The sequence below is a fragment of the Rutidosis leptorrhynchoides genome, chromosome 2, assembly GCF_046630445.1.
Source record: "Rutidosis leptorrhynchoides isolate AG116_Rl617_1_P2 chromosome 2, CSIRO_AGI_Rlap_v1, whole genome shotgun sequence".
Classification (NCBI taxonomy): Eukaryota; Viridiplantae; Streptophyta; class Magnoliopsida; order Asterales; family Asteraceae; genus Rutidosis; species Rutidosis leptorrhynchoides.
The window spans coordinates 36,165,140-36,237,228 of record NC_092334.1 but is presented as its reverse complement, the minus strand read 5'-3'; the positions used below and the strand labels follow the sequence as shown (position 1 = coordinate 36,237,228).

Here is a 72,089-nt window from a genome sequence, read left to right as displayed (position 1 = left end):
TCAAAGTATATATATTATTTTAGAATCAACCTCAACCCTGTATAGCTAACTCGAACATTACTGTATATAGAGTGTCTATGGTTATTCCAAATAATATATATAGATGCGTCGATATGATATGTCAAAACCTTGTATACGTGTCCCGATATTTAAAGTGCGTAAAATAAATAACAGAAATTAAATGACAATAAATAAAATTGCGAGAATATAAATTGCGATAAATAAATTGCGATAAATAAAGTGTAATCAGTTAGCTAGGATTTTGTTAGCGTGGATTCTTAACAAAATTTCTCATAGTTAATTTGTTTGTTTCTAACAAATTTTATTTTGTCCAATATTTTCTTCATTATGCCACTTGTTGGATTCTGATTGGTCAAAATCCAAATATGAAATCGAATGGAAATGGTTATTCTGCGGTGAACAGATACGTATATCTGTGGGTGTAAGTAGGATAGTAAATGACTGTTGAATCGGATTGGAAGAATGTACAGTGTATCTTATTAATGTGAAATCTAAATATTCCTCGGGTATTACCTACCCGTTAAAATATTTTCACCATTAACAGATTGTACAAAAGAATTTTTAATTACAATCTTTATGAAAATACATATATATTTTCTTCAGATGTAATCATTGATTTAATGAGTTAATATGATATTAATCTCATTTGCTTTTCGGTTTGAGCTAGAATAAATAATCTCTAAAACTTTAAAGATTACATAATCGCCATGAAGAACGAAGATAATTGCTGTAAAATGATACGTAGAACGATGATTATACTCGAGGTACAGAATGAAATGTTGCGGCATGGATTGTTGATGGTACTGTGTTGATGTTGGTGGTACTGTTGGTGCCGGTGATGTTGCTGAAGCTGGTACGTTTTGCACCATACTTTCCAAGGCTACAACTCGGGCGCGAAACTCGTTGACTTCTTCCATTATTCCGGGATGATTGTCATTCGGAACGAGTGGATGAATAAGGTTTAGAATTGTGGATAGAATATAATCGTGGCGAGATACTCTAGAAATGAGTGTGAAAATGGTGTTTCAAATGGGTTCGCCGGTAAGTGCTTCAGGTTCTTCACCAAAAGGTGAATTCGGTTGACGGAAAGGATCGCCTTCTTTGCGTCTCCATTGATTAAGTCGACTTCGAACCCATCCCCAATTCAGTCAGAATTGGTGATGACTGGTTGGTAGATCTATTCCGGTTACACTGCTTTGGGAGCTCAAGTGTGTATCCGTATCAGAATAGCTGCTGGAATCCGAAGGACTTGAACTGGTTGCGAGTTCCATCTCGTATGGTTGAATAAAGGATTTTTAAATATGAATTGATTTTCGAATATCAGATGATATTCTAACTACATAGAATATCTATATATATAATACAAAAGATTTCGTAGACTACGGAGGAAATTACGGAATATGTCAGGCAAGTCTACAGTAACAGATACGCTAAGATATGAATTTTGTCTATACACTATTCATGCCATCAATGCAGTAAGATGTGTCTAGACTAAGAATGATAAGCAGGAAATTTCCTAAGGATGATAAGCAGATGATTTTTGACACGAAATGATAAGCAAAACTTTTGACATGCAGACACGGTCAAAGTCCAGACTCACTAATGCATCTAAACAACTATCAGATAGACACACTAATGCAAGACCTGGTTCGCTAAGACCACCACTCTGATACCACATGAGACGACCCGTCCTAATACATAAGGACGAATACAATAACATATGATTAGATCGTGAGGTATTTGACCTCTATATGATACATTTTATAAACATTGCATTCGTTTTTAAAAGACAAACTTTCTTTACATCGAAAGTTGACGGCATGCATACCATTTCATAATATATCCAACTATAATTGACTTAATAATAATCTTGATGAACTCAATGACTCGAATGCAATGTCTTTTGAAATATGTTATGAATGACTCCATGTAATATCTCTAAAATGAGCAAATGCACAGCGGAAGATTTCTTTCATACCTGAGAATAAACATGCTTTAAAGTGTCAACCAAAAGGTTGGTGAGTTCATAAGTTTATCGTAAATAATAAAATTCATCATTTTGATAGACCACAAGATTCAAATACAGTACACCTATCTCGTGTACGAAACCATTTTTCATAATGCTTAGCAGAGTAAGTTCGTATCCTTTTCTCCCCCGTAGGTTACCTCGCGATTTTTAAATAATCGTGCACATGACTCCTGCACAAAACTAATACACATAACCTGTGTATAAAAATCATTCTCTCGATACATAACATTCATTTCGATTTCATTGCTCAACATGGTAACCGACCTTAACATATAATGCGCATCAATAATATCCCCAAAATAAAACCTCTCGTCTGTATAATATATAAACTTCGAAGTACTAAACACCACGCCCACTAGCTCTTTCGTCTAGTGAACATTCTGGGTGGGGGTGTTAAACCCGGTAGCTACCTTTAGGATTCGCGTGAATTAGGGCCATACCCGATTCTAATTCTTAGGTTACCAAGTAATAATAATCAGGGGAAAAATATTCTCATCAATTGGTGGCAATTATCATGTCTACATAATTCAATAATAATACACAGAACTTCTGTCTGCATAATAATTCATTCGAGGAATGTTTTGCTTGTGTCTATCTCGTCAAACATTTATAAAAGCATTTCATGTTTTCTCAGTTTAAAATATATTTCAAAAGCATTTAATAAAGTAGTTATAAAACAGCGCATGTATTCTCAGTCCCAAAAATGTAAAGAGTAAAAGGGAGCAAATGAACTCACAATACGATATTTTGTAGTAAAAATATGCACACAACAGAACTGAACAATGCAGGGTTAGCCTCGGATTCACGATCCTATATTATTCATATATATATATATATATATATATATATATATATATATATATATATATATATATATATATATATATATATATATATATATATATATATATATATATATATATATTAACACACATATTCGTAATCGAGTAAATATATATATTATTATTAGTGATATAATTTTTATAGTATTAACTTATATATTCTTCATTGTTTAATTAAATGTATTCATTTTGTATATAAAAGTATTAATATAGCTAAGTTATGTATGTTGAATATATTTATATATATATCATTTGTTTGTTGAAGCTAGTAATTGTAATAATAATAAAATAATATTTGTAATGGCAAAAATGATAATATTGATAATACTTAATATTACTAAAAATAATAATCTTAATAATCTTAATGATAAATATAATGATATTAATAATACTAACTATAAAAATATTACTTTTACTGTAAATGATAGTTTTAATAATAAATCTTATAATAATGATAATAAAGTAGTTTTTAATAAAATTGAAAGTTTAATAATAATAATGATGATAGTAATAATAAAATTGTTAATTTAAAAAAAAATGATAACGTTAATTTTTAATAAAAAATGATAGTTTTAATAACAATAATAATTTACTTTAATAATATATTGATAAAAATAATATTAATAACAGTGTTAATAATAATCAAATTTATCATAAGTTTCGTGTTTAATTTCTAAACTTATGACTACAGATTCCCTAACTTAAATTTATAATCGTATTCATAATTGTATCTATATTCATATAAGTATAAATTATAACCATTTTCCATAATTTTTATCATATCGTTTTTATTATAAATTTCGTAACATGAATGTTGTTAACATGTTCATAATCATATTAACGATGATAACCATAATAGTACAATAATAATACTACTAATACTAATAATGTTAGTCATGATAATACTAATATAATAATAATGATAATGATAATAATATAACTTATATTAATGTTTATAATAAATTTCATGGTATTAGTGTTAGTAATAATAATAAGTATTCTAAAATAATAATAGCAACAACAATAACAATAATAATAATAATAATAATAATAATAATAATAATAATAATAATAATAATAATAATAATAATAATAATAATAATAATAATAATAATAATAATAATAATAATAATAATAACAATAATAATTTTATTCATAATAATTAATAATAATAATAATAATAATGGAAATAAAATTAAAAGAGTATACCCTTTAAAACATCCTCTAAAAAGAATTGCCCAGGACGGGACTCAAACCCGCGACCTCTCGCTCACCCTGACAACACCCCACACCACTAAACCATTTCTGCCTTTGTGATTTAATATGAACCCATTTATTTTTATCCTATTCCCTTCGGCCCAACAGAAGAAAAATGAAGCTCGGCCTAACATTAAAACTTCGGCTCAACTGAAAACATTCAATATTTCGGCCCAACTGACAGGCTAGTCCTCGGCCCATGAATTAAATGAGAAGCCCAAACATAAATTGGTTTATAAGCCCCATAAACAATCCATGGGAGTCGTGGTTCATAGTTTTACTCGACAGAAACATGAAATCAAAATTTTCTATAGCAGTTTAATAGAAAACTTTAACAAAACAAAAAAAAAACTGTTATAGCGATAAAATAAAAAAATATAAAATAGCTGTGAATTACATCAGTATTTCACGAGTCTTTGGAGGTTAGAACCATAACACTTTAAGTGTGGTTTTCGGACAACAACCAGAAAAATAGTGCGAGGATACAGCAAGTCGCGAGTTGCAAAGAAAAGAGAAAAGGAAAAAATATATATAATGAGAGAGAGAGAGATTGGGAAGTGACGGTTTAAATGGGTTTGGGATGGGTGAAGGATGGTGGTATGTTTTCGGTGATGACCTACAGAAAAGAAAAAGAAAACGATGATGGTTAAAGGAGAGGGAAGGTGGAGGTTGTGTTGTGATCTTTGGACAGAAAGGAAGTATCACTATGATAATGATGGTGGTTTTGTGTTAGTTGTTGTTTGTTGAAGATGGTGACAATGGTGGCGGTTCATGGTGATAGATTGACTCCGGTGATGGTGGTCGTGATCATTCATGAGGAAGAAGAAGATGGGTTATGCTTGATTAATCAATTGCAACGGTTGTATATATATATATATATATATATATATATATATATATATATATATATATATATATATATATATATATATATATATATATATAGGGAGAGAGAGAGAGAGAGAGAGAGAGAAAAAAAAAGATTTATGAAGGTGATGGTGGTTTTTAAGTGGCTAATCGATGGTGGTTGATGGGGATTAAATGGATGGCGGATGGTTGTGATCAAGGTGGTAAGGGTGGTGGTATATATGGTGGTGACGGGTGTTTGTGATGGAGGTGTCTTGATGATGGTTAAATGGTGATTCGAGGTAGAGATAGAAGATGGTATTCGAACATATCTATGATTGTTAGTAACCGAAAACAGAAACAAAACAAGAAGGAATAGCAGCAACTAAATTCATGTGGGTTTCGTTTTCCCTTTTCTTTTAAAACCAACATCAATGTAGCATACGAATGGGTTTTAGATGGTGATGGTTTTGTGACTATCCATGCTCGATAGAATACACAGAAACGGAAAAGTGTGAGCAGCAGTAAAATGAAGAAAGTGGTGTTCTTGGAGAGTTGTAGCATCAAAATATATAGCAGCTCACATGTGGATGATAGATGGATGGTTGGATGGTTGAGTAATATAAAAAGAAACGAATAGTATAAGCCATTTGTAAAATATAAAGTTCACGCATGTATCATATATACTAGTTAAAAAGTAGTAATAATTGAAACATTAACATTCCACTTAATATTAATTAAAAACGTGCACAAACACAGTATAGCAGCCACTTTTTAATTTCTTGTGCCGACGTTTTAAAGCGGGTAATATATAGTGCTCCGTTGATAATCAGTGGCGGATAAAAGTCTTCGAAAAAATCCCATATTTTTAAATTAAATAGTTTTATTTATTTTGGTCATTATGTCATAAAATTTGATCATTAAATTATTAAATAAAAATTACATCAACTGTCCCTCTCAATTCTGGGTAAAATATAAAAAGTTCTAAGATTTAACAAACAGCTCCTAAATACATTTTTAATAAGTCTATAATTTATAGAACTCATTTTCGGATCACCGTTTATTTTAAAATCATATAAGTTTAAATTTAGTTTGCTTAATATCAATCGAAACATCAAACGAGTATTACAATCATTTAATATTTATTTTTAATATACTTTATTTATATATAGGGATATATTTTAAATAATAATCATTATAATATCCTATTTTTATTTTATTAATTCTTTAATAACAACAATATATAATACTTCAAATTATATTTCGAATTATTATTTATATATATATACACACATATCTATTTACAATTAATTGTTCGTGAATCGTCGAGAGCAGTCGAAGGTCAATTGCATTCATGAAAATAGTTCAAAATTTTTAAGACTCAACCTAACAGACTTTGCTTATCGTGTCAAAATCATATAAAGATTAAGTTTAAATTTGGTCAAAAATTTCCGGGTCGTCACACCTTACATCAATTTAACCCAAATTCACCTATTTAACCCCCAAATGGGTCTTACAAGTCCCAAATGAACAAACCCTAGCTATAAATCAATTAAAACTCAAAACACGAAGTTAAGAGTTACCAACACTATCACAACATAGCTAGAGACATAAGGAATAACTTTAAAACTTGAGACTTGACCCGATTCACTCTTCTTCTTCTCCAAATCTCCAATTCTCTCTCTAGAACCTCTCCCTCTCTCTCTAGGTTTTGATGGAATTGGATGAGAAGAAAATGGAAGAAATAAGGTTTGGATAAGGTTGGGATCAGATTTGAGGCTCCAAAACCCGTCCACATGTGAAATACCAATTTTGCCCTTCATTTAACTCATTAAAAGGCTGAAAAGCATCAGATCGTGCCTATCTCCGCGCCGCAGAGTAAACCCTCCGCGCCGTGGCTTAAAGGGTGATTTTAGTTCAAATTTCTAAGCTTTCTGACCCTCTAAATAGGCAAAATCCGCGCCGTGGAGATTCTGGTCACGCCGCGGAGTTAGCCTATTTCATCCGAACTTCAGTAACTTGTTTTGGCCATAACTTTTTGACAGTAACTCCGTTTTTGATGAATCAAGTATCGTTGAAAACGTAATAAGATTTTATTTCTAATGGTAAGGTTTTGAAACATCAACTCAAACTTTATTTGGGGTCAAAAAGGTATGTACACACCTCGTAACTCAAACAACGTCCAGTTTTCTTTGACATTCGAACAAGCAACACGTACATGCTTGGTACCCTTCATACACGCATCGTACAATCATCTTTATACAATTATACAACCAAGTATGAACATTCTAAAGATCAATTACGTACCTCAGACATGTATGATAAAAAACGGGATGTTACAATAACGGTGTTTACTTAGACTTTGTGTGTTTAATGGAATTAAATGCATACTTGATCCTAGTGGATTACTTGAATTAATATGTTATATTAATCTATGAATTTGTTTCGGATAGCGAAATAACTAGAAAATGTTACGATTAAGTTAATCGCCTAGAAATCTTTTCAGTTTACGGAACTCAGAAAAAACGACAAAATAATTATTTTCAATAATTATTGACTTTACGAAAATTATATTTAATTTATTAATTATTTAATGAATTAAACCCGGTGATTTTGTTTCAACGACTAGTTAACGTTTCGGAGACCCGGTACGGTTAACGGCACACGAAACGGACCACGCGCATACCAAGAATTAACGAAAACCGAGCCCGAGACCCCATTAGAAGGCCAATCAGCCGAACCCCCCTAGTGGGCTCCTTGTTTTGTAATTTTGAACTTTAACTTGTTAATTGGGTCATTAGCTTTCTTAATTAGAGGCCCTAACTATATAAGGCATGAAAATAGATCAAAAACCTTCATCCCCTCCATTTGTTTAGTCGAAAATTTGCTTCCCCCATCCCCTTGTAAGCCGTCGGCCACCACCACCACTAAAACACCATCAAAAGTTATTATTTGATCAAACCTTGTGCACGAAAGACGTTCTACGCATCGTTCTACGTCTAGTATTGTCGTTTAATTGATCGATTGAGGTATATTTGGAAACCCTAATTGTTATAATTCAGTTTTTATGTCAATTACATAGTGTAATCAAGTCTAGTGCTCAATTAATGATGTTTTGCGTTGTTGTTTATCGATTGATTGCTCATTTGCCGTTGTTTGCATGAAAAACGAATTTGTATTTTAATGATCTAATAAAATTGACTTATGAACTGATCTTGTATGTTATTTAGATGGATAGAGGTCTAAAAATTATTGAATTTGGACTTTGATTATGCTTGATTTCCTTATCGTCTGCTCAAGATATGATTAATCGAAGTTTTTCGTTAGGGTTGACGTGATATACGAATTTTTTGAGTTGTGTGCTTTATGATTTGGCTAATGAAAAGTGTACTACTGTAATCCTTGTGAAAAATCATGCATGTTGGACATAAGATTTGCATGAAAAGGCTTTGTAATGTTCTCGTAGCGTCAAAACGAAGAATTGACTTTTAAAGTGTGCTGAAATTATTTTCAAAGTTAAACAAAAATTGCTAGAGTGAACTAGAAATTTATTGAGACTTTTATCTTCTAGAATATGTGAGCTTATATGTTCCTTGATGTAGTTCATTTGCATGCTAACATCTAAAAACGTGAATTTTCATGAGATATAAGCTTGACCAAATGACATGTCTGTTTGTTGACTAAAACTGAAGGGTCTATAAATATTGGCTAAACTGTAAAAAATGGCTAAAGAGATGTCTTTGATTCTCTTATCACTAAAACTTTGGAGTGTTTTGAGTTATCTCCAATTGGTCGTTCGTCAAAATCTATTTTCTATATTTTTTTACAAATGTTCTAAAACTGACGCTCGAGCAGAAACGGATTTGGTAAACCCTAACTAGACCTTTTATGAAACCCAACTTGTAGACGTCGTATGAGGACTTGGCTGGACTTTTTGGAATCCATTTTGAGTCTAGTTGTGATCTGGAGTTTTCCATGATTTCATGAATTATGTTCTATGAGTTATAGTTTTATCTTTCTATGATGCACGTATTTTAAAGACAACGTTAAACTGCGAATGTGCAATTTGCTTAACTATGAGCTGTAAAGTGATACTTGACCTAGTTTTGACATGTTGACCATGTTTGCATGACCTACTAAGATGTTTGAATTTAGTTGACCACTTTGAACGAGTTGACTTTTGGTTTGACTTTGGTTGACTTTTGTTGTCTTGCTTGGATTAGTTGACTTTTACTTGTTTGTTGAGTCAGTCTGAGCACTAGGACTTTGCATACACTATGGGTTGAAATAGTATGACCTATATATATACTTAAGGTGACCTATTTGACTAGGTTGCGTTTTTCGGTCGTGATTGTTCGACTACAGTACGATTTTACTAAGAGAATTCAGTGCTTTTGCTAAGGTGAGTCTACAGTCCCTACTACGATTTTACAGGGATGAGATAACATGCTTTTTACAAATATTTTACATATTAGGCAGAAGTACTTAAACAACTATACATATGAGTTCAGATCAAAAATCCCTTAGCTTGATTATATTAGTTACTTTATGTAAGCTCGACTTATAGGGACGGTACCGTTAGGTTTGACAAACTTCACCCCAACATGACGGGTGCTTATTTTGTTGTTACTTGTACACTTGATCAGTGTATGCTTAGAAAGGGTAAAGGGAAGATGTGTAGCCTAGCTATCCGCGGGTTAAAGTTTTATAATCAAGTGCTCATGATAATTTATGCTTTTTACGATGTTTTCCAGAAATCTTGTGGCCTAACTTACGAAATGATTTACTAAACCTGTAGATTTCACTCAACATTTTCGTTGACGTTTTGCATGTTTTTTTATCTCAAGTCCATAGATGTAGTGCTTCCGCTTTACAGAAGTTGTCATGCTTCTTTGCTGCTAGAAGTGAATGATGTCCAGCATATTTTATCACTTTTATTTCAAGAACATATATTCGCATTGAAAACGATGTTTTAAATCATGATTTGGGTTTTACTTACGTTGGTCGTTTATGTCAACTACTTTTAAGTTACATCTATATCTATCTAAAGATTGACTTCAAGGTGAGTAAATATGGTTGAGTAAATGTAGTTTTCCACGCTTTATTATTATTATTATTATTATTATATTTATATTATATTATATATTAATATTAATATGATATTAAATTTTTTTATCAACTAGCATTATTAACCATATTGAGATATTTATTTCATTACTCCAAAGAATTTGAGTAGTCTGTAAATTGCGTCTCTCATCGCTCATATACTAACTTTTATTATTATTTATGATTAGTTATACTAAAACTTTCAAAGTCCTTGATATAATTATGATATTAGTAATAACTTAAAACCAATTAAATCCTTTCATTTTCTTTAATAAATGATGAGACTAAAAGTTGCCTAATCCTTTACTAAAACTTTCAGAATCCTTGGTATAATTATGATATTGATAATAACTGAAAATCAATTCGATCCTTTCATTTTCTTTCGTAGTTGTTATTCTAAATATGGCTTAAATAAAACCATTATATAAATTATTAGCTTTGATTGTTATTATTTTATACCATAAAAACAATTCATCAAATTCAGTCCTTTCATCTTTTAATGAGACGTCTTTTTATTACCTTCAAAAACATAAACATAAACATAAACATAAACATTTAATTTAACAAAAAATTACCTTGCAGATTTATTAAGCAGTTGCTATCTATAAATACCTCATTTTTATTTCACATGAATCACACATTTCAATTATATCATCATTTTATCAAGCAAGTACTATTTCGCTAGCTTTGGATTTTCTTCAAGCCCATAAATGAAGAACTAATTTTCGATTGTCATTTCATTTTATTGTAAGATGTAAGATGTTTATGGTGTAGCTAAGGATTTGAATCTTTTCGTGACTTTATATCATTTAACTTTTGGACCATTTTTAAAGTAATTTTCTAAATGTTATAGAGTTCATGAAAATCTAGATATTGATGCTGTTTTAGTTCATTATGTATTGTGACTTCTTTTATATTTCACTGTTCATTGATTCTAAGAATAAAATAACATAAGAGGGGAATGATATGATTAATGCTTAAGCCCATAAATGAGTAACTAATTCTTAGTTGTCATTTCATTTTATGGTAAGATAATTTTGATCTACTTATAAGAATTTGAATCTTTTTGTGACTTTTATATCACTTTAGTGGACCATTTTTAAAGTAATCTTCTAAATGTTATACGGTTCATGAATGTTTACGTATTGATGTTGTTTGAGTTCATTTTGTTAATTGTTTGTAGGCTCTCTTCTATTTCGCGGTTGGCTTGGTTCTAAAAATAAAATAACACGAGAGGGAAACGACATGAATTATGCTTAATTTCACCTTTAATATTGTACATTTATATCATCACTGTATCAAAAGAATTTTATTTATGTTTTGTATTTTGATGTTTATATGGTTAGTCTAAGAAGACTAACACTAGATTTCTATGTATAAGTATGATATGAGTAGTATGTTCTTTAGCATGTGTAGAACATATTATTAGACTGCCCTATTATGTAACTAATCTATATGTGGCAAACATAGTTCATTTCGTTACATGGTAAGAATGATGATTTTGATTTGATCATCCTTCTACCGTTGTTAAATATTGCAATCAAATATAATAACCTTTTTTTTATAATAAACTTCAAATTTTCTAATCTTACTATCTTATTATGTCATTATTTTAAATTTTATTTATTTTATGTAAGAAAATTTAAATAAATATGCAAGGGTTTGATGAGAATTCGAGTAGTAACTTGATGTTTTTTCCCTTGAAAATGTTATTGTTTTGGACTACACATGATTTTTTTGTAATTATTATTTCTAGGAATTTACAATAACCTAATTCTTAGTGTAATGCTTACAAACTGTTTTTCAATCATGTCTACCAAAAGTATCCGCAATGAAATTTTAAAATGATGGAATCGATTCATATGCATCTTAATTACATCATAGACCTCATCGAGGATGTTAGCTGACTCAATTATACAATCATTCAAAACATGAGTACAAAAACATTAAAATTTGGAACAAATCGTGCAACGCACGGGCCATGCCACTAGTATCTTTAATAAATGACTTTTCTTTGATAATTAATGCGAATACTATTCGAAAACGTCTCATATACAGGGAGTGACCGCTAAACTGTGGGACCGGAATTAATACACCGTTAGTGAATTCTGACGGGGTATTACAATTTTTGACTCTTACTTCTAAAACGCGATCACCAAGTGTTAAAAAACATGAGGGGGGGGGGGGGGTGAGAGAGTGTGTGAGGAGAGAGAGAGAGAGAGAGAGAGAGAGAGAGAGAGAGAGAGAGAGAGAGAGAGTTAAGCACACATACTACAGGGCAGGGTTCGATTTCAAGCAAGATCGATACAACGGGAGATTTAACAATGATTTTCCAAGACTAATCAAAGATCAATGGACTTCGTTCATGTTTTTCAACTATCCTAAAAGTTGGAGCATGGCAAATCTGTGGAGAATTTTCAAATCTTATGGGAACCTGAAGGACATCTACATGGTTAACAAACGACTTAAAAATGGCCAGAGGTTTGCTTTCTCTAGGTTTAGCAATGTTACAAATGTTAACAAACTTCTTGAATCACTTGAAACCATCAGATTCGATGGAAATCCAATCAGAATTTACAAGGCCTTCGAAAGAAATAAACACATCCATGCTTCTGGGACCACTCGTGTTAAAAGTGGCATTAGTCTTCAAGGGGAAGATACATCAAAGGATTACAATAAGCTTCATTTCAACAACTTTAGGGATGGGAGGGAATTCATTGAGGTCACTAGAAACCCCAAGGAGGACTTAAGGTTCAAAATCAACAATAAGAAAGAAAATATGAGATTGAAACTGGATAGAAATAAGAAGAAGATGCAGACTGACTTGGAGGAAGTAGAAAGAGATAAGAGATAAGTTGGAATCCGGAAACAAGATTGCAACGATGATGCATTTTTTGAGCGTTGAATAGTTGTTCACATTAAGAATATTGAGCTCCTTAATCAATTTGAATCACTATGCAACGCTGAAGGAATGGTCGATTTCTTGATTAAGTATTTGGTTGGTATAGAAGTGTTAATTCAATGCAGCAACAAGATTACGGTGGATAATATCCTAAACTCTCATGGGCATGCAATTTGGAAGTGGTGCAGTAACGTGAATCGACTTGGTTTAAATTATTGGTCGTCAGCAGGTAGACTCGTCTGGATTGATATCAAAGGGGTACCGGTAACTTGTTGGAATAAGGGTGTCTTTGAAGACATAGCTACAAAATGGGGTCGGGTGATTCAAATGGAAAATTGTGCTATCACCTCCGATAACCAAAATTTATTATCCAGTCAAGTGCTTGTCCATATGAAATATATGGGACATGTTAATGGTTTCGCTAGATTAGTCATTGATAACCTTGTGTTCATCTATGCGCCAGTCACTGAATGTATAGATCTAGCTATTCAACTCGAGTTTGATGTGATGAATACTGAGATGGCCAATAATGATGGGGACAACGGGATGTATAATGTTGAATTTCACAACTCAGACGATGAATGTGTTGAAGACACTTTTGATACGTTAGATGATGAATCGCTGGTGTTTGTTAAGAGTCATGGGGGTGGCGTAAATATTTCTCCTCCGGTGTATTTTAGCCGGAATTCTCAAAAAGGTGGCATGGAAGTTGAAGATGAAGAGTCAGGATGCAATAATGACGATGTAAGATCCCCAAAAAAGAATAATGATGAGGGCGACAATCGAGTGGATTTCGAAGATAAAGTTTGTCATTCCCCAAAAGGTAACAACGGCTGTGACAGTAAAGCGCTTCAATCCCCATGCATAACCGGTCTTCTAGGGTTTGTAGGTCGGGTAAGCTGGATTGTAATGTTTGGTTGGGCCTGAATGAAGATCATTGTTTTAGCCCAATACAATCGATGGATCTTAACCGAGAAAATCCAGTAACTCCCTTTTGCAGCCCAGGTTTGGTGAACTTAGATCCAGTTGGGCCTTCTTATCCAATGGAGAACATTGAGCCCACTAAGCCATTTAACGAGGATGGGCCTAATGATATGTCTGATCACGTTGGGCATATTCATCCAATGGAACCTGTTGGGTTGCTCATATGACATATAAGGTTGGGCCAGTTAAGGTATCTGAGGATAATTCTCCTGGGGTCGGGATTGTATCTTCAAAAAAACATAAGGGTGCTCGAGCTTCAAAAGGCAAAAAACCTAAAGGGTCGCCTAAAAATAACTGCTGCTTCTCTAGCCTTCACAAATGGAAGACTTCATCCAGGATTTTGAATGTGAAATCAGTGGAAAGGAGTGATCGTGCAATTAAAGGTCCAATGAAATCAACTTGCTCGTCCTGTGCAAACAAACAGAATGTTCCTCAAAAAAATTCGACAAGTAACAGGCAAGTTTCTAGTTCCAGTACCTCCTCTTTTTCTGTTTCTAATGAAGGATTGAAGGAGTTTGGGGGTAAATTGGCGTTGAGTTGGGTGGAAAAACCACCCCAATAACCTGTTTGTTGGCCACTGTTGTTTCAGTTTTTTATGTTTTCATCATTAATTTTCTTTCATTAAAAATTAGAGGGTTCGGGGTTGGTAGAGATAGTAAAGTCAGGTGGTTGAAGGGTATTTGTCATGTCCAGAAACCAAATTTTGTAATTCTACAAGAAACAAAACTGCACAGTGTCGATTTGTAATGGATTCGGGTCGTTTGGGGAAATAATAATTGTAATTTTATTCAAAAGGAGATGGTCGGGAAGTCGGGAGGGTAGTTAATTATTTGGAATACAGATGTTTTTGATGCTACTGATTCAATTTCATATGATTTTTACATTGGTGTTCGAAGTGTTTGGAAGAGGTCTCAAAAGGAGATAAATGTTATTAACGTCTATGGTCCCCATGATGACCATAATAAAAAAATATTTTGGGATCATCTTCACAACACTATCTCAAGGGATAGCGATCAAGCATGGGTGGTTTGCGGAGATTTCAATGAGGTAAGAGGAGAAGGTGAAAGATTCAATTGTCAATTTATTGAAAGTCGTGCGAGGTTGTTTAATGAATTCATAGACAACTCGAAATTAATTGATATTCCCTTGGGGGAGAATGTTTACTCGGGTAAGTGATGATGGCCTCAAGTTTAGCAAGTTGGATCGTTTTCTAGTAAATGAAGCTTTTCATAACCTTTGGAGTTGTCTTTAAATGCTTGCACTATATCCCGATAAATCAGATCACTGTCCTATTATTTTGAAAGATGATGATAGGAATTTTGGCCCGAAACCTATTAAGATCTTTGAAGAATGGCTTGATATTGATGGGATTGACCAAGTTATTAAAGAGGTGTGGGTGGAAGAAGTTGGTGGCGACTCTCGGTTAGACTGCCATTTGAGAAATAAATTAAAAAGCACCAAGCTTGCATTAAAATCGAAAAGTATTGTCAAGTTTGGTAATTTAGAAGGGGAAATTGAAATGTTCAAATCCATCACAAATACACTTGAGCTTAAAGCAGAGTTAGGGTGTATAAATGACGAAGAAAGGGAACAATGGTTGGAGGCCAGGAAAGAGTGGATACAAAGAGATAGGATTAAAGTGAATATGTTAAAGCAGAAAGCTCGTATCCGATGGATTCTTGAAGGGGATGAAAACATTAGGTACTTTCACTCGGTGATCAAAAGGGGTTACAACAAGAACAACATTAGAGGTTTGTCCATTAACGGGGTATGGTGTGAAAATCCTAATGATATCAAGGAAGCAGCCTACAACCATTTCAAGAGTCGTTTTAAGGAATACGACCTCTAGACCTTGCCTTGTTGATCTCTCGTATCCTAATTTGTCTATTGATGAGGCTAGGGGTTTAGAGGCTCCAATTAGTGAGGAGGAGATTGTTGAAGCCATCCACGATTGTGGTTGCACGAAAGCACCCGGACTGTACGGATTTAATTTGAGATTCTTCAAGAAATTTTGGGAATAATAAAGGATGATGTAATCGATGCTATCACATGATTTTGGGAAAAGGGCGAGTTTTCAAAAGGGTGCAATGCTTCTTTCGTTACTTTGATTCCTAAGAAGAGTGACCCTATTATCATTAATGATTATCGTCCCATTAGCCTTATTGGTAGTTTCTATTAAATAGTGGCCAAGATACTTTCCAACCGTTTACAGAAGGTAATCCCAAGGCTTATTGGATCAGAAAAAAGTGCCTTCTTGAAGGATCGCTACATTTTAGACGGTATCCTTATTGCAAACGAATCCATAGACTTTTTGAAAAAACACAAAAGAGAAGGTATTAATTTCAAAGTCGATTTCGAGAAGGCTTTTGATAGTTTAAATTGGAATTTTCTCATGGAAGTGATGTCGAGTATGGGGTTTGGTGATAAATGGTGTAAAAGGATTCTTGCATGTCTTAATTCGGCTAGTATTTCCATCTTATAAATGGTTCTCCTACCCGTGAATCTTGTATGGGGAGAGGCGTTAGGAAAGGTGACCCTCTCTCCCCATTTCTTTTTATTCTTGCCGCGGAAGGTCTTAACATTTTTACTAAAGCCGCGGTTGATCAAGGTCTTTTTAAAGTACTTGAAATCGGGAAAGATAAAGTAGTAGTTTCCCATTTACAATATGCGGACGATACTACGTTTCTTGGTGAATGGTCTACAACAAACGCCTGAAACCTCTTCAAAATTTTAAAGTGCTTTGAGCCATCGTCGGGTCTTAAAGTAAACTTCCAAAAAAGCTGTCTTTACGGGGTTGGGGTCGATTCGGGTGATGTGGAATTATTAGCAAATCGAATGGGATGCCAAGCCGGTAAATTCCCCTTTATGTATCTTGGACTTCCAATTGGAGCTAGAATGAAAAAAGTTGGTGATTGGTATCCGGTGATTGAAAAGTTTAAAAAAAAGGCTATCGAAATGGAAAATGAGGACGTTGTCTTTTGGTGGGAGATTAGTTCTTCTAAAATCGGTGCTTAATAGTCTCCCCTTGTATTATTTCACGCTTTTTCGTGCCCCACCTTGTGTGCTTAATCTTCTTGAGAGTATGAGACGTTCATTCTTTTGGGGTGGGGATCTCGAGGGTTCTAAAATTTTGTGGGTTAATTGGGACACTACTTTCTTACCTTATGGGGAGGGGGGACTAAACATCGGGTCGTTAAAAAGTAAAAATATTTCCCTTTTGGGCAAGTGGTGGTGGAGGTTCAAATTCGAAACCAATTGCTTTTGGGTTAAAATTATTCGTAGTATTTATGGAATTAACGGTGGCTTGAGGTTGAGTGATGGGATTGCTCATCGCTCGGCCTCGGGTATTTGGCACAACATTATTTTTGCAGGAAATATCATTGAAGATCTTCACATTCCCTTTAAAACTTCTTTCAAGAAATCAATCGGTGATGGAAGCTCCACGCCTTTTTGGATTGAAAATTGGTGCGGTTCGGATTTCTTGAAGAATTTGTTCCCAAGACTATTTAAGCTAGAAACAAAAATTGAAGCCTCTATTAGTGATCGAGTTTTCTTGACAACAAACCCTCTCAGATCAGGGGCAGGAGGTGGTTCGCGGTCAGGTGCTACACCTGCTGTTTCTGCTTCCTTTATACCTCCTGGACCGTCGAATTCAGCAAACACAGCGTTGACATCATCCTCTGTCGCAAACACAGTACCTGTAGCAGCTTGTATATCATCTAATCTTCTTCCAACAGTCCCTTCAGCTCGAGTTTCTCATGTGCCAGGCCTCGCAAATCATGGGTCAATTCGTTTTAATTGGGCTTGGTCGCGTGAGCCATCTGGTAGAACCTTGAGTGAATTGCAAGAAGTAGAAAATTTATTACGTTCTATTTCTTTCGATTTTAACTCTCAAGAATCATGGAAGTGGTCTCTTGCAAATAACGGAGAATTCACGGTAAAAAAGGTTGTCATCACTACTTGATGCATGTATTCTTGGTAATTCCTCTTCATCCTCGCTCAAAACGTTAAGGAATAACCTTGTACCTAGAAAGTTGGAAATTTTTGTGTGGAGGGCATTGAGGAACCGAACACCGGTTAGGTTGGAACTCGATAAGCGAGGCATCGATCTTCATAGTGTTCGATGTCCCGTTTGCGACGACAACCTCGAATCGGTTGATCATGCCCTTGTTTTGTGTAGATATGCATCGGACGTGTGGAATCGGGTGTATAAGTGGTGGAATCTCGGTAATTGCTATGTATCATGTGTTTCCGATTCTTTACAAGGTAAAACTTCACATGCAGTATCCTCTCTTGGCAAAAAAAATTGGCAAGCCGTCGAGTGGGTATGTACATATTATATTTGAAAGAATCGGAATATGGGAGTTTTTCACAAGAATTCGTCAATTATACCGGTGTTAGTCTACGAAATACAAGTGAAGTCATTTGAATGGATCTCGTGTAGGCTTAAAGGAAAAAAGATCGAGTGCCTTAGTTGGTTATCTAATCCATCTTTGTATTTAAATGTGTAGTTTTAGTGCGGGTTACAACCTTTGCACCCTAGTTTGTAGCTCGTGATTTCTTACGCCCAACCTTGTCATTGTAAGGTTGTGACCTTGTTGTATCTTTGTCATTTATATAATATATTATCTTGCCTTTCAAAAAAAAAAAAAAAAAAAAAACATTGGCCACCAAATAACCACCTGACTCTATTTCATACATGTTTATAAACTACATCTTCAAATCTAATAAAGTTTGAGTTTGTGTAGAGTGAAAAATCATTTTTTATTTTTTTTTTGTATTTGCATTCAATATATTGCAACATCGTATTTAAAACAAAAAAACAAAATCAACCACGTAACTTTTTATTGACACAAAAAATTTTATTTTTTACAAATTAACGTATAACTTTTCACTTATTACAAATCAACCAAAAAACTTTTGATTTGTACATATCACTTATTACAAATCCACTACATAATTTTTACTTTTATACTTTTCACTTATTAAAAATCAACCACTACTTTTATTATTATTACATTTTACTATTTATAAATCAACTACATAACTTTTTTACTTTAATTAATATTATTATTATTATTATTATTATTATTATTATTATTATTATTATTATTATTATTAAAAATCAATCATATAATTTTTTTATTATTTCAAATAACTTAATATTATTGTTGTTATTATTAATATAACTGTTAATATTTTGTATTTTTTATTTAACTTTCGTCATTTTTACCTATTTTCAATTTATGTCCCTTGCTTCTATTTTTTCTCCTTTTACTTTTATTATTATTACATTTTACTATTTATGAATCAACTACATAGCTTTTTTACTTTAATTAATATTTTAATATTATTATTATTATTATTATTATTATTATTATTAAAAATCAATCATATAATTTTTTTATTATTTCAAATAACTTTACTTAATATTATTGTTGTTATAATTAATATAACTGTTAATATTTTGCCTTTTTTATTTAACTTTCGTCATTTTTACCTATTTTCAATTTATGTCCCTTGCTTCTATGTTTTCTCCTTTTTTTAAATGAATTTAGCTAACGTTCAACGTGAGGGCACCCAAACTCGTTTTTACAGTTTATTTATTGAATCTAAAATGACTTGATTAAGTCCTGTTTTGAAACATATATGTCAACAGAGTAGTGTTGTTTGCTTTAATTTCAGGTGGATCCATATTGTAAATCTTATCTTGGCATTAATTGATCACGAAATGTTACCTTCAAAGATGCAGTTTTCAGAGGCAAGTAAGAGAGTGAAAATGCAATTTTCGACTTTTACTTCTAAGGGTGTATTTGGCGCAACAACTTATTAGAGCTTATGGGAGCTTGAGCCTATAATTTTAGTAACCTACAAGCAATAAGCTTCGTCTGGTAAACATAAAAAGTAGAGTTTATGAAAATTATAAGCTCTTAAAAAATAAGCACCTTCTAGTAGTTTATGAAAAAAAGTAGAGCTTATGAATTGAAAAAAGCTCCAGCTAATTTACTAAACACTTATAAACACTTATAGAAAATAATAAGCTCCAACTACCAACTTCAAAAATAAACTCCAGTCCCAACTACAAGTTCCAGCTCCAGCTAGTTTCATCCAAACACACCCTAAAACTTGTAATCCCAGAATAATAAACATAAACCCAATTAAGTCCATCACGTGCCTCTCATATGTTTCGTTTAACGATCAAGTGTAACAGGCATCAAGTAATGGGACCAACAACTTAATTCTAATAAACTTTAAAACCAACCATGTTGAAAAACAACTTTAATCCCTAGCATACAATTTGAAGCTGAGTTCTGGAACTAACCGCCTAATTTTGTCTTGAATTAACCACTAAATTATTTGAACTTTCAGAAATTCTCACAACGTGACCCTTGGTACTTTAATAATTGATATTTCATGCTTCATGACGTTTATTAACTATAAAATCAACGTTTGACCGAGTCATTTGGAAGGTATGGGTGAAACATGGAGTATGTGGATAACACGTGTAGGGCACTGCCAATTTAATAGGAGTATTTTGTTAATGGTTAGTTATTACTTCATACTCCAGTATTTAAAGGTTTGTACGATGGTTTTTTAATAGAGCAGAGAGATTAACAATGTAGTCATATGTATATTTTTCATTGTCTTTATATATTCAATAATATATAATTGAGTATATTGTGAGTAATGAAGCATGGAAGGAACAATGTTCCATCATTTGGTATCTAGAGCAGGAAGTAGATACTGATTCCTAGAAAGAAAGCAGTTGTAGTAGCAGGTATGATCACCCTTGATCATCAAAAAACGCAGGCAACGAATGGTCATTGCAGGAAGATCAAGAAAGTAGTAGAAGAAAAGCATCATCATAAGAAAAAGATGCAGCAGGGTTGATCATATTTTTGATCAAGAAAAAACCAGTAGCAGGGTTGAATTTATGAGCAGAAAATATTTATGAGCAGAAAATTCAACAAATTAGCAGCAGCAAGTAATCACCGGTGATTAGAAGTAACAAGCAGAGAGTTGCAGCAGAAAGCAGCAAAGTGCAGCAAGCAAAAAACGCAGCACGAAAAAAATGCAGTAGCAAAAACCGCAGTAGCAGAAAACACAAAAGAACAGCAGGCAGTAGCATGATATTGTCCACTTTGCAGAGATAGGGACGTACCCTTGTCTCCCCCGTAGGTTGCTCACGGATTTTTCTTGGCGACCACACACGACGAACACTTTCCCAGGAGGTCACCCATCCTAGTAGTGCTCTCGCATGAGCACGCTTAACTGCAGAGTTCTTATGGGATCTGCTGCGCTTGTGGTCCCAAAACGCGTCATGCTAGGAAAGGTCTCCACACCCTTATAAGGCATGCTTCGTTCCCCTCTCCAACCGATGTGGGACGGATGTAACACGGATGTTACAATCCTCCCCCCTAATGGACACAGCGTCCTCGCTGTACACGTTTGATCCGGGGCCTGGCTCTGATACCATCTGTAACACCCCAGGTAAAACGTTCCCCGTAGCATGATATTGTCCGCTTTGCAGAGATAGGGACGTACCCTTGTCTCCCCCGTAGGTTGCTCACGGATTTTTCTTGGCGACCACACACGACGAACACTTTCCCAGGAGGTCACCCATCCTAGTAGTGCTCTCGCATGAGCACGCTTAACTGCAGATTTCTTATGGGATCTGCTGCGCTTGTGGTCCCAAAACGCGTCATGCTAGGAAAGGTCTCCACACCCTTATAAGGCATGCTTCGTTCCCCTATCCAACCGATGTGGGACGGATGTAACACGGATGTTACAATCCTTTAGCAGAAATAGTAAATTTACAGTAGTGAGAAGTAGGTGTTTAGTGCAGAAAATAACTGCACTTTACAGCAGAAGAAAGAAGCTGTTAACAAAAGCACGAAGAAGTTGCAAATAACAGCAAATCTCAACAGTTGATGACAGAAAAATTGCAGCAGTTTAGCAGCAGAAAACGAAGCAAAAAAGGCAGTGAGATAGTTTTTTTTTTCAAGATTACGGGGGTGAATGTTGGGTAATCTTAAGCCCAAAGTTACAGCCCGTTGTCAATATTGTTGGGCCTCAACAGCCTACAGTTGTCCAAGTCGAAGTCCACATATTTATGGAGTATGCAGTTATGTCATTTGTTAGTTTTTTAATTAAAAGATAGAATAGATCTTTGTAGTCAATATTTGACCGAGTCATTTGAAAGGTATGGGTGAGACATGGAATATGTGGATAACACGTGTAAGGCCTACCAATTTAATAGGAGTATTTTGTTAGTGCCCTACAAGTGTTATCCACATACTCCATGTCTCACTCATACCTTCCAAATGACTGGTCAAACATTGACTACCAATATCTATTCTATCTTTTAATTTAAAAACTAACAAATAACATAACTATAACTGCATACTCCATAAATATGAACTTCGACTTGAACAACCGTAAGCTGTTGAGGCCCAACAATATTGTAAACTGTTGAGAAGCTGTTGAGGCCTAACAATATTGACAACAGTAACACTCCCTCTAAAATTATAGAAAAACACTGTTTGCTACTTTAGATCTATAACGCCTTATTATTTCTCTAAGAAATCTAAGATTAAATTAGCTTATGTTTTATTTGCTACTTTAAAAGTAGTAAATAAAATATAAACGAATTAAATATGATTTTATACGTAATAAATAATATGTTTTATTTACGACATGCTTACAACATACTGTACTTAATAAACGACATGTTTCGTTCATTAAGTATAGATTCAAAAAATCTATAGAGTTGTACCGCTCCCTCTAAGACTGTAGAAATTCATACCTTTTTTCTACTTTAGATCTCTACAACACTTTACGTATTTTTTCTTTTGGACCTATTTTTTTTGTCAGTGTTTGATCTGTTTCTCAATAGTTCTATTGTATATAACTAGTTGTGGAGCCCTCGCTTTGCGCCGGGGCTCCGTTTTGAATGCGAGTTAAAAAAAAAGTCTTGATCTATTTTGTAAAAAAGAATTTTTTTCGACATCTAACATTGAAGGGTTGTTCCTTTTATGAAAGTTGCTTCTTTTAGCGTTCGGATTTTATTTTTTTTAAAAAAGTTAGTTGATCTATTTTATAAAAAAGAATGTTTTTGGACATCTTTTGGTAGCATTGAAGAGTTGTTCTTTTTACGAAAGTTGCGGTTTTTATCGTTGGAGGAAAAAAAAAATTAGCACAGTAGTGGCCAATGTGAGTCCTACTGTTTGAGCGCAGTATACAAGTCGGTAAAGCGTGATAGGTGTTATTATTTAGTATTTTTGGTGTTAGTGATGAGATTAATAATAATTTAGAATATATGTATAAAGTGAGAGTTCAATTTGTATTTTAATAAAAGTAAAGAGGTTAAGTTTGTGGATTCGATTTGTATTTTAATAAAAGTAAAAAGGTTAAGTTTGTGGGGTTCGATTTGTATTTTAATAAAAGTAAAAGGGTTAACAACGAATAGTATAAAGTGGGGGTCAATTTGTATTTTAATAAAAGTAGTGTTAAATTTGTAAAAATTGAAAAAGTGAATAAAGGGGTTAAGTTTGTAGGGTTCGATTTATATTTTAATAAAAATAAAGGGATTAAGTTTGTAAGGTTCGATTTGTATTTTAAAAAAAGTAAAAGGGTTAAATTTGTAAAAATTGAAAAAACAAATAGTATAAAGTGAGGGTTCGATTTGTATTTTAATAAAAGTAAATGTGTTAAGTTTGAAAATTAAAAAAATAAATAGTACTATTTATAAAATTTTGTCTGATAGTTGGTAATGGTAATTTAAATTTTGAATGATTAGGTGATAACGTGTTTCCAAGCATAGCTAGTTTATTTTAATCGCGTTATTATAGTAAATAAACAGACACTGAATTGAAAAAAGAAATCAACACACACTCAAATTAAAGCGGATTCATTAAAGATATTCCATTACATACACAGGGTAAAACAGAACAATTTAAAGACATTAATAGTTTTGCAGACCACATCACTCATAACATCATCCTAATTCACAAAATCAAAATATTTATTTCAAACAGATATCACCACAAATGCATTGCAAATTAGGGTTCGATTATTCAAGCAACCTGAACCTGAATCATCTTGGGCTTTTTAGGCTCAGGCGGAGGCAGTTTTTCAACGGTAACGGTTAACACCCCGTCTTGACAAATTGCAGATATTTTGTCCGTATTCGCATTTTCCGGCAACGAAAACTTCCTCATAAACTTCCCGATCCTTCTCTCCATCCTCACGTACTTTACGCCATTATTATTATTTTCTTCATTTTCTCTTTTTCTTTCACCACTTATCATCAAAACGTTGTCGTCTTCCACTTGAACCTTAATATCCCCTGATTTCAATCCGGGCATGTCAATAATGAAAACGTATGAATTTGGGTACTCTTTCACGTCTGCTGGTGTTGCAGCCATTGCTCTTGCGTCACGTACGTATGCTCGAGTAGGTCCCGCGTTGTTGTTGGCGTTGTTCGATTTGTTGCTGTCGTCGGCTGCCTCGAGAATGTGGTGAAGGTTGTGAAGGAGGAATGGAGTGTCGAATCCCATCAAACTGACGTCCATTTTTTTTTCCACGAATGCGCGATTTGAATAATAATGTGAATATGAATGCGAATTGCGATCTTTTGTCGAGTTGCAGTACGATGATGAATTGAAATGGGGATTGAATATATAAGGATGAAAAGAAGCTTCTTGAAAGAACAGGTGCAAAGAAACGAGAAGGTTCTAGGTGAATTTTTTCATGATCCTGGGAAATAAGACACGTGTCTTTTGTTTGACAGGGTACAAAGTGTTTATTTCGCACCTCGTGTAATTGTGTAAAGGCAAATTAGTACTCCGTATAAAATACTGTACATATTAGTTTTGTAGCATTTAAATTATTATTTTGATATTGGTACGGATACAATTTTTTTTAAAAAAAAAGCAAACTAGACTTAGACTATTATATATATATTATTATATACATATATATAATTGAGCAAATTTGGGTTACTATTCATGAATAGTAACTCACTTTCATACTTCAAGTAGTTGTACGTTCCGCTTAAATCGTTGTACTCACAAGCATTCTTTATTATCAAATGTCAAACACCCCAAATTCCAAGGGTTAAAGTAAAAATTACATATTTCTAAATGAAAAAACTTAAAAAAAATCACTTAAATCTTCAACGGACCACATATTCTCGCTCGTCACGCGTTATATTTTTTCGAAACCACGGTTCAACTCGAAATAATTTTACGAACACAAAGCAACTACCTATACACAAAATGGACGCTTTTCAAAAAAGGCTAAATATCTCGGGCTACTATGTTTTAGGGTGCCTTATTAAATTGTGTTAATATATTCCGGATGTTACAGTCATGTTGGACAACTTTCGCTAACTACAAGTGCAGGAAAGACATTTCAAGATCAAAAAGAGCATGTGATTATGCAATGTATGCAAACTCATATAATAACCTTTTGTATGTAACAACCAGCAACTTTTTGCGATAACCTGTGACTTTTCTAAATTCTTAAGTTTACCGCAGCATCGCGCGGTGGACCAATTGCTTGTTATATACAAATTTAAATGAGAGTGGAGATGAGGGGCAAAACAAAAGCCACCAACGTCACCTCCGAATACACACAAAGAAGCATCACAGCTTGCAGATGCACTATTACAACATAATCACTAAACATATACACACACTAAACATGTACACACACTAAAACATATACACCCCGAAGAAAATCGACGCAAACTCAATCACCCAGGATCAAAATTGTTAGTATAGTACAATCCCACCCCCGGATACAATTAAATAACGTAAGTAAATTATTCAAAATGATACATTATAACAAACTTATTTTGAAACCTTTTGATATTAATTTGTTCTTACTTGCGGTTTGTTCTAGAATGTTTTACAGGTTTACAAGTTGTTGTACTACAGTTGATCGTAAAGCTATTCTAGTTGCAGTTATGAATTTGATCAAGTTATGCTTATAGTCTAAGAAGTGTAGCAGCTTAAGAAGCCTGTATAATTTATTGGATTTCATTTCTATATAAGTTTTGTGTTGGTTCTTCCAACTTGAAGAGTTGAGGGGTCTTTACTGCCATTTTGCCAAAGTTTATATCTGCTGATATAAAAAAGGAAGAGATGTCAGATTGAGGTTTGAACAACTCAATTATTCGATCGTATTGTGCTCTCAAAATCGTTTTACTCTCTTCTCCAGATTATTTCAATCTTTTCCTCTTTGAGTGATTTGAATCATTCCACATCTTGTGGCTTGATTGTGTTCCTGTATTTCATCTTTATAGAATACAGTTGATAGTTGCTGTAGATTGATTGTAATTAGTTTCTGGATTGAGTTTTGGTTTGAATCTTGTAATCTTGTTGATTATTTGAAGTATTGTGATTCGTGTTATTCAATTTTACATAAATCGATTGATATATTGTTAAGGATATTTTACAAATTAAAAAGTAACGTCCTCATATGGAATCAACATATAGTTCATTTTAATTAATATACAAAAAAGTCTAAGCTTTTAATACTTAAGTTATGTTAACTAGAACTTGATTAACTTTAAAATACTATTGGGCAAAGCCCGTGCGTTGCACGATTTGGTCCAAGTTTTAGTATTTTGATATTAATGAATGGTTGGATAATCGGGTTAGCTAAGATCTCATTAAGGCTGAGAATGTTAATATGTCAACGAAGATATCTACTATTTTTTAAGTTGCATTGTATATACTCTCTATAGACATGATTAATAATAGTTTGTAAGTCAGACACCAACAATTAGGGATAGCAATGGATCGGATATGGATCGGGTGATGCCGTATCCATATCCATATCCATTTAGTTTTTATTCATCCATATCCATATCCATATCCATTTAATTTTTTTCATCCATCCATATCCATATCCAATGGATTAAGGGGGTTAATGAATATCCAATGGATATTTAAAAAAGTGTTATAAAATTTCCGAATATGTTATATAAATAAAAATGTAATATAACAAACATATATATAACGTGTAATCTTTGTCGAAGATACAACACAGTTCGTGAAATATACTATTTAACATAAACTATGACAAACTAAACGTGTAGTTTGTATATTTATTTGCTAAGATATGGGTGTTTTATTGTAATATATGGGTGATGGTAAATGCATACATAGTTTATTCATTATATGGTTCGAAGCAAAATGTATGTGTGACAGTAAATGCATATGTAATAGTAAATGTGTTTGCATATATCTATATTTATGTATTTATATATGTATTTCGGGTGGTAATGAATATATCCGTGGATGATATTTTTCATCCATATCCATATCCATTAGCTTCATCCATATCCGTATGCATATCCATTTAGATTATCCATATCCATCACGAACCGGGTGAATCAGATGGATATCCATTGGATCGGGTGACCATTGCCATCTGTAACACCCAGATTCATGGCCTAGATGAAACGAATAAATAATATTATTTTTATTATACGATTTAAATATGATATTTAAATTATGGTTAAATAATAATGACTAAATATAAAAGTGAAATAATAGATTATGAGTGGAGTATTTATTAAGTGGACAAATGAATTCTTTTGAGACGATGGTTACAGAAAATATATGTTTGATTAAATTAGACTCCGTCAGGACTGCCTAACATGAGCATTGTGTTTTAGATAGTGGATAAAGCTCATATTAAATACCAAATAATTATTATGGGTAGGTTATGATAACATTTCATTTGCTTTAATTAGCTCTTGTGTGCTTGTTTGTTTGTGTTCTTTTCTTTGTAGTAACCGAACCAAACTCACCCTTATCTCTACTGTCTTCATTTGATTCTCTAATTAAAATCAAGCATGTACCATGCTTTATGTATAATTGGATCGCCACAGGGACTAACCGATTAAGGCATATATCCTGCCCCTTTTTGTTTATCCTTATTTTAATATTAGAAACAAGAAGCAACCGGTAGCATCCTTTTTGTTATTTTAATATTTGAAGGATTTGGTCTTAATCGTTTGCTGCGAACCAACAAATTTAAGATCAGGTATAAATTGTGTCTAAATTATTATGGATTTGTTTCACGATTTATGTTTTGAGTTTTTATAAATTTTATTATAATTAGGACAACGGATTGAATCAAGTTATTTATTGTTTTTAGTAAAATTGGTAATTGTTGAGGCTTAAATATGTTATATATTATGTTCTAACATGTTTTTTATGAAGTTTGTAACCAATAGGAGTAAATGATTAGATCTTGTGGATTGATGGTTGTATGATAAAATTGATGATCGCTATAGACTATATATATTCTATATTATATGTATAACTTGTTTGGATGATTTTATTTTAAATAGTGAATTTAGGGTTTATGTCAAAAATAGATTAAATGGGCTTTGGCATGAATCTTGTGCGAAAAGTATTTTTAATACTTTTTTGACGTTGAAAATATGTTTCAAATATATTGTCTGTGTGACGACTCGGAAATTTCTGACCAAATTTAAACTTAACCTTTATATGTTTCTGACACGATAAGCAGAATTTGTAATGTTGAATCTCAAAAAGTTTAGAACTACATTCATGCAATCAATTACCCTTTGACCGTGTTCGACGATTCACGAACAATTATGTGTATATAGATATGTATATATAATATATAATATTAACTGAAAACATTAACACAGTATTAGATATATGATACTTTACATAAACATATTTGTTTCGATATATTTATCGACTGAATTAAGAGATAATATCAAATGATTGAATTATCAGATACATTATGATATGATTACGGGCCTATGTTATGAGGTCCACTGTGATTTAAGAAATCTATTTTTTTTTTTACAACTCATTACTTAACCAGTATGATAAAGATAACAATATTTATATTTTATTTTATTAAATATATATATATATATATATATATATATATATAACGATTTAAATTAATATTATATATATTTTTATACGCGTATTATACGTACATAGTTTTATACTTTTACTATACTTTAACTTTACCTTTACTTTACTTTTACTTTGCTTTAACTTTAATAATTCATACTTTAATAATTCATACTTTAATAATTCACTTTAATAATTCATACTTTAATAATTCACTTTAATAATTCATACTTTAATAATTCACTTTAATAATTCATACTTTAATAATTCACTTTAATAATTCATACTTTAATAATTCACTTTAATAATTCATACTTTAATAATTCACTTTAATAATTCATACTTTAATAATTCACTTTAATAATTCAAAAATCTATTATAAATAGAATTCAATAGGTTTCATTATTTCATAGAAACTTGAAAATATATTTCTCTAAACTCTCTCAATCGAATTACATATATATATATATATATATTTACTTAGTATTATTTCAAGATATTATTAGTGTACATAAAATACTACGACGGAGTTATATTCAGACGATTTCAAAATAAGTTTTCAAATGGGATAGAGCTAAGGAAATTATGGGTTATAGCTATGAAGGTTATGGGTATTGATCGAGGGTATTGCTCGTGAGGTCAACCTAACGTTTATCATTTTCGTTGCGTCTACGTACTTTCCTGCAATATTGAATCACAATAATGATACGTGAGCATTCATATCTTATCTTTTATATATTAATAGTGTATCCCTGACTAGTGCTCGAGTATATATGATTATGCATATTTGTATGCTTAGTTTCGTCGTTAAATAGTTTATGATAAATCACGAATTTGATACATATGCTACTGAGATAAGTTATATGATATGCATGTCGTTGAAAATCTGAAGAAAAAAATTAATAACTTTTCATTTAGAAATCGTGTGGTTTCGATGAACGGATTAAAAGATATGGTTAACTGAATTATCATTAATTTTAATGTTATTATTAAAACGATTATTATAACTGTTATCAGTTGATGTTATTACTAAAATTATCTTTATTACTAAAAATTAATATTTTTATTGAAACTATCATTTTATTATTTTTATCATTATTATTATTATCAATATTATTTTATCAAATAAATATGCGTACAAAGATATTTTTACCACACGTAATGTAATTACATTAATAATACATACCACTATATTTTTATGATATTAAGTGAATTTTATAAATTTTATTATTTGAGATATATAAAAGTATATTTTTATCATATATGAATTTTAATATAAATTTTTATTTATTAATAAATGACTTGTATTATTTAGTATAATAAGATCTGATAAATATATTTAAATATATAAAACTACTATATATAAGTTATATAATAAACATGTATAGATTTTGGAAGTCATTTTGGGTCAAGTTGACTTTTGTTGACTTTTGCATGTCGGTCTCGAGCATTAGGATTGTGATACACTACGACTTGACCTAAATTGTTAGACAGATATTGACCAACATATAAATATATATACTTAATATAGGTTCGTGAATCCGAGACAAACACTGCACTTGTTCAGTGCCGTCATATACATAATTGCTACGAAATACAGTATTGTGAGTTTCATTTGCTCCCTTTTTATATATATTTTTGGGCTGAGAATACATGCGCTGATTTATAAATGTTTTACGAAATAGGCACAAGTACTAAAACTAATTCTATGTGGGTTTAAACCAGAAATATACCCTTAGCTTGGTAACATTAAACTACTTGTCTATGTACGGTAGGCGCGAATCCTAAAGATAGATCTATTGGGTCTGACAAACCCCATCCTGACTATGGGATGCTTTAGTACTTCGAGGTTATTTTAAACACACCTGATCTGGTGTACTTCAGAGGGTAAAACATGAACGTTAAAGCTTGTTACCGGGTGCCTACAACTTATAGAATACTTTTATACACTTGCGAGTGTACGGATATTTATAGAAACTGAAATCTTGTGGTCTATTACTATTACAGAAATGATGGATTATGATAAACTAATGAACTCACCAACTTTTTGGTTGACACTTTAAAGCATGTTTATTCTCAGGTATTAAAGAATTCTTCCGCTGTGCATTAGCTCATTTTAAGGATATTACTTGGAGTCATTCAAGACATACTTTGAAAGACGTTGCATTCGAGTCGTTGAATTCATCAAGATTAATATTAAGTCAATTATAGTTGGATGTAATATGAAATGGTATGCATGCCGTCAATTTTTGATGTAAAGAAAGTTTGTCTTTTAAAAACGAATGCAATGTTTGTAAAATGTATCATATAGAGGTCAAATACCTCGCGATGTAATCAACTATTGTGAATCGTTTATAATGTATATGAACGGATCCTTTCATTTGGTATCAGAGCGGTGGTCTTAGTGAACCAGGTCTTGCATTAGTGTGTCTAACTGATAGTTGTTAAGATGCATTAGTGAGTCTGGACTTCGACCGTGTCTGCATGTCAAAAGTTTTGCTTATCATTTTTAGTCGGAAATCATCTACTTACCATTCTTAGGAAATTACCTGCTTATCATTCTTAAGTCTAGACACGTTTTCCTATGTTTATTGCATAATAGTGTATAGACGAATTCTTATCTTAGCATATCTGTTACTGTGAACTTTGACTGACATCTTTTAAAGATTCCTCCGTAATTTATGGGATTTTGGTATTATATATACATATGTAAATTATATATTGAAGAATACCAAATCTAAATTCTACAATCTATTTCTTACCAAAAAAATTCTTTCCCTGATCATACAAGATGGATCCCTCAACCAGTTCGAGTTCCTCGGATTCCGACAGCTATGCCGATATGGATTTCCACATGAGCTCCGAAAGCAGCGTGACCGGAATGGATCAACCAATTAGCCATCATCTATTCTGGATGAATAAGAGATGGGTTCGTAATCTACTTAACCATTGGAGACAAGAAGAAGGCGATCCCTTTCATCCACCACATTGCCCTCTTGGCAATGAACCTGAAGCACTTACCTTCGAACCTGTCCGAAACACCATTTTCTCTCTCATTTCCAGAGTATCTCGTCATGATTATATACTACACCAAATTCTAGATCTTATTTATCCGCTCGTCCGAACCGACAATCACCCCGGTGTAATAGAAGAAGTTAACGAGCTTCGCGCTCGGGTAGTGGCTTTGGAGAATATGGTGCAAAGGTTACAAACACCAGCAGTAGCACCAGCAGCACAACCAGTACCACCATCAACAACATCAACAGTACTATTACCACCACCAACAACAACCGCATCGCAAACCTCAACTTCACAAGCTATCCCACGAGCATCGACGTCATACGCCATGTAGATACCAAGGAATACCACAACGATGAAGTATTGATTCATAACTTCATTGGGGAAACATTCTACAGCGATTATGTAATTTCTAAAGTTTAGAAATTATCTATCTTAGCCTTAACCATAAATCAAATGAGTTTAATTTAATATTAACTCATTAAATCAATATTACATCTGAAGAAATATACACATATATATTTCCATAAAGACTGTAATAAAATTCTTTTGTATAAAATATTAATTTTGAAATTTTTTTTAACGGGTAGGTAATACCCGAGAGATATATAAATTCACAATTAATATGTTACATTCTTCGAATCTGATTCAGCAAATAATCCATTATACTCTCTACTTTCACAACAATATACATTCTTTTATAGAAATCAAAACAACCATACTCATTCAAAATCTAATTACATATTCTGATTTTGAAATCTCAGAATTCGATTCAAGATATAACCGAAAGCATCACTCTTAGATTCCTACATCTTTCAAAACTATACTTTGACTTCAAAACTGTCCTAGAACCTCATTTCTATTCATGGAACTCATAAAAATATTTGTATCATTCAAAATCTTAGAACATCATATGCATATTAACAATTACAATATGTGTTCAAACACTTCGAAATTCCTAAAGACATGCGAGATGATGATCCAACCACATATTACCCACTGTCATGCATCTGAAAAGCTCTCGAAACCAAAGTTATAGTTTAACACGTATCCGTGTCAGATCCTTTGATATTTATTACCAAATATAATTTTTCAATCTCTTTCTAAAATAGACAGTTTTGTCACAGCTCCAGCAAATCACCTTCATTTGTTTATACGAATAAACCTTATTATAACAATTACCCCTTAATCATTGTTACCGGGGAACCTTTCATATCTCGCCACATTAGCAGTAAACTTATCAACAACTTCATTAACCTTCGACTTAAGCCTCTCCGAAAAGCCACTATACTTATTCATTAAAACCCCATCATGTACTCACCTACATCTTGTAACAATAATTGTCACACCAACTACTGGGAATTAGCAATCAGTATTTTGAATTTCGCGACAATTTTACGTCAAAAGTTATACATATAACGTCTATCTCCTAGACTTACATACTTCGAATGTGAATTTTCTGAAAAACATCCCAAACTATGAACTAGTTCTCCGAAATTGGAAAAATGCTGATGAAGCAGCAAAAACTGTAAATGACTTTAACAGTCAAAAGTTTGATGATAAAGAATAGTATGGTGGTAAAGCTGAGAAAAAGAGAAGGTTTGAAACTGGAAAACGGATTGAGCAGACCATGAAGGAGGCTGTGGACAAATCACAAAGACTAAACCTACCGTCAAAGGATCCAAATGATTCAGTGTCTACTGAAATCGTTAGCAAACACCTTACTTCTTATTCTAAACCTTCATAGACAAATCTTCTTCATCATCCATATTATCGTATCTTTTATTATAATATCTTCGATATTCCTGAAGATATTTTCACAACTATTCTTATCCGATATCTTTTATCTCTTCGCAATATCTGCGTTACAACATAAAAAGAAACTGTGTTAGTTTCTAAATTTAAAAAAAAAAATTGAATTTAAAATAGGAATGTTTTTGAAGTAGTGTTGGGAACTGAAGCATGAGTTAGTATAATATAATGACACTTGATCAACGTGATTATATTACAGTGAGTCATGCTGAGTTTCTAATGGAACGTGATGATTCACAGAACATACCGTCATCATGTACTGTTTACACGAATCTTACATTCTACCCAATTTTCAAACATATTAAGAACATATCATCTTGATAGCTCTATATTTTTGGATATTCTGGTAATTTGCCAAATCAAGATCGTGCCATTACGATTTTCTTCTTGGAACATTAACTATGTTCATCCAAAAATTCATATCTACGAATTCTGGACTATTATCCGCTTGACTTAAGATCGGGAAGAGAAAATGAAAGCATGAAGCTCCGAAATATAATGGAGAATATAAATCCCGATAACAACCCCGAAATTACAAACCGTGTATATAAATGCGTATAGCAATATAAAGACACGGGGGAATGAAAAACACAATAACCCCAAGGTAATGGTAGAAGAAAATAACTTCCTCCGGTGGTAGATGAAAAAGAAGAATGACAGATATGAAAGTTAAAAGTATATCAAGAATCAATACTGGATGAAGCATATTAACGACTGCTTTAAAGTATTAATTGGGGAGAAAGACTAGAAGGTATGAGCTGTGGAAATAAAGAAACGAAAGGGGTAGAATTATAGTAAAATATCAGACAGAGAAATCGAGACAGATTATCGCATTTAATCAAAGAAGATCTTGATTTCCTTAATCGCCGAAGAACCAAATCTTATTGCAAAGATTTTCTTTAAATCCCAAGAATTCCGAAAATCAATCATAACTACGTCATCGGTTAAAACGAATATACGTTTACTCATTTCACTCTCTTGCGATAGCTTCACTTATACTCTTCGCGTAATCAAATTGTTTTATCTATATTACTCAATGATGATAAAACTCTATTTATCAACTCATATTCGTCATGAAAACATTTTTATAGTTAGCCATGACGCCCTCGATCAAATTTCGGGACGAAATTTCTTTAACGGGTAGGTACTGTGACGACTCGGAAATTTCTGACCAAATTTAAACTTAACCTTTATATGTTTCTGACACGATAAGCAGAATTTGTAATGTTGAATCTCAAAAAGTTTAGAACTACATTCATGTAATCAATTACCCTTTGACCGTGTTCGACGATTCACGAACAATTATGTGTATATAGATATGTATATATAATATATAATATTAACTGAAAACATTAACAAAGTATTAGATATATGATACTTTACATAAACATATTTGTTTCGATATATTTATCGACAGAATTAAGAGATAATATCAAATGATTGAATTATCAGATACATTATGATATGATTACGGGCCTATGTTATGAGGTCCACTGTGATTTAAGAAATCTATTTTTTTTACAACTCATTACTTAACCAGTATGATAAAGATAACGATATTTATATTTTATTTTATTAATATATATATATATATATATATATATATATATATATATATATATATATATATATATATATATATATATATAACGATTTAAATTAATATTATATATATTTTTATACGCGTATTATACGTACATAGTTTTATACTTTTACTATACTTTAACTTTACCTTTACTTTACTTTTACTTTACTTTAACTTTAATAATTCATACTTTAATAATTCACTTTAATAATTCATACTTTAATAATTCACTTTAATAATTCATACTTTAATAATTCACTTTAATAATTCATACTTTAATAATTCACTTTAATAATTCATACTTTAATAATTCACTTTAATAATTCATACTTTAATAATTCAATTTAATAATTCATACTTTAATAATTCACTTTAATAATTCATACTTTAATAATTCACTTTAATAATTCATACTTTAATAATTCACTTTAATAATTCAAAAATCTATTATAAATAGAATTCAATAGGTTTCATTATTTCATAGAAACTTGAAAATATATTTCTCTAAACTCTCTCAATCGAATTACATATATATATATATTTACTTAGTATTATTTCAAGATATTATTAGTGTACATAAAATACTACGACGGAGTTATATTCAGACGATTTTAAAATAAGTTTTCAAATGGGATAGAGCTAAGGAAATTATGGGTTATAGCTATGAAGGTTATGGGTATTGATCGAGGGTATTGCTCGTGAGGTCAACCTAACGTTTATCATTTTCGTTGCGTCTACGTACTTTCCTGCAATATTGAATCACAATATTGATACGTGAGCATTCATATCTTATCTTTTATATATTAATAGTGTATCCCTGACTAGTGCTCGAGTATATATGATTATGCATGTTTGTATGCTTAGTTTCGTCGTTAAATAGTTTATAATAAATCACGAATTTGATACATATGCTACTGAGATAAGTTATATGATATGCATGTCGTTGAAAATCTGAAGAAAAAAATTAATAACTTTTCATTTAGAAATCGTGTGGTTTCGATGAACGGATTAAAAGATATAATTAACTGAATTATCATTAATTTTAATGTTATTATTAAAACGATTATTATAACTGTTATCAGTTGATGTTATTACTAAAATTATCTTTATTACTACAAATTAATATTTTTATTGAAACTATCATTTTATTATTTTTATCATTATTATTATTATCAATATTATTTTATCAAATAAATATGCGTACAAAGATATTTTTACCACACGTAATGTAATTACATTAATAATACATACCACTATATTTTTATGATATTAAGTGAATTTTATAAATTTTATTATTTGAGTTATATAAAAGTATATTTTTATCATATATGAATTTTAATATAAATTTTTATTTATTAATAAATGACTTGTATTATTTAGTATAATAAGATCTGATAAATATATTTAAATATATAAAACTACTATATATAAGTTATATAATAAACATGTATAGATTTTGGAAGTCATTTTGGGTCAAGTTGACTTTTGTTGACTTTTGCATGTCGGTCTCGAGCATTAGGATTGTGATACACTACGACTTGACCTAAATTGTTAGACAGATATTGACCAACATATAAATATATATACTTAATATAGGTTCGTGAATCCGAGACAAACACTGCACTTGTTCAGTGCCGTCATATACATAATTGCTACGAAATACAGTATTGTGAGTTTCATTTGCTCCCTTTTTATATATATTTTTGGGCTGAGAATACATGCGCTGATTTATAAATGTTTTACGAAATAGGAACAAGTACTAAAACTAATTCTATGTGGGTTTAAACCAGAAATATACCCTTAGCTTGGTAACATTAAACTACTTGTCTATGTACGGTAGGCGCGAATCCTAAAGATAGATCTATTGGGTCTGACAAACCCATCCTGACTATGGGATGCTTTAGTACTTCGAGGTTATTTTAAACACACCTGATCTGGTGTACTTCAGAGGGTAAAACATGAACGTTAAAGCTTGTTACCGGGTGCCTACAACTTATAGAATACTTTTATACACTTGCGAGTGTACGGATATTTATAGAAACTGAAATCTTGTGGTCTATTACTATTACAGAAATGATGGATTATGATAAACTAATGAACTCACCAACCTTTTGGTTGACACTTTAAAGCATGTTTATTCTCAGGTATTAAAGAATTCTTCCGCTGTGCATTAGCTCATTTTAAGGATATTACTTGGAGTCATTCAAGACATACTTTGAAAGACGTTGCATTCGAGTCGTTGAGTTCATCAAGATTAATATTAAGTCAATTATAGTTGGATGTAATATGAAATGTTATGCATGCCGTCAATTTTTGATGTAAAGAAAGTTTGTCTTTTAAAAACGAATGCAATGTTTGTAAAACGTATCATATAGAGGTCAAATACCTCGCGATGTAATCAACTATTGTGAATCGTTTATAATGTATATGAACGGATCCTTTCAGTCTGAAATGCGTGTCTAATTAATTCAACCAAAACAGTGCTTTTGATTCGGTATATATTTGAGATATGGTTACTGACTTGGATTATATTATTCTCAGGTGATAAAAGTAAGCAGAAGACTCAGTAATATTAGACCACTAAGTACTTGTGGATATCGGTGAGTGGAACTATCCTTTCGGATATTAATATAGAGTAGCAAGTTGTGCTACTGTTGCCCTGACTGCCCGATTAGATTGCCATGATAGTATATTGTTGATATGATGTGTTGATTATATGATTATATGTGCACAAGTTGATTCGATCTTGATTTGTGAGGTCGGATGCCGGGAGTCAGTCTTGATTTATGAGGCTGGCTCATGAGGTCAACCTTGATTTGTGAGGTTGGGTTCGAGTGTTACTATCTGTTTAGTATAGCTTTGAATGACGCATGCGTTGCGTCTGGATTTCTGTACGAAGGAGTTAGTAACAGGAACTATCGGTAGACTCTAGTCCGATCAGCTAGGGTTGCAGGTCAGGCCTGGCCGCCAGTCCTCTGGGATGGCAAAGTTGTTTGTTGTTAGCTGTTACCCACAGTTGTATGAATTGATACTGTATGCTAATGTTGTCATGATAGTTTCATTCACTTAGCTTCGTGCTAATCCCCCACATCTTCCCTGCAGGTTGTTGATTATTGCATGCTAGTTTTTGGGAGAAGATGGGATGTCTAGTGGATATGTTTGACAACCTTTGGAACTCTGATGTTGTGATTTTGTAATAATGAAACCGTTTTGTTAAGTAACACCATATTGTGGGTTTTTGAATAATAAACACTTGTATTTAATAAAGAATTATGTTATGGTTGTTTTAAATACTTTTGTTGTGATTAAAAAAAATCTAGGGTGTTATAATTTGGTATCAGAGCCAGGTTTGGCCGCATGTACACGCAAGTGTCAAGTTCTCAAATCTTGAGTAGTGTCAAACATACCAGTGGGGATGGGGTTAAGTGAATGTAGCGATCGTACGTGTTAGTTGATACGTACTAACCGGTTATCTACTAAGCTTTGGTGAGATGTTGTGATAAGACAGGTATGGCAGATCCAAGAAGTGTTGCTGCCCCCTCGACCCCCGAAACCTTCCGAGTACCAGCTGAAGGGTCTGATTCAGATGATGAGCAGCGGAAATACATTCTCAAGTTAGAAGCGCAACTGAAGGAAGCCCGTGATAGAGTGGCTGAGTTAGAAGCCACACAGTAGACTGTTGCCCTGACTGCTACACCAGTTGTTATCCCAACTACAACACCAACGGCTACCAATACTAGTGGACCACCTCCAGGGTTTCCGACACCACAGTTTCCATCCATGCGTAGTGGAAACACCTCGCAACCGCAACCACCGTTTCCACAACAATATCAGATGACCCAACAGTTTCAGATGCCAACTCAGTTCGGTAATCAGTACCCTACTCAGATGTGGAACCCGTATCAAATGCCTATGTTTCAATAACCTAAGAAGCGTACATTCAAATAGTTCTTGGATTGCAAACCTACCGAGTATTCAGGAAGCCCAGACCCAACTGTAACCGTAAACTGGTTGAGGGAAATGGAAAGAGTTTTTGAGGCATGTCAGTGTGAACCAGAGTTATGGGTTATCTTCGCTAGTAGGTTATGGAAGAATAGACAACAGTTTGGTGGGATTCGGTTATCTCTAGTATACCTAAAGAAAAAGTGACTCTGATTACGTGGGAACAATTTTACAGCAAGGTTTGTGAACAGTATTGCACGGCGTATGACATTGGGAGACTTAAAAAGGAGTTCATGGAGATGAAAATGACAGAGCAAATGAAAATAGACGAGGTGATTGAACAGTTCATGGATAAACTTCGATTTGTGCAACAATGGGTTCCGGACGAACAATCAAGAATTCAACATTTTGCTGAGATGATACTACCGGAGTACCGAACGATGGCAAGGTTTGCTACTACTTTATCTCAAGCCTTTGTTATGGCCAAGATAACTGAGGGAGATGTGAAAGAGTCCAAGAGCAGAGTGGTGTAAAGCGTTGTGTCGCAACCTAGTAAAGTAAATAGTCAGGCTAGTTCCAAGTCTAAGAAGTCACTTGGGTTTAGACAGAAAGAGAACCCTACTCAGAGTGGAACCGAGTCGAGTCAGAGGGTTTGGTGTCACAATTGTAGATCGACACATAGTGGTCCTTTTTCAGCTTTAGCGAAAAGATGTTTGAGGTGTGGAGAGGTTGGGCATGATATTCAAGCGTGTTCGCTCAGGGTTAACGTCTGTTGGAATTGCAAGAAAGAGGGGCATCGATAAGCGCAGTGTCCTACTAGCGGAAGGTTGGGTTCTGGGGTGAGGTCAGGGGTGCCGAGAATGTCAGTAGCTGGATCCTCTGTTTCGACGACAGGACAAAAAAGAAAGAATCCTTCCTTTGCGGAAGCAAGAGCCTTTCAGATGATAGTGGATGCAGAGACTGATACCGACTATGTGAATGCAGGTATGTTTTGTTATATTCCGTATTAGCTTTTACGTTGTTTAATTTGTTGAATTGAATCGTCTAATTATGTCTTTGATTATATGTTAAATGAGCTATGCTCTTGTAGATATGGGTAGGTTCCATTTCTTTGTTGTGTAGAATGTATGTAAAGACCGTAAGAATTGGGATTAGGTAGAACTTCTCTAAATGGTGTAGCTCGGAATGAAAGAATGATTTAGGATGATGTATTTACGCTTGGCCAACGCAAATACATTATGGTAAATCATACAGAAGTTCGAAGAACCGAAGGAGATGTAGGACGTGAAAATGTGACCTGGAAACGTTGAACCCTATAATAATTAGTGGTAGTGTAGTAATCGGGAACCCTTGTTTATTGTGCCTTATCAGATTCTGAGGACGAAATCTTCTTAAGGGGGATAGATTTGTAACACCCAGATTCATGGCCTAGATGAAACGAATAAATAATATTACTTTTATTATATGATTTAAATATGATATTTAAATTATGGTTAAATAATAATGACTAAATATAAAAGTGAAATAATAGATTATGAGTGGAGTATTTATTAAGTGGACAAATGAATTCTTTTGAGACGATGGTTACAGAAAATATATGTTTGATTAAATTAGACTCCGCCAGGACCTCCTACATGAGCATTGTGTTTTAGATAGTGGATAAAGCTCATATTAAATACCAAATAATTATTATGGGTCGGTTATGATAACATTTCATTTGCTTTAATTAGCTCTTGTGTGCTTGTTTGTTTGTGTTCTTTTCTTTGTAGTAACCGAACCAAACTCACCCTTATCTCTAGTGTCTTCATTTGATTCTCTAATTAAAATCAAGCATGTACCATGCTTTATGTATAATTGGATCGCCACAGGGACTAACCGATTAAGGCATATATCCTGCCCCTTTTTGTTTATCCTTATTTTAATATTAGAAACAAGAAGCAACCATTAGCATCCTTTTTGTTATTTTAATATTTGAAGGATTTGGTCTTAATCGTTTGCTGCGAACCAACAAATTTAAGATCAGGTATAAATTGTGTCTAAATTATTATGGATTTGTTTCACGATTTATGTTTTGAGTTTTTATAAATTTTATTATAATTAGGACAAAGGATTGAATCAAGTTATTTATTGTTTTTAGTAAAATTGGTAATTGTTGAGGCTTAAATATGTTATATATCATGTTCTAACATGTTTTTTATGAAGTTTGTAACCAATAGGAGTAAATGATTAGATCTTGTGGATTGATGGTTGTATGATAAAATTGATGATCGCTATAGACTATATATATTCTATGTTATATGCATAACTTGTTTGGATGATTTTATTTTAAATAGTGAATTTAGGGTTTATGTCAAAAATAGGTTAAATGGGCTTTGGCATGAATCTTGTGCAAAAAGTATTTTTAATACTTTTTTGACGTTGAAAATATGTTTCAAATATATTGTCTGAATTGCGTGTCTAATTAATTCAACCAAAACAGTGCTTTTGATTCGGTATATATTTGAGATATGGTTACTGACTTGGATTATATTATTTTCAGGTGATAAAAGTAAGAAGAAGACTCAGTAATATTAGACCACTGAGTACTTGTGGATATCGGTGAGTGGAACTATCCTTTCGGATATTAATATAGAGTAGCAAGTTGTGCTACTATTGCCCTGACCGCCCGATTAGATTGCCATGATAGTATATTGTTGATATGATGTGTTGATTATATGATTATATGTGCACCAGTTGATTCGATCTTGATTTGTGAGGTCGGATGCCGGGAGTCAGTCTTGATTTGTGAGGCTGGCTCATGAGGTCAACCTTGATTTGTGAGGTTGGGTTCGAGTTTTACTATCTGTGTAGTATAGCTTTGAATGACGCATGCGTTGCGTCTGGATTTCTATACGAAGGAGTTAGTAACAGAAACTATCGGTAGACTCTAGTCCGATCAGCTAGGGTTGCAGGTCAGGCCTGGCCGCCGGTCCTCTGGGATGGCAAAGTTGTTTGTTGTTAGCTGTTACCCACAGTTGTATGAATTGATACTGTATGCTAATGTTGTCATGATAGTTTAATTCACTTAGCTTCGTGCTAATCCCCCACATCTTCCCTGCAGGTTGTTGATTATTGCATGCTAGTTTTTGGGAGAAGATGGGATGTCTAGTGGATATGTTTGACAACCTTTGGAACTCTGATGTCGTGATTTTGTAATAACGAAACCGTTTTGTTAAGTAACACCATATTGTGGGTTTTTGAATAATAAATACTTGTATTTAATAAAGAATTATGTTATGGTTGTTTTAAATACTTCCGATGTGATTAAAAAAATCTAGGGTGTTATACCATCCCTACCAACAATTAGGCTATTGTTAGGAAATATATATAATAACACAAAACCCCACAAATTCCAAAGTAGTGAGAAAGTAAGTTAACTTACTCCTCAAATTCTTATTCTTATCTTAATCATTTTACAGTTAATTATATATGACCTTACATACTTACTTTTAATTGTTTCAATTAACATAATTTAGAATAGTGATCTAAATGTTATTGAGACATCTCTTAAAGATTGTATACTTTGAACAACTCATTGACATTAGTTACTGTATAAAAAATTAAGAAATATAATTAACACAATTCGTAAGTTATTGAGAATTAAGAAATAACATCAAAACATAGCTTATTATTGTTTTAGAAACTTAAAAGACTTAATCGGGGGAGATGAACTATTAGTCAATCGATATATTGTTATATTTAGTATTTATCTTCACTGTTATTTAGCAAATATTGTTATTATGATAGGCATATATTTTCCTAGTTTATCTGATTGTTTGTTAGGTTAATTACTTGGAGAGAAAGATGTTCTCCTGTATATGTACCACACTCGTGGCTTTTGTGAAACACACAGAAAATTATGACTCAATAATACAGTTCACAATTCATAATCTTATATGGTATCAGCCTAACCTCATCTCTTCTACACATCGATCCCTACAATCACACCTCTGCTCCAACATCTTCTTCTACTCTACATCATGTCTACTGAACTCACCAAACTGCAACCTATCAACCACATACTTCATTCTGTTCCAATCAAACTCGAATTAAACAATAGTCAATACAACACATGGAGTGAACTGTTTAAAGTAAACTGCAAAGCACATGATGTGCTTGCACATCTTACTTCTGAAACAATACCCGCATCTTCTTCTAAGGCTGTTGAAATCATGCAAGATGTCTGGGAACGACACAATGCGATTGTTCTTCAGTGGATCTATGCCACCATCTCCAAAGAATTACTCCGAACCATCATGGAACCTGACCTCACCTCCAAGAAAGCCTGGGATCGGTTGAAAAGCCTATTCCATGACAACAAACACACTCGAGCCCTATCCCCCATGAATCAATTTACAAACTGTAAATTGGATAACTTTCTGAATATTTATGCTTAATGTGAAGAACTCAAGAATCTCGCCGATCAACTAGCTGATGTCGATTCCAAAATCTCCCCTGAAAACCTGGTACTACAAATGGTGGCTGGCCTTAATAAAAATTATAGCACAGTCGCTACCAACATCAACCAAATGGAAAAATTACCGTCGTATTATGATGCGAGATCTAAATTGATCCTTAAAGAAACCATGAACAACCGTCAAGCAGTGATTAATCACTCCAACCCCAATTCTGCCCTAATCGCTACCGATGAACCCAAGGATAATACAAATCCCAATCCCAGTCAGCGTGATATCAATAATTACCCTCGTCAGTCCAATTCTCGTGGCCGTGGTCGTAACAGTAACAGAGGTCGGAGCAACGGCTGAGGCAGAGGCGGCCGTGGGTCTGGTTCCGGTTGGAATGGGTACGGTAATGGTTACGGGCGTGGTTATGGAAATAGTTGGAACAACAACAACTCCAATTGGAATCCTGCATAAGGTTGGTCACGGCCCAACACTTTTGGTAATAACAATTGGGCTCCAGGCTCCAACGGGCCTAATAATTATAACAATTATTCTTGGGCTGTTAATAACTCACCATGCCCATATCTAACCACCAATTGGAACAGACCAAATCAGAACAGTCCCGATTTACTTGGCCCGCGTCCATATGCCCATTTAGCTACTCGTGGTCCACCACCCTCGATTATGTCCACGGATATTGAGCAAGCTATGTATACCATGTCCCTCAATCCACCCGACAATAATTGGTACATGGACTCGGGCGCCTCTTCCCACATGTCAGGTAATCGAGGTAGTCTCTCTCCCTATTTTAATTTGAGCATTCTGAAACATATTCTTGTTGGAACTGGCAATACACTTCCCATTCGTGGCTTAGGACACACAACCTTACCTTACCCATACCCACCTTTCCGGTTAAAAAATGTCTTACATGTCCCACACATAATTAAAAACCTGCTATCTGTTAGACGTTTAACCACTGATAATAATCTCGCACTTACCTTTGATCCCTTTGGTTTTACTGTAAAGGATTTCAGGACAGGGATCCCACTTATGAGATGTGATAGCACCGGCGACCTATACCCACTCACCCACTCTGCTGCTCAACAACTTAATTCTCCGTCTACTTTTCTTGTTTTGTCTCAAGATATTTGGCACCATCGTCTTGGACACCCCGATGCCAACATTCTTTGTTTACTTCAAAATAATGCATCTATTGTTAGTTCAAATAAAAAGTCTACTTTATGCGAATATTGTGTTTTAGGAAAACATATAAAATTGCCTTTCCTAAATTCACATTCTACTACTACTTCTCCTTTTGAACTTGTGCATAGCGATGTATGGACATCACCACTCATTAGCTCGTCAGGACACAAATATTATGTGTTCTTTCTTGATGATTACACCAACTATCTATGGACATTTCCCATTGGCCACAAATCACATGTCTATAATACTTTTGTAAATTTTCACAAATACGTACAAACTCAATTTGCAATCCCAATTAAATCCCTACAATGTGATAACGGCACCGAATATAATAACAACTTGTTTCATAAATTTTGTAAAGACCATGACATATTATTTCGCTTTTCTTGACCTCATACTTCACCACAAAATGGAAAAGCTGAACGAAAAATACGCGCTATTAACAACGTTGTTCGCACCTTACTCACTCATAGTGCCGTTCCTCCAGCCTTTTGGCACCATGCCCTTGATATGGCCACTTACTTACTAAACATATTACCTACTAAAGTACTCAACAATCTAACACCAACTCATCGATTATATCATCGCCAACCAACATATGACCACCTCCGTGTGTTTGGTTGCCAATGCTTTCCTCTTATCCCATCCACCACCCTTCACAAACTTCAACCACGATCCAAACCTTGTATTTTTCTCGGATATCCGTCGGCACACCGTGGATAAAAATGTTATGACCCATCCACCCGACGTATTATTATATCCTGTCACGTAATCTTTAATGAACAATGTTTCCCTTTTTCTTCCAACACAACCAACACTCATGAGTCATATGAGTTTCTTCACAAAAATATCTTCCTGTTACCACAATCCGCTATTTCTCCACCAGAACAAGAAATACATGAGCCACCACAACAAACGCCTACATCCGAGCCTGCACAATCTCTTACCCTAGCCACATCTCCTACCACTTCACATCCCACGGCCCATGCAACATCACCTACTCCCACGGCCCAACAAGCCCAACATTCCCATCCAGCCCATACTACAAATGCACATTCTCAATCTTCTATAATACCATCTCCATCTTCTATTTCTATACACAATTCTCATAACACTCCTCATGCATCTCATGCACATGTGAATCAACCTCCTTCACCTCCTATTCCACCATCACAATCTCATGGTTCTCATGCACACGTCACTCCACCACCTTCCCCTCCTATACCACCACCGCCACCTACCCGTTCAATGCAAACATGTGGCATGTCTGGGATTCGCAAGCCTAACCCCAAATAAAACTTATCCGTCACCTCATCACCCTCTCCTATTCCACAAAATCCTATCGAGGCTCTTAATGACCCTCACTGGAAGCGTGCCATGACAGAAGAGTTTCATGCTCTTATTAAAAATGGGACTTGGGAACTAGTCCCTCGTACACCTGACATGCATATTATTCGTTCTATGTGGATATTTAAACATAAATTTCGTGCTAATGGTTCATTTGAGCGATATAAAGCTCGTTTAGTTGGTGATGGAAGGTCACAACAGGTTGGTATTGATTGTACAGAGACGTTCAGCCAAGTCGTCAAACCTTCCACGATACGTACTGTACTCAGTCTAGCACTTCAGAATTCTTGGTCTGTTCATCAGTTAGATGTGAAGAATGCATTTTTACATGGCACACTTTCTGAGACTATTTTCATGTATCAGCCCGCAGGTTTTTGTGATCAACGGTATCGTAATCATGTATGTTACTTGAAGAAATCCCTTTATGGATTGAAACAAGCCCCGCGTGCATGGTATCAACGGTTTGCCGAATATGTTTCTCGGCTCGGGTTCATTCACAGCAAATGTGATCATTCTTTGTTTATCTACAAACATGGTAATGAAATGGTATATATTCTTTTATACGTAGATGACATAATATTGACCGCGTCTTCTAAATCCTTGAAAGACATGATCATGTGTAGTCTTGATGCCGAATTCTCTATTCGGGCATCTTAGCTCCTTCCTCGGTATTTTAGTCAAACGCACACCTACCGTCTTGTTTCTCAATCAAACAAATTAAGCCAGAGACATTCTTGAGCGGGCCGACATGCTACATTATAAGCCTGCGAAAACACCCGTTGATACGAAATCCAAACTCAGCTCACGAGTTGGTGCCGCCTACCATGATCCATCATTTTTTCAAAGTATGGCTGGTGCACTCTAGTATTTGACTTTTACATGTCCCGATATCTCTTACGCGGTGCAACAAATTTGCCTTCATATGCATGCACCACACGACGATCACATGGGTGCTTTAAAATGCATCTTACGGTATATTCAGGGGATAATTGATCACTGGATTTATCTTCACAAGTCCCAGTCACATAATTTTGTTGCATACACGGATGCCGGTTGGGCTGGATGCCCCGATACGAGACGCTCTACATCCGGCTACTGTGTATATTTAGGGGATAACTTGATTTCTTGGTCGTCTAAACGACAACCGACTTTATCTAGATCAAGTGCCGAAGCCGAATATCGTGGTGTCGCAAATGTTGTTTCTGAATCGTGTTGGCTATGTAACCTTTTACTTGAACTTCACCAACCGATCCATAATGCAACCATCGTCTATTGTGATAATATTAGTGCTATTTTCCTTTCAAGTAATCTAATTCAACATCAAAGGACCAAGCATATTGAGCTCGATATCCATTTTGTTCGAGAATGTGTTGCCCGTGGTCAAGTTCGTGTGTTTTATGTCCCTTCTCGTTATCAAGTAGCGGACATCTTTACCAAGGGACTCCTGCTAGTGTTATTTAATGATTTTCGAGACACTCTCAACGTCCGCCCACCTCCCGTTTCGAGTGCGGGGGAGTATTAGTCAACCGATATATTGTTATATTCAGTATTTATCTTCACTGTTATTTAGCAAATATTGTTATTATGATAGGAATATATTTTCCTAGTTTAGCTGATTGTTTGTTAGGTTAATTACTTGGAGAGAAAGATGTTCTCCTGTATATGTACCACACTCGTGGCTTTTGTGAAACACACAGAAAATTATGACTCAATAATACAGTTCACAATTCATAATCTTATATGAACAATGTAGCTTTAATTTGGGCATAAGCAACTCATTAACAATTAAGCATTAACCGTTACTTACGAAAAACCTCAAGAATTATTTTTAATAATTGATCTTAATATATCCTTTATAGCTTAAGTAATACTAATGATAAGGAGATGTAATTGTGTTACTAAAAGTGATAGATCTAGTTCCAACTTATCATAAACACACCTAAATGTTTTCTAACTAACCATAAACTCACCCAAGTGTGATTAAAATGTCATAAACTCATGGGTACCTTATACTTTTTTTCACTCTATAAACATTATAATGTTGAAACAAATACAACAATATAATAAATAAAAAGGAGAGTAAACGCTTTAACTTTTTTTTCACCTCATAATTGATCTTAATATTATTCTTCATAGGTTAAGTAATACCAACGATAAAGAGAGATGTAATTGTGTTACTAAAAGTGGTAGGCCCAGTTCCAACTAATCATAAACTCACCAAAATGTTTTCAACTAAACATAAACTCACCCATATGTGATTAAAATGTCATACACATACATTGTGATGTTGAAACAAATACAATAATATAATTTAAAAAAATGGAAAGTAAACTCTTCATCTTCCTTTTTCACGTCATCTTCTCTCTCACAATGCAAGGTTCTAATTTTTGTTGACAAAATATAGATGCTACAAAATAAGAGTAACACGATTATAATATCTTGCGATACATAATATATTGTGATACACAAACTATTAAAATTATCACCTAGGATAATAAACATACCGATAGCAACTCGTGGCATATATTTTTACTCATCATCACTAACATAAAACCATCAAGATTCATGTGGATTAGAAAAATGATACACCATTCTTCTCGCACTTTTTGGCAATTGATTTTCATCCATTTAAGGATTATGTTATTTATAGTGATGCATGCCAACTTACTTTCATATATATTATATTACTATTAAATATTAAATTATTAATACATGAAGGTTGTAACAACAATTTAATTTAATTCGAGATTGTAAACAGATCTTAAATTAATTGTGTACATGTAATTGAAGATTTTTAGTGCTTCGCATTCTTTTATGTGGGTAGAAACTTACACACCATAAAATAACGAACACAATGATGAAGTATTTCGGTTATCTTCATTAATGTTGTGATTTTTAAAAGTTCATAAATAACGTATTTTAGGAGTATTATAGAAAAATATTATAGATAGATTATAGATAAATTATAGATAGATATAAGATTACTACTCCGTATAAGAATGTCCCATCTGATGAACACATGATATATATACCTTTATATGAAAAAGTCCATTACTATATGTTAATATTTTTAGTATCAATATAGATAGATTTTTACCTTTGATTTCATATGTTAATATGTTATTTAATACAAATTTTTATATCGTTGAATATTATAAATATATTAATATATTATAGATAGATAGAAGATTACTATAAGAATGTCACATCTCGTGATTTATTGATTATTAATTAGTTAAAAATTCATTTATGATGTTTTTAATTAAGTAAGTATAGTATTATGGTTTTTAACATTTTTACCATTATAATAAATGAAGGGTAACTATACTGAGTTTTTATCCTTTTTACCATCATAATAAATGACATAGATAAATTTTATTGAATTAACCATATTTATTACACTATATTTAATTTTCTAGAACTTAATTACTATAGATATATAGAAGATTCCAAACAAAACATATGATTAAATGTTTCACGAAAATGTTTATATATAATTACCGTATGCACTCATTATTAAAATAGTTAATATAAAATTATATTTTATAATTATGATTATAATAATGAGAATTTTTAACAGAAAAAAATACTTGTTTAGTGAATAATTGAAAACTTCCTTATCGAGAAAGAAAATGTTAATTAAACTTTAAAAATAAGGGTGTAGATGAGTAGATACTCGTGAACTACAACAGCTCCATTCAATAAAACTTTATTTAAACTGAGTTTAGAGTTTGAGTTAGAGATTAAATATATATTGGAGATAATTAGTAATTGTTAGGATCTCATTAAATGCATGGACGGCTTAGAGGGTATAGTCTGATCTGCAATTAAATCAAGCGTTATATTCAGCCTTGCCCAGATCTTTCAATTCAACTTCAGTCACTACGCTGAAGCATTATAGCGAGACATTTGTTACCTTTTGAGATGTTTTGTTGACTAATTAGACAGCTTTATCCTAGGCTAGAATAACTAATAGGCGGATGTTCGAGTGTATGCAATCGTACATGGTCCAAAATTTTAAAAGGGCCTAAAATTTTGAATGACTCGTAAAGTAATCTTTTAATGATAGAAAAAATAGATGCCTTAATTATAAAATAGTTTTGAACAAATAAAAATAAGTTGGAGACTAACTCAAAGATTATGAGCAGCGGCGAAACTTGAAAGAGTTAATAGAAGGGGTATATTTTTTTTCTTTCGTCTCTTGAAAAAATATATAAATATTACTAGTATGAAACTAAAAAATTGATCAATATATGAATTAAATATAAATATTTTCACAAGCACAATATGAGTGATACAATAAGGACAAGAAAGATGATAGGAAAAGACAGAATCTGACACACTCATAGAACTTTTACATATTTTTTTTTCTTTTTCGATTAAAAATAAAAATATAAAGAGAATAGTACATATTTCTCTTTCTTCTTCCTTATCTATTATCCCTCTTTACTCTTCTATGTATTTCTTTCTATAAAACTCAATCTCAAGGTATAATCTCATCTAAAATCAATATAATTACACACTAATTGCTCAAAATCCAGTAGGGGCGGGCACCCATCCCCGCCTCTACTAATATCCGCCCCTGATTATGAGGACATAAAAGATATGTGCAAATTCCGTTAATTAAAGATACATTAAGTTTTCACTCGTGTATACGTCTTCAATGATCATTTAGTAATTTAATTAAGAGTCGTAAAGAATTAACGTTGATAAATATTAATAATGATATGTTGAAAAGTATTGACTAAACAGAGTTTCTGCAACTTTGCTTATACAAATGTTAGGAATTTCTTTTTATTTAAAAAATAGTTTTAAGTTAATGAGATGATAACTATTTGAGATTAAAATACTTTGATCCGATTTTTTGAGAACTTTTTGTTTGTTAATTACTTTTTGTAATAATAAATTTTTATGTGTATTGAAAAATTTAATTTTTATAAAAGTTCATTTTATATGACGTATAAGGCCTTCAAAATCAATGAGACGGCCTTAAGCAAATGTATTTTTGTATTTTTATTTTTTTTTATCAACACCTTTAGAATAGTTAAAAATATAACTAATACTACTCCAAAAATACATTGAACAATTGAATGTTTGGATGTTTTATTTTTTGACTCTTCTTTTAAAATCCTTATTATTCCGTATTTGATCAAGCATGAAATAGTCCAAAGGGTTCGGTTCATGCAAGATCAACGATAAAGGGGGATTTAAGGGCTTTTTGAGTTTAACTCTCCGGTCCAGAGTACCGTGAATAACCCTCATACGAGATGATGATCTTAGAAAGGGTGGTTAAACGTAACCCACCATCATTCGGGTTGACCGGAGTTGATGGCTCATTGGACGGTGTTAGGATTTACTGTTCAACGAACGTTATCTGAGAACCGTTTGTATATGATTGCGCAGATAGAGTAATGTAAGTGAATGATGTTTTTTGCTCTACCTTTATTGTTCTCCTCATGTGAGATCTGGTGTAGGTATTTATAGGCGAGAGTGACCGTCCTTTCTTCTACCACGTAGGCGACAAGGGAAAAAAGGGGGATGGGACAGGATACTACAGAGTAGTACTATTATGCCGTATAGATCGTGCACTCACGTGGTCCCCCCAAATCATGCTGCTTTGCCACGTCCTGTCATCTGTGCGACACTAGGATTCTGTCTGTTATTCCTCGTACTATCCTTTGTCTTATTCAGCTTCTGTTATAATCTCGCACACATCTTTTGATGGCGCGATGTCGGGTGCGCCTAGTCCGTTAGCCAAGTTGCGCAGTATATAGCGCATGTTGGCCTTTGAGGAGAGTGAAGTGAGATTTGTGCAGTCATAGATATGCGCAATATGTTAGCATATTTTATGCGCGTCATTAAGTCCCCAGTTCTATGGTATGCGCAGTTGTATTCGCGCATGGCGGAAAACTATTGTCATTTCATATCGGATTGTGATGTGACAGTTCTGTCGCAATGACTCTTGGGTTTTGTGACTGTCGCTTTTACGGTCAGGCATTTAATTCGATTGCCAATTGTCAGAGTTAAATTGGCACGTGTACGGTTGAGATTCGTTTCGTATTCTCTCTCTTCCTTTTCCTCTCCTATAAATACTTCTAAGATTCTCACTTTTTGCTTTACTTCCATCTTTTCTCCTTTCACACACATAATATTTAATGGCCGCGAGTAGTGCGAGCGCCGATTTTTCAAATGTGGGGGATATTATGTCCGACATAAGTCAAGTGCATATAGACAAGAAGTGCAAATTGTATCCCCTGATGAAGGAGTTTAAGCCTTCTGTTTCGAGCTTTGGTGAGCACGCCAATCGTCCTCCTTATAGCAAAGTTGCGGTTTATGAAGTAGTGATGGAGAGGGGTAATGTGCATATTCCTCCCATAAACTTTTACATGTTGATACTTTCCCATTTTAACATCGGTATTAGGCAGTTAGACCCAAACGGTGCTGGTAGGGTTCCCTATTTCAAATGTGGTGTCATGCGCACAATATTACATCGATGGTGAATCTTTTCAAAAACATCTTTAGCTATGAGTGAGTTGATCAAGGTTGGTATACTTTTAAAGACAATCGAGGTTTCACCCGAGAGCACTAGTGGAAAACCCCTCCCAACTGGAAAGAGACGTTCTTCTTTGTTGATGACACTTTCATCCCTTCCTCTTATGTCAGTATAAAACGATGGCAATACCATTTTAATGCCGATTTGAATCGTGCGTCCGCGTTAAGTTCAGTGGAACGTGACATGCTAGACAAGTGCGTGGATCAATCTGTGTGCATGCATATGCACGAGAACATCGCTCTGTATACTGGTGGTATTTCTAAGTATTGGCCTCACCCCAATTTTCGCCCTTGTTTTACGCAGCACCTCAAAGGTTGGTGAATCTCTTTAACATTCAGTTGTGCACCGCATGGCTTGTTACTCGATGTATCATTGTTTCTTGTATTTTTCTCCTTTTTTAGAGATACTATTCGCGACATACCTTAAAGCGGAAAGATTAGCGCACGTGAAAGCCTCCTATGTGCCTTTGCATAGTTCTGCGAGGTGCGGTCGTGCCTCCGGCGCTCCTCGTAGCTCTTTGCGTACGTGCGAGTCTACCGAAGCGGGGTCGTCAAGTCGTTATCCATTTTACGTTGGTAAGCGAAAATTGACACCCAAGGAATTCAACGACATGTTTGCGCCTTTTGTTCCTCATTTTGTTTTTAACCCCTCGTATTCTTCAAAGCGCGAAAAACCTGGTAACATTCTATTTCTGCATTTGATCTCCCTATTTCATGTAAAGACCCGTCCTAATCCATAAGAACGAATACAATAACATATGATTACATTGCGAGGTATTTGACCTCTATATGATACATTTTACAAACATTGCATTCTTTTTGAAAGACCAACTTTCATTACATCGAAAGTTGACAAAATGCAAACCATTTCATAATATCCATCTAGAATTGATTTAATCTGTCATTTACTTAATCATAATCTTTACTGAATTCAACGACTTGAATGCAACGTCTTTTGAAATATGCCATGAATGACTCCAAGTTATATCTTTAAATTGAGCAAATGCACAGCGGAAGATTTCTTTCAATCCTGAGAATAAACATGCTTTCAAGTGTCAACCAAAAGGTTGGTGAGTTCATTAGTTTATCATAATCATTCATTTCCATTATTTTAATAAACCACAAGATTTTTATTAAACATAATTCCAATAGCAGAATCCTCTCGTCCGCATAAAGGTAAAATCATTTCCAATAATATAATAGACCACAAGATTTTCATTTTTCATAAACACAATCCTCAAGCAGAATCCTCTCGTCTGCATTAAGGTAAAATCATTCATATGGTGAACACCTGGTAAACGACATTAACAAGATGCATATAGAATATCCCCAAAAAAAAATCCTCTCGTCTGTATAACAGAATCCTCTCGTCTGTATAAAAATCGAACTACTAAAGAATCAGTACCTTGGATGGGGTTTGTTAGGCCCATAGATCTATCTTTAGGATTCGCGTCAATTAGGGGTACTGTTCACTAATTCTTAGGTTACCAAACTAAAGGGGCATATTCGGCTTCGATCATTCAACCATATAATGTAGTTTCAATTACTTGTGTCTATTTCGTAAAACATTTATAAAAATTTCGCATGTATTCTCAGACCAAAAATATAAAGGGTAAAAAGGCAAATGAAACTCACCATACTGTATTTCGTAGTAAAAATACATATAACATCATTGAACAAGTGCAAGGTTGGCCTTGGATTCACGAACCTAAATTAGTATATATATTTATATGTTGGTCAATATCTGTCTAACAATTTAGGTTAAATTGTAGTGTATCACAATCCTAATGCTCGAGGCTAATATGCAGAGGTCAACAAAAGTCAATTTGACTCAAAATGATTTCCAAAATTTATACATGATTATTATATAGTTTAGATATTTTTGTTTTATATTTTTAAAAGATTTTATTAGAGTAAATAACATAATTCATGTATTATAATAAAAATATATTTTTATATATCTAAAGTAATAAAATATATTAAGTTCATTTAATATCATAAAAAAAATAATATGATGGGTAGTATTAATGTAATTATATTACACTTAGAAAAATATCTTTGTATTACATATTTATTTAATAAAATAATATCGATAATAATAATAATAGTAAGTAAAAGTTGTATTATTTTATAATAAATTTTTTTATAAAAATGATAGTTTCAATATTAATAATACTTTTAGTAATAATAGTGATAAAAATAATGAAAAACGATAATTTTATCTAAATCAATATCTTACGATATTTTAATTTCATCATGATACTCATACTCATTATTTCATAATCGATTCATTTAATAGCTTTTAATCGTCTTTTATATCGCATTCATTTTAATGATAATACTAGTAATCATAATAATTAAGTGGTACTAATATTATTTTTAATTATAATAATACTAATAATAATAAATATTATGATAATGATAATACTAATAACTATTTTAATGATAATAATAATAATAATACTAATTATAACTGTAACGATAATAACAATAGTAATAATAATAAAAATAACAACTTTTAATGATAATACTTTTTATTGATAATGATGATGATGATGATGATGATAATAATAATAATAATAATAATAATAATAATAATAATAATAATAATAATAATAATAATTAGATAAAAAATTAGAACGACGATAATAACGACGATAATAATAATCATTTTTACAAAAATTCAATTGACTATAACTTCTAATACGTTCATCGAAACCATTCGATATCTAAATGAAAAGTTCTTAATTTTTTGCTAGCTTTCCAACGACATGCATATCTTATACCTTATCTCAACCGCATGTGTAACTAATTCAAGATTCAACATAACCTATCTAATGGCAATATCAAAAGTACAAGCATGCATAATCCTATATACTCGAGCACTAGTTAAGGATATACTATTAATATGTAAAAATTAATTATGAGTGCTTACGTATCAATATTGAGATTCAATATTGCAGGAAAGGTACGTAGACACAACGGAGATGATAAATACTAGATTAACCTCACGAGCATACCCATGAACCATACCCATCACCTCCATAGCTATAACCCATAATTTCCTTAGCTCTATCCCGCTCATAATATCCGTTTTAAAATAACTCGCGCGTACCCTTGTCGTAGTATTTTATGTAAAAAACTACAAATATTAATATCATAAGATTAATAATAATCTTTAATAATATTATTAGTAAATAATAAAATAAATAAATGAAATAAGTAATACGGAGTAATATATGGAGATTGATAGAAAAAAAATGAATCAGAATTCAGAACGTTCGAGTTTTAAAAGGAGTGAACCACACCTAACCCCTCATGCACTCGCATAAGAAGTGTGTGGAGAGCTCATGCGAGTGCATGAGACATCATAACAGCTCACACGCATTCATTTCATCCACCGCTGGTTTCATTGTAACTTAAGTTATATATATATATATATATATATATATATATATATATATATATATATATATATATATATATATATATATATATATATATTAATTATTTAATATATAATATATTTAATCTTTAGAATTAATTAAATATTATATTATATTTACGTGCGTAGTAAAAATGTAATTTTTGTTCAAATGACTTGTACATTGTCACTCGTGTCATGTTCCACTTTCTGTTTTTCAAGCGCACTTTCGTATCTAACAACCCGTCCCAATCCATCTGGACGAATACATTACATTTGGTTACATCGCGAGGTATTTGACCTCTATATGATACATTTTACAAACATTGCATTCATTTTTTAAAAGACAAACTTTCATTACATCGAAAGTTGACGGCATGCATACCATTTCATAATATATCCAACTATAATTGACTTAATAATAATCTTGATGAACTCAATGACTCGAATGCAACGTCTTTTGAAATATGTCATGAACGACTCCAAGTAATGTCTCTAAAATGAGCAAATGCACAGCGGAAGATTTCTTTAATACCTGAGAATAAACATGCTTTCAAGTGTCAACCAAAAGGTTGGTGAGTTCATTAGTTTATCGTAATCAATCATTTCCACAATTTTAATAGACCACAAGATTTCATTTATTCAATAATCATACACCCGCAAGTGTTTAAAATTCATTCATATGGATTGAACACCTGGTAGCCGACATTAACAAAATGCATCTAGAATATCCCCATATATAAATATCGAAGTACTAAAGCAGTTCAAATTCTCTGACTGGGGCTTGTCAATGGCCCATAGATCTATCTTTAGGATTCGCGTCAATTGGTGGCAATTATAATAAACACCAATTCTTAGGTTACCAAGTTCAACAAGGGCGATATCCGGTATAACGATTCAACATAGAATGTAGTTTCAATACTTGTGTCTATTTTGTAAATCATTTTCAAAACTACATGTATTCTCATCCCAAAATATTAGATTTTAAAAGTGGGACTATAACTCACTTTCACAGATTTTTATTTCGTCGAGAAATAAGACTTGACCACTGGTCGATTCACGAACCTATAAAAAATATGTACATATATATCTAAATATGCTTAAAATATAATTACAACATTTTTAATACATTTTGATGTTTTAAGTTTATTAAGTCAGCTGTCCTCGTTAGTAACCTACAACTAGTTGTCTAAAGTTAGATGTACAGAAATAAATTGATATATATTATCTTGAATCAATCCACGACCCAGTGTATACATGTCTCAGGCTAGATCACAACTCAAAGTATATATATTTTTGGAATCAACCTCAACCCTGTATAGCTAACTCCAACATTACTGCATATAGAGTGTCTATGGTTGTTCCAAATAATATATATACATGGGTCGATATTGTAGTGACCCGAACTTTTCCATGTTTATATATATTTAATGAATTTGATATTTACATGATTAAGTGTTTCCAACATGTTAAGCAATCAAACTTGTTAAGACTTGATTAATTGAAATAGGTTTCATATAGACAATTGAGCACCCAAGTTGACCGGTGATTCACGAACGTTAAAACTTGTAAAAACTATATGATGTCATATATATGGATATATATATATATATATATAGTTAACATGATATTATGATAAGTAAACATATCATTAAGTATATTAACAATGAACTACATATGTAAAAACTAGACTACTAACTTAAGGATTTCGAAACGAGACATATATGTAACAATTATCGTTGTAACGACATTTTAATGTATATATATATCATATTAAGATATATTAATACATCATGATATCATGATAATGTTATAATTTAACATCTCATTTGATATAATAAACAATGGGTTAACAACATTTAACAAGATCGTTAACCTAAAGGTTTCAAAACAACATTTACATGTAACGACTAACGATGAATTAACGACTCAGTTAAAATGCATATACATGTAGTGTTTTAATATGTAGTCATACACTTTTAAAAGACTTCAATACACTTATCAAAATACTTCTACTTAACAAAAATGCTTACAATTACATCCTCGTTTAGTTTCATCAACAATTCTACTCGTATGCACCCGTATTCGTACTCGTACGATACACAGCTTTTAGATGTATGTACTATTGGTATATACACTCCAATGATCAGCTCTTAGCAGCCTATTTGAGTCACCTAACACATGTGGGAACCATAATTTGGCAACTAGCATGAAATATCTCATAAAATTACAAAAACATTAGTAATCATTCATGACTTATTTACAAGTAAACAAAATTACACATCCTTTATATCTAATCCATATACCAACGACCAAAAACACCTAAAAACACTTTCATTCTTCAATTTTCTACATCTAATTGATCTCTCTCAAGTTCTATCTTCAATTTCTAAGTGTTCTTCATAAATTCTATAAGTTCTAGTTTCATAAAATCAAGAATACTTCCAAGTTTGCTAGCTTACTTTCAATCTTGTAAAGTGATCATCTAACCTCAAGAAATCTTTCTTATTTACAGTAAGATATCTTTCTAATACAAGATAATACTCATATTCAAACTTTGATTCAATTTCTATAGCTATAACAATCTTATTTCGAGTGGAAATGTTACTTGAACTTGTTTTCATGTCATGATTCTGCTTCAAGAACTTTCAAGCCATCCAATGATCCTTTGAAGCTAGATCTATTTTTCTCATTTCCAGTAGGTTTACCTACTAAAATTAAGTTAGTAATGATGTTCATAACATCATTCGATTCATATATATAAAACTACCTTATTCGAAGGTTTAAACTTGTAATCACTAGAACATAGTTTAGTTAATTCTAAACTTGTTCGCAAACAAAAGTTAATCCTTCTAACTTGACTTTTAAAATCAACTAGACACATGTTCTATATCTATATGATATGCTAACTTAATGATTTAAAACCTAAAAACACGAAAAACACCGTAAAACCTGATATAGGCCGTCGTAGTAACACCGCGGGATGTTTTGGGTTAGTTAATTAAAAACTATGATAAACTTTGATTTAAAAGTTATTCTTCTGAGAAAATGATTTTTCTTATTAACATGAAACTATATCCAAAAATCATGGTTAAACTCAAAGTGGAAGTATGTTTTCCAAAATGGTCATCTAGACGTCGTTCTTTCGACTGAAATGACTACCTTTACAAAAATGACTTGTAGCCTGTATTTACGACTATAAACCTATAATTTTTCTTTTTAGATTCATAAGATAGAGTTCAATATGAAACCATAGCAATTTGATTCACTCAAAACGGATTTAAAACGAAGAAGTTATGGGTAAAACAAGATTGGATATTTTTTGATTATTGTAGCTATGGGAAATATTGTAATAATTCTATACAAATCATATCCTAGCTAACTTATATTGTATTATACATGTATTCTAATATATTATGTAATCTTGGGATACCATAGACACGTATGCAAATGTTTTGACATATCATATCGACCCATGTATATATATTATTTGGAACAACCATAGACACTCTATATGCAGTAATGTTGGAGTTAGCTATACAGGGTTGAGGTTGATTCCAAAAATATATATACTTTGAGTTGTGATCTAGCCTGAGACGTGTATACACTAAGTCATGGATTGATCCAAGATAATATATATATCGATTTATTTCTGTACATCTAACTATGGACAACTAGTTGTAGGTTATTAACGAGGACATCTGACTTAATAAACTTAAAACATTAAAACGTATTAAAAATGTTGTAAATATATTTTTGAACATACTTTGATATTTATGTACATATTTGTTATAGGTTCGTGAATTGACCAGTGGCCAATTCTTAATTCCCGACGAAGTAAAAATATGTGAAAGTGAGTTATAGTCCCACTTTTAAAATCTAATATTTTGGGATGAGAATACATGCAAATTTTATAAATGTTTTACGAAATAGGCACAAGTAAATAAAACTACGTTATATGGGTGAATGATCAAAGCTGAATATGCCCCTTTTTAGCTTGGTAGCCTAAGAATTTGGGAACAGACTCCCAAATTGACGCGAATCCTAAAGATAGATCTATTGAGCCTAACATGCCCCATTCTGGAATTTGAAATTCTTTAGTACTTCGAAATTATCATGTCTGATGGGTGTCTCGGAATGATGGGGATATTCTATATGCATGTTGTTAGTGTCGGTTACCAGGTGTTCACCATATGAATGAATTTTATCTCTATGTATGGGATGTATATTGAAATATGAAATCTTGTGGTCTATTATTATGATTTGATAATATATAGGTTAAACCTATAACTCACCAACATTTTTGTTGACGTTTTAAGCATGTTTATTCTCAGGTGATTATTAAGAGCTTCCGCTGTTGCATGCTAAAATAAGGACAAGATTTGGAGTCCATGCTTGTATGATATTGTGTAAAAACTGCATTCAAGAAACTTATTTTTGATATAATATATTCTTAATGTAAACCATTATGTAATGGTCGTGTGTAAACGGTATATTTTAGATTATCATTATTTGATAATCTATGTAATGCTTTTTAAACCTTTATCGATAAAATAAAGGTTATGGTTGTTTTAAAAATGAATGCAGTTTTTGAAAAACGTCTCATATAAAGGTCAAAACCTCGCGACGAAATCAATTAATATAGAACGTTTATAATCAATATGAACGGGACATTTCAGTTGATATCAAAGCGTTGGTCTTAGAGAACCAGAAATTTGCATTAGTGTGTATCTTATCGAGTTTGTTAGGATACATTAGTGAGTCTGGACTTCGACCGTGTTTTCTTTAAAAATGATTGCTTAACACTTTTGTTGGAAACTATATATTATTAACATGTAAATATTATGTGATATATTAACCTCTTAATGTGTATGATATTGTATGATAGATGTCTACCACTAGTACAAATCCCATCGACTCACCTAATAATAATGAAGAGTCGAACATAATTTGGGAAGATTCACAAATTCCAGAAGAGGAACCGGAAGAAGAGGAACCGGAAGAAGAGGAACCAGAAGAGGAGGAACCAGAAGAGGAGGAACCGGAAGAAGAAGAGGTTCCGGAGGAAGAAATATTGATACCTACAGTAAATCGATTAAATAAAAGAAAATCATCAACCAACGGACCAAAGTTAAAAATGGTCAACGGTGTTTTAGCCGAGGAAGCAAAATATTGGGAAGATTACCAATTTTTCGATGAATCAGATCTCGATGAGGATTCCGATGATGTTATAGAAATTACCTCGACCCAATTTAATATGGCAAAAGAAAATAATAAGGGAAAAGGTATAAAAATAGAGAAACCTGATTCCAACCCCGATGAACTTTATATGTATCGGCAACGTCCGTATTTCCTAAATTGTAACAATAACCCGGGAACCTCTAAACCACCAGGTTTTTCTAAACCATTGTGGAAAACGATGGCTGGTATTAGAGGAACATCATATATCCCTAGAAAATTAGGAAAACGAACCAAGTCTGAAGAAGAAAAAACCAGTGATTCAGATTAGAGGGTTGTAATCATGTTGTGTATTATATGTATTATAGTGTGCTTGTACTTTTATGTTCTATGTAAAAATTGCTTGTATTGTTTGTTAATTATCTTTTACGAATCTAATCCTTGTCTATTTTACAGTATAAAAACAAAATGGACGTTAAGGATAGACAACCGAATATTTTAGAAGACCTACCAGAGGATATGATTGAGGAAATCTTGTCTAGAGTCGGTCAGAATTCATCAGCACATTTAGTTATGGTGAAATTAACTTGCCAATCATTTGAAAGACTTTCTAGAAATGCCTTAGTTTATAAAAGGCTTTCCTTTGATAGGTGGGGTATATCACATTGGGGAGACTGTAAGTTACGCCGTGTTTTCTTTAAAGCATTAAATACGGGGAACCCAAATGCAATTTTACGCTACGGGTTAAGAACCTATTTTGACTCAACATATCCCAATATAGGATTTCGTGAGTTAGAAAGAGCTTCTAATATGCAACATAAAGAAGCATGTTATACTTACGGGTTAGTGATGTTCGCTTCTTACCAAAGTGAGAAAAAGAATATCGGGTTACAACTTTTAAATAAAACCTTCCCACAAGTGACGGATTCGGTAGTTGGGGTGAGAAACAAGATTTTTAGATTATTACGGGGCTGTTGGACATTACGAAACCCTCGTCCTTTTGACGACATTACAACATGCTGCCTAGCCAATGGTCATAACGGTTATTTTCCACAAGACCAAGGATGGGAAGTCGTCTTAGTAAAACCAGAATGCATGACTTGTTTCTGGACTTATGAATTACGTATCTTTATTTCCTTTGCTGAACAACTTGCGTATTAACTAGATTTATCTTCAAAACTGTCCTGTATCAAAGTGTACTATATTTCATATTATATGTAATATAACGAAGTTGTAAGTTTGAAGAATATTCGTATGTGATATATTATTATAATCAGTTTTTCATATGAAATTGTAGTAGCTGAATTGTATATTAGCTACTAAGTATGAACTTAACGGGTAGGTAGTACCCGAATTTAAACTTATAAAACGCTAATATGAAGAAAAAGCTTTTATAAATGAGTTCATATTATGTTACGAAATACTATTGACTACTCTTAAAATTCTATATGATTAACTCAATTCTTTTGGCTATTTTTGAAGGAAATGGCACCAGCGACTCGTCAGAATTTGAACAAGAGCGAGGAAGACTTTCGTGTTTTCCTTACAGCAAACATAGCCGCAGTACAGACTGCGATGCAAAATAACAATAACTCTGGATCTAGCAGTGGAACTAATTCCACAAGAAATCGTGTAGGATGCTCCTATAAAGAATTCACTGCCTGCAAACCTTTGGAATTTGATGGAACTGAAGGACCAATTGGATTGAAACGGTGGACCGAGAAAGTCGAATCGGTGTTTGCCATAAGTAAGTGTACTGAAGAGGACAAAGTTAAGGACGCTACGCATACCGTCACAGGTACTGCGTTAACGTGGTGGAACACCTATCTTGAACAGGTAGGACAAAATGCTACTTACGCACTACCGTAGTCGGCATTCAAGCAATTGATGAACGAGCAGTACCGTCCTAGAATCGAAGTCAATAAGCTCAAGGTAGAGCTTAGAGAGTTACGAACACAAGGGTTTGACATTACCACATATGAACGATGGTTCACAGAGTTGTGCCTATTATGTCCAGGAACATTCGAAGATGAAGAAGAGAAGATCGACGCGTTTATAAAAGGGTTACCAGTAAGGATTCAAGAAGATGTGAGTTCACACGAGCCCGCTTCCATACAAAAGACAAGTCGAATGGCTCATAAACTCATAAATCAGATTGAGGGAAGAATTAAAGAGCAGGCAGCCGAAGAAGCCAACACGAAACAACTCAAGAGAAAGTGGGAAGAAACCAGTGACAAGGGTCACCAATACAACAACAACAACAACAACAACAACAACAATTACAACCACAACCACAACAACAATCGCAACAATAACCGCAATCCTAACAATAGCTACAACAAACGTCCCAACAACAACAACAACAACAACAACTACTACTACAACAACCGTTCCAACAACAATAACAATCCCAACAACAACCTCAATAACAACAACGGCAACAAAAACCAAAAATGCCAAAGGTGTGAAGAGTACCACCAGAATGGGTTCTGCATGACATTTTGCACCAAGTGTAAAAGAACTGGCCATGGTGCGAAAAAGTGTGAGGTCTACGGACTAAAGTTTAACAGAACTAAAGGAACAAATAGTGGCGAAACAAGTAATGCCGCCTTTGTTTGTTATGAATGTGGAAAATCGGGCCACATTAGAAGTAATTGCCCGAATCAGGGGAATACTAATGGACAGGGCCGCGGAAGAGTTTTCAATATTAATATGGCGGAAGCGCAGGAAGACCCGGAGCCTGTTACGGGTACGTTTCTTATTGATAATAAATCTGCTTATGTTGTATTTGATTCGGGTGCGGATAGAAGCTATATGAGTAGAGATTTTTGTGCTAAGTTAAGTTGCCCATTGACGCCTTTGGATAGTAAATTTTTACTCGATTTAGCAAACGGTAAATTAATTTCAGCAGATAATATATGTCGGGATAGAGAAATTAAACTGGGGGATGAAACGTTTAAAATTGATTTAATACCAGTCGAGTTAGGGAGTTTTGATGTAATAATTGGTATGGACTGGTTGAAAAAGGTGAGAGCAGAGGACGTTTGTTACAAAAATGCGATTCGCATTATACGTGAAAAGGGAAAACCTTTAATGGTGTACGGAGAGAAGAACAATGCTAAATTAAATCTTATTAGAAGTTTGAAGGCGCAAAAACTAATACGAAAAGGTTGTTACGTCATTCTAGCACACATCAAGGAAGTTAAACCTGAAGAAAAGAACATCAGTGATGTTCCTGTCGCAAAAGAATTTCCCGATGTATTTCCGAAAGAATTACCGGGATTACCCCCACATCGATCCGTTGAATTTCAAATAGACCTTGTACCAGGAGCTGCACCAATAGCTCGTGCTCCATACAGACTCGAACCCAGCGAAATGAAAGAATTACAAAGTCAGTTACAGGAACTTTTAGAGCGTGGTTTCATTTGACCAAGAACATCACTGTGGGGAGCTCCTGTTTTGTTTGTCAAGAAGAAGGATGGTACATTTAGGTTGTGTATCGACTACCAAGAGTTGAACAAACTTACCATCAAGAACCGCTACCCACTACCGAGAATCGACGACTTATTTGATCAACTACAAGGCTCGTCGGTTTATTCGAAGATTGATTTACGTTCTGGGTATCATCAAATGCGGGTGAAGGAGGATGATATTCCAAAGACTGCTTTTAGGACGCGTTACGGTCATTACGAGTTTATGGTTATGCCGTTTGGGTTGACTAACGCACCAGCTGTGTTCATGGACCTCATGAACCGAGTGTGTGGACCATACCTTGACAAGTTTGTCATTGTTTTCATCGATGACATACTTATTTACTCAAAGAATGACCAAGAGCATGAAGAACATTTGAGAAAAGTGCTAGAGTTGTTAAGAAAGGAAAAACTGTACGCTAAGTTTTCAAAGTGTGCATTTTGGTTGGAAGAAGTTCAATTCCTCGGTCACACCGTGAACAAGGAAGGTATTCAGGTGGATCCAGCAAAGATTAAAACCGTTGAAAAGTGGGAAACCCCGAAAACTCCGAAGCACATACGCCAATTTTTAGGGCTAGCTGGTTATTACAGAAGATTCATCCAAGATTTTTCCAAAATAGCAAAACCCTTGACTGCATTAACGCATAAAGGGAGGAAATTTGAATGGAAGGATGAACAAGAAAAAGTGATTCAATTGTTAAAGAAAAAGTTAACTACGGCACCTATATTGTTATTACCTGAAGGGATTGATGATTTTGTGATATATTGTGACGCCTCAAAGCAAGGTCTCGGTTATGTATTAATGCAACGAACGAAAGTAATTGCTTATGCGTCTAAACAATTGAAGATTCACGAGCAGAATTATACGACGCATGATTTGGAATTAGGCACGGTTGTTTTTGCATTAAAGACTTGGAGGCACTACTTATATGGGGTCAAAAGTATTATATATACCGACCACAAAATTCTTCAACACATATTTAATCAGAAACAACTGAACATGAGGCAGCGCAGATGGATTGAATTGTTGAATGATTACGACTTTGAGATTCGTTACCACCCGGGGAAGGCAAATGTGGTAGCCGACGCCTTGAGTAGAAAGGACAGAGAACCCATTCGAGTAAAAGCTATGAATATAATGATTCACAAAAACCTTACTACTCAAATAAAGGAGGCGAAACAAGGAGTTTTTAAAGCGGGAAACTTAAGGGATGAAATACCCAAAGGATCGGAGAAGCATCTTAATATTCGGGAAGACGGAACCCGGTATAGGGCGAAAGAATTTGGGTACCAAAATTTGGAGATATGAGAGAAATGGTACTTAGAGAAGCTCATAAAACCAAATACTCAATATATCCTGGAACGGGGAAGATGTACAAGGATCTCAAGAAACATTTTTGGTGGCCGGGTATGAATGCCGATGTTGCTAAATACGTAGGAGAATGTTTGACGTGTTCTAAGGTCAAAGCTGAGCATCAGAAACCATCAGGTCTACTTCAACAACCTGAAATCCCGGAATGGAAATGGGAAAACATTACCATGGATTTCATCACTAAATTGCCAAGGACTGCAAGTGGTTTTGATACTATTTGGGTAATAGTTGATCGTCTCACCAAATCAGCACACTTCCTGCCAATAAGAGAAGATGACAAGATGGAGAAGTTAGCACGACTGTATTAGAAGGAAGTCGTCTCCAGACATGGAATACCAATCTCTATTATCTCTGATAGGGATGGCAGATTTATTTCAAGATTCTGGCAGACATTACAGCAAGCATTAGGAACTCGTCTCGACATGAGTACTGCCTATCATCCACAAACTGATGGGCAGAGTGAAAGGACGATACAAACGCTTGAAGACATGCTACGAGCATGTGTTATTGATTTCGGAAACAGTTGGAATCGACATCTACCGTTAGCAGAATTTTCCTACAACAACAGCTACCATTCAAGCATTGAGATGGCGCCGTTTGAAGCACTTTATGGTAGAAAGTGCAGGTCTCCGATTTGTTGGAGTGAAGTGGGGGATAGACAGATTACGGGTCCGGAAATAATACAAGAAACTACCGAGAAGATCATCCAAATTCAACAACGGTTGAAAATCGCCCAAAGTCGACAAAAGAGCTACGCTGACATTAAAAGAAAAGATATAGAATTTGAAATTGGAGAGATGGTCATGCTTAAAGTTGCACCTTGGAAAGGCGTTGTTCGATTTTGGTAAACGAGGGAAATTAAATCCAAGGTATATCGGACCATTCAAGATTATTGATCGTGTCGGACCAGTAGCTTACCGACTTGAGTTACCTCAACAACTTGCGACTGTACATAACACTTTCCACGTCTCAAATTTGAAGAAATGTTTTGCTAAAGAAGATCTCACTATTCCGTTAGATGAAATCCAAATCAACGAAAAACTCCAATTCATCGAAAAACCCGTCGAAATAATGGATCGTGAGGTTAAAAGACTTAAGCAAAACAAGATACCAATTGTTAAGGTTCGATGGAATGCTCGTAGAGGACCCGAGTTCACCTGGGAACGAGAAGATCAGATGAAGAAGAAATACCCGCACTTATTTCCGAAAGATACGTCAACACCTCCAACTGCTTAAAATTTCAGGACGAAATTTATTTAACGGGTAGGTACTGTAGTGACCCGAACTTTTCCATGTTTATATATATTTAATGAATTTGATATTTACATGATTAAGTATTTCCAACATGTTAAGCAATCAAACTTGTTAAGACTTGATTAATTGAAATAGGTTTCAAATAGACAATTAACCACCCAAGTTGACCGGTGATTCACCAACGTTAAAACTTGTAAAAACTATATGATGTCATATATATGGATATATATATATATACATATATATATATATATATATATATATATATATATATATATATATATATAGTTAACATGATATTATGATAAGTAAACATATCATTAAGTATATTAACAATGAACTACATATGTAAAAACTAGACTACTAACTTAAGGATTTCGAAACGAGACATATATGTAACAATTATCGTTGTAACGACATTTTAATGTATATATATCATATTAAGATATATTAATACATCATAATATCATGATAATGTAATAATTTTACATCTCATTTGATATAATAAACAATGGGTTAACAACATTTAACAAGATCGTTAACCTAAAGGTTTCAAAACAACATTTACATGTAACGACTAACGATGAATTAACGACTCAGTTAAAATGCATATACATGTAGTGTTTTAATATGTATTCATACGCTTTTGAATGACTCCAAGTAATGTCTCTAAAATGAGCAAATGCACAGCAGAAGATTTCTTTAATACCTGAGAATAAACATGCTTTCAAGTGTCAACCAAAAGGTTGGTGAGTTCATTAGTTTATCGTAATTAATCATTTTCACAATTTTAATAGACCACAAGATTTCATTTATTCAATAATCATACACCCGCAAGTGTTTAAAATTCATTCATATGGATTGAACACCTGGTAACTGACATTAACAAAATGCATCTAGAATATCCCCATATATAAATATCAAAGTACTAAAGCAGTTCAAATTCTCTGACTGGGGCTTGTCAATGGCCCATAGATCTATCTTTAGGATTCGCGTCAATTGGTGGCAATTATAATAAACACCAATTCTTAGGTTACCAAGTTCAACAAGGGCGATATCCGGTATAACGATTTAACATAGAATGTAGTTTCAATACTTGTGTCTATTTTGTAAATCATTTTCAAAACTGCATGTATTCTCATCTCAAAATATTAGATTTTAAAAGTGGGACTATCAATCACTTTCACAGATTTTTACTTCGTCGAGAAATAAGACTTGGCCACTGGTCGATTCACGAACCTATAACAAATATGTACATATATATCAAAGTATGCTCAAAATATAATTACAACATTTTTAATACATTTTGATGTTTTAAGTTTATTAAGTCAGCTGTCCTCGTTAGTAACCTACAACTAGTTGTCCAAAGTTAGATGTACAGAAATAAATTGATATATATTATCTTGATTCAATCCACGACCCAGTGTATACACGTCTCAGGCTAGATCACAACTGAAAGTATATATATATTTGGAATCATCCTCAACCCTGTATAGCTAACTCCAACATTACTGCATATAGAGTGTCTATGGTTGTTCCAAATAATATATATACATGGGTCGATATTGTAGTGACCCAAACTTTTCCTTGTTTATATATATTTAATGAATTTGATATTTACATGATTAAGTGTTTCCAACATGTTAAGCAATCAAACTTGTTAAGACTTGATTAATTGAAATAGGTTTCATATAGACAATTGACCACCCAAGTTGACTGGTGATTCACGAACGTTAAAACTTGTAAAAACTATATGATGTCATATATATGGATATATATATATATATATATATATATATATATATATATATATAGTTAACGTGATATTATGATAAGTAAACATATCATTAAGTATATTAACAATGAACTACATATGTAAAAACTAGACTACTAACTTAATGATTTCGAAACGAGACATATATGTAACAATTATCGTTGTAACGACATTTTAATGTATATATATATCATATTAACATATATTAATACATCATGATATCATGATAATGTAATAATTTAACATCTCATTTGATATAATAAACAATGGGTTAACAACATTTAACAAGATTGTTAACCTAAAGGTTTCAAAACAACATTTACATGTAACGACTAACGATGAATTAACGACTCAGTTAAAATGCATATACATGTAGTGTTTTAATATGTATTCATATACTTTTAAAAGACTTCAATACACTTATCAAAATACTTCTAATTAACAAAAATGCTTACAATTACATCCTCGTTCAGTTTCATCAACAATATTACTCGTATGCACCCGTATTCGTACTCGTACAATACACAGCTTTTAGATGTATGTACTATTAGTATATACACTCCAATGATCAGCTCTTAGCAGCCCATGTGAGTCACCTAACACATGTGGGAACCATCATTTGGCAACTAGCATGAAATATCTCATAAAATTACAAAAACATTAGTAATAATTCATGACTTATTTATAAGTAAACAAAATTACACATCCTTTATATCTAATCCATATACCAATGACCAAAAACACCTACAAACACTTTCATTCTTCAATTTTCTTCATCTAATTGATCTCTCTCAAGTTCTATCTTCAAGTTCTAAGTGTTCTTCATAAATTCTATAAGTTCTAGTTTCATAAAATCAAGAATACTTCCAAGTTTGCTAGCTTACTTCCAATCTTGTAAAGTGATCATCCAACCTCAAGAAATCTTTCTTATTTACATTAATATATCTTTCTAATACAATATAATACTCATATTCAAACTTTGATTAAATTTCTATAACTATAACAATCTTATTTCGAGTGGAAATCTTACTTGAACTTGTTTTCGCGTCATGATTCTGCTTCAAGAACTTTCAAGCCATCCAAGGATCCTTTGAAGCTAGATATATTTTTCTCATTTATAGTAGGTTTACCTACTAAAATTAAGGTAGTAATGATATTCATAACATCATTCGATTCATATATATAAAACTAACTTATTCGAAGGTATAAACTTGTAATCACTAGAACATAGTTTAGTTAATTCTAAACTTGTTCGCAAAAAAAAAGTTAATCCTTCTAACTTGACTTTTAAAATCAACTAGACACATGTTCTATATCTATATGATATGCTAACTTAATGATTTAAAACCTGAAAACACGAAAAACACCGTAAAACCAGATATACGCCGTAGTAGTAACACCGCGGGCTATTTTGGGTTAGTTAATTAAAAACTATGATAAAATTTAATTTAAAAGATGTTCTTCTGAGAAAATGATTTTTCTTATAAACATGAAACTATATCCAAAAATCATGGTTAAACTCAAAGTGGAAGTATGTTTTCCAAAATGGTCATCTAGACGTCGTTCTTTCGACTGAAATGAATACCTTTACAAAAATGACTTGTAACTTGTATTTACAACTATAAACCAATAAATTTTCTGTTTAGATTCATAAAATATAGTTCAATATGAAATCATAGCAATTTGATTCACTCAAAACGGATTTAAAACGAAGAAGTTATGGGTAAAACAAGATTGGATATTTTTTGATTGTTGTAGCTACGGGAAATATTGTAACAATTCTATACAAATTATATCCTAGCTAACTTATATTGTATTATACATGTATTCTAATATATTATGTAATCTTGGGATACCATAGACACGTATGCAAATGTTTTGACATATCATATCGACCCATGTATATATATTATTTGGAACAATCATAGACACTCTATATGCAGTAATGTTGGAGTTAGCTATACAGGGTTGAGGTTGATTCCAAAAATATATATACTTTGAGTTGTGATCTAGCCTGAGACGTGTATATACTAGGTCATGGATTGATCCAAGATAATATATATCGATTTATTTCTGTACATCTAACTATGGACAACTAGTTGTAGGTTATTAACGAGGACAACTGACTTAATAAACTTAAAACATTAAAACGTATTAAAAATGTTGTAAATATATTTTTGAACATACTTTGATATTTATGTACATATTTGTTATAGGTTCGTGAATCGACCAGTGGCCAAGTCTTACTTCCCGACGAAGTAAAAATCTGTGAAAGTGAGTTATAGTCCCACTTTTAAAATCTAATATTTTGGGATGAGAATACATGCAAATTTTATAAATGTTTTACGAAATAGACACAAGTAAATGAAACTACATTATATGGGTGAATGATCGAAGCCGAATATGCCTCTTTTTAGCTTGGTAGCCTAAGAATTTGGGAACAGACCCCCAAATTGATGCGAATCCTAAAGATAGATCTATTGGGCCCAACAAGCCCCATTCTGGAATTTGGAATGCTTTAGTACTTCGAAATTATCATGTTCGATGGGTGTCCCGGAATGATGGGGATATTCTATATGCATCTTGTTAATGTCGGTTACCAGGTGTTCACCATATGAATGAATTTTATCTCTATGTATGGGATGTATATTGAAATATGAAATCTTGTGGTCTATTATTATGATTTGATAATATATAGGTCAAACCTATAACTCACCAACATTTTTGTTGACGTTTTAAGTATGTTTATTCTCAGGTGATTATTAATAGCTTCGCTGTTGCATACTAAAATAGGGACAAGATTTGGAG

The 72,089-nt window shown here is 33.1% G+C and overlaps 3 protein-coding genes and 1 long non-coding RNA gene across 4 annotated transcripts; 3 read left to right on the top strand and 1 right to left on the bottom strand.

The window, feature by feature from the left end:
* The first annotated feature begins 15,239 nt into the window (after positions 1-15,239).
* LOC139887785 (uncharacterized) lies at positions 15,240-16,008 on the top strand. Its single transcript, XM_071870841.1, has 2 exons — positions 15,240-15,688; positions 15,786-16,008. The coding sequence occupies exons 1-2, from the start codon at positions 15,240-15,242 to the stop codon at positions 16,006-16,008; spliced, it is 672 nt and encodes a 223-aa protein (XP_071726942.1).
* Positions 16,009-24,059: 8,051 nt separating this feature from the next.
* Positions 24,060-24,561, bottom strand: LOC139890716 (17.9 kDa class II heat shock protein-like). Its single transcript, XM_071873624.1, has one exon. It carries the CDS (start codon positions 24,559-24,561, stop codon positions 24,064-24,066), a length of 498 nt encoding a protein of 165 aa, XP_071729725.1. The 3' UTR covers positions 24,060-24,063.
* Positions 24,562-40,968: 16,407 nt separating this feature from the next.
* On the top strand, positions 40,969-42,587 carry LOC139890715 (uncharacterized). The gene is made up of 3 exons (XR_011773428.1): positions 40,969-41,285; positions 41,802-41,860; positions 42,363-42,587. It is a non-coding gene; the product is annotated as an uncharacterized lncRNA (long non-coding RNA).
* A 694-nt stretch (positions 42,588-43,281) lies between these two features.
* On the top strand, positions 43,282-44,067 carry LOC139887784 (uncharacterized). The gene is made up of 2 exons (XM_071870840.1): positions 43,282-43,603; positions 43,706-44,067. Exons 1-2 carry the CDS (start codon positions 43,282-43,284, stop codon positions 44,065-44,067), a joined length of 684 nt encoding a protein of 227 aa, XP_071726941.1.
* The last annotated feature ends 28,022 nt before the right edge of the window (positions 44,068-72,089 follow it).

What these genes read in the sequence shown, in the direction of transcription:
- LOC139887785 (XM_071870841.1), top strand. Translation starts at nt 15,240, where the DNA reads ATGCTTGCACTATATCCCGATAAATCAGATCACTGTCCTATTATTTTG. An exon ending in GAAGGGGATGAAAACATTAG is followed by an intron (nt 15,689 to 15,785) that starts GTACTTTCACTC and finishes AATGATATCAAG; the next exon opens with GAAGCAGCCTACAACCATTT.
- LOC139890716 (XM_071873624.1), bottom strand. Translation starts at nt 24,561, where the DNA reads ATGGACGTCAGTTTGATGGGATTCGACACTCCATTCCTCCTTCACAAC.
- LOC139887784 (XM_071870840.1), top strand. Translation starts at nt 43,282, where the DNA reads ATGTCTACTGAACTCACCAAACTGCAACCTATCAACCACATACTTCAT. An exon ending in AGCCTGGGATCGGTTGAAAA is followed by an intron (nt 43,604 to 43,705) that starts GCCTATTCCATG and finishes CTTAATGTGAAG; the next exon opens with AACTCAAGAATCTCGCCGAT.